General features: G+C 38.2%; 3 protein-coding genes across 6 annotated transcripts in view; 1 reads left to right on the top strand and 2 right to left on the bottom strand.

Annotated features, from left to right (window-relative positions):
* The window catches only part of LOC121314202 (ADP-ribosylation factor-like protein 15), a 99,830-nt gene extending 92,485 nt beyond the window's left edge, over window positions 1–7,345 (top strand). For both annotated transcript variants that reach the window (XM_041247235.1, XM_041247227.1), the window contains exon 5: window positions 6,880–7,345. In XM_041247235.1, coding sequence (XP_041103169.1) covers window positions 6,880–7,032 — 153 coding nt within the window. In that variant the 3' untranslated portion in view covers window positions 7,033–7,345. The remainder of the gene's footprint in view (window positions 1–6,879) is intronic.
* A 20,484-nt stretch (window positions 7,346–27,829) lies between these two features.
* On the bottom strand, window positions 27,830–61,195 carry LOC121314188 (NADH dehydrogenase [ubiquinone] iron-sulfur protein 4, mitochondrial-like). The gene is made up of 5 exons (XM_041247200.1): window positions 61,068–61,195; window positions 49,374–49,452; window positions 29,893–30,065; window positions 29,626–29,699; window positions 27,830–28,043 (listed from the first exon to the last, which is right to left on the bottom strand). Exons 1-5 carry the CDS (start codon window positions 61,148–61,150, stop codon window positions 27,940–27,942), a joined length of 513 nt encoding a protein of 170 aa, XP_041103134.1. The 5' UTR covers window positions 61,151–61,195; the 3' UTR covers window positions 27,830–27,939.
* Window positions 61,196–64,248: 3,053 nt separating this feature from the next.
* Window positions 64,249–71,082, bottom strand: LOC121314167 (follistatin-A). 3 transcript variants are annotated; one of them, XM_041247172.1, is made up of 6 exons: window positions 70,768–71,081; window positions 68,755–68,946; window positions 68,181–68,399; window positions 67,617–67,841; window positions 66,386–66,616; window positions 64,249–65,276 (listed from the first exon to the last, which is right to left on the bottom strand). In XM_041247172.1, the coding sequence occupies exons 1-6, from the start codon at window positions 70,850–70,852 to the stop codon at window positions 65,188–65,190; spliced, it is 1,041 nt and encodes a 346-aa protein (XP_041103106.1). In that variant the 5' UTR covers window positions 70,853–71,081; the 3' UTR covers window positions 64,249–65,187. The 3 variants fall into 3 exon arrangements, with proteins under 3 accessions (XP_041103106.1, XP_041103115.1, XP_041103124.1); XM_041247181.1 differs by having other exon boundaries at window positions 65,193–65,299; window positions 70,768–71,082; XM_041247190.1 differs by having other exon boundaries at window positions 65,210–65,508; window positions 70,768–71,082.
* Window positions 71,083–72,089: the final 1,007 nt, after the last annotated feature.

Genomic DNA, 72,089 nt, shown 5'->3' with positions numbered 1-72,089 from the left:
CTGTGCCATGTACAGCTGTGGACAAAAGTGTTGCACCACCCTGTAGAATTAACTCATTGTGCTCCATAAAGTCCAATGAAACCTGCTGAAGAATGTTATGTTAACACCTTGAGTTACGTACCGCTTTGTAGTTTCTCATATACTTAATGCAAAACTGACAGAAATTTAAAAAGGTGACATTTTGAAATCGAACATGAAATAATGTATGATTATGATAGCTTCCTGTAGACATTTGCAACATCATTTTGTAGTTTCTTTGGTTACATGATGTTAAATAAACTATCTAAATGATGTTTACATATATGAAGAATCCGGGTATTGCTGCTCTTGCTCAGTGAGGCGGAGGGTCCCACGTTCTGGGTTACAGCGTCACTCTTATTCAAGAATACACCTTTAACAGATTTAATGAGCTTTCCTGGCAGAGCAGGCTTCTGCATTGACTCCCATTGACCTGGAACAGGCTAGACTGGGTGACCTCGTGCTCATTTCAAAAGCTGTCTGGATATTTCCTGAGGGAGGGAGCTTATGTCTGAATGGAATTATGCTTAATCCCTGAGAAACGGGTTGATTATCTGCAGTTAACGACGAAGTCAAAGGGCATTAACTCTACCAACGTCTCTTTAACCATTAACCATTGCTTTATTAACAACATGTTATCTCTTAATAGGTTTTCCTGGTTAAATGTTGTAATTAATAATTAAATAACATTTTCAAAAAGGTTGATGGCATCTAGAATTATATATGTGCTCTTATTTTATTTTCTCTGTCTGGCAGAGAACAAACATATTAATTGGGTTAGCGTGTGAAAACGGATAACATCCCAATTATTTTCAATGTAATGTGGCATGCCATGGGCAAAAAAAAAAGCATCAATATTTTTAACTCTTTTTTCCCAGATTTAATTTAAATCTTGTATTTTTCGGGTGGAGCTCATTTGCATACAAACACCAGATTTAGCTGGCCAGTTAAATATTTAGCTAAATGTTAAATCTTGTAACTAGATTTATAAATTATATCTGAATGTACACATTTAAAAATATATTTCACAACATTTAATAATCTGGGGATAAAATGCAAGATTTAAATTAAATCTGGAAAGACATGTTAAAATATTAACACTTTTTTTTACACATAGCACCCCATAATGTTATCATTGAATATTTTCAACAAACAAATCTATACACCCATCAGAAAACAAACAAATCCATCAGAAAACAAACAAATCCATCAGAAAACAAACAAATCTACACACCCTTCAGAAAACAAACAAATCCATTAGAAAACAAACAAATCTACACACCCATCAGAAAACAAACACATCTACAAATCCATCAGAAAGAAAACAAGTCCATCAGGAAACAAACAAGTCTATCAGTAAACAAACAAATCCACACACCCATCAGAAAACAAACAAATCTACACACCCATCAGGAAACATGCCTAACAACAACTCTGAGCAGTACTTTTGTTGTATGTGCATTGTATTCCTGGTAAAATAATTTGTGTTGATGTTCATGTTTGCTTTCTATTTTCAATAGGGCTTGATCTCTTGTTCAGAACAATGAATCTGTTCACATTCAAGCACAGCGTAGAAAATGCTTGCTTTGCTGTTGAGTAGCTCTCCCTGCAGGCTCATAACCCTCCAGAAGGGGGGGGTGTGACAAACACTCGAGAGGGTGAAGGTCTTTCAGGCTCATGTTACCCAGACACATTTGTTAACACTGTTGGGTCTCTTCTGTTGAGATCTGACACCATTATAAAGACACAGACTTTAAAGACAAGTTACATTATAGGTTCGGACAGTAAGGCCTTGTATAGAAACAATGTTATGCAGTCTTTTTATGAGCCAGTATAAATTGATCACATTTTGAAAGTTTTCTTTGTTTGGTCAGGGGGGCATGGCATTTTAAAAACAAGTTTAATAAAACTAGCAGGTAATTGGCAGCCTGGTTGAGGAGGTACTGACCCCTCGACATGCTGATAGAAACTGTGTCCTGGCTGTTTGGGGTCAGAGGTCAGAGTGCTAAGTCTAAGTCCAGTGTCAGAGGTGAAACTCCCCATAAATCTGGAACTCTTTGAGAAAGTGTGATGAAATATGGCGGTAGTCTTTATGGTTGGGTGGCAGGCTTCCAGAAAGCTGGATGGGGTTTAATGCAGCCCTACGTCTGAGGTCAAGGTTGCCTGGTGTGTTCTGTTCACGTATTCCTGTGACAGCCAGGAGTTTCATTTAGACACAACATCCTCAAAAAAATGAGCTGGGTTCTCCCTAGGGCTTGTGTCTGTTTTCATGAATTAATTTGAAACATGAACAGTGGTGATCCATGGATGAACAACATCTATGTACAATAAAACAATAATAGAAGCAGTTTCAGACAGTTCTAACCATCATGTGTATATTATTATTGATTATTATTGTTAAGATTTTTGTTTGTTTTTTCTTCCCAAAACTTTAAACTGCTGCTGCTTCGAAGCTGTGTGACTGATCAGGTTCTGACTTGGCAGCTAAAAAGCTGGATACATTGTCTGTCAGATGCTTGCAATTGGCGCCGTGACGTATTTTTCGATAAAACCTTTCAAAATCTTCTTTTTGGGAACCGGTGAAGCGATTGCTCTGAAACTTGGCAGATATCATCAGCATTCAAACCCGCATCAAGTTTTTGAAGCAAAAGTTGCTGTGATAAATTTTAATGTCAAAATAGCTCCCACAAATCTTATCGAAACGCGTCCCTAACAACAAACTGCTGCTGTTTGAAAACCATTTGTTCAACAAACTGCAAACTTGGTAGTTGTCGTCCCAGTAACAATGGATACAAATATGTGAAAATGGTGATGTTTTATAAAACAAGATGGCCACCACTTATACATTTACATTTGAAATTTAAACCTGTGTCAGTTGACAAACAATTTACTTTACTTACTCCAAGCTTCGCAAGTATTTTCCCTGATACTGTATCAATACAACTGACTTTTAAAAAATTGTGTTTGCTGGAAACAAAAATGGCCATTTGACGCATTTTTTAGAAACCTTTCGAAATCTTCTTCTTGGGAACCGGTGAAGCTATTGATCTGACACTTGGCATATATCATCAGCATCCAAACCCGCATCAAGTTTGCAAAGCAGAAGTTTCTGTGATAAATTTTAATGTCGAAATGGCTGCTGCAAACTTTAACGAAACACGCCCTTAACAGCAAACTGCTGGTATTTGAGCACTGTTTGACCAACAAACTCCAAACTTGGTAGTTATTGTCCCTGTAACAATGGGATACAAGTACGTGAAAATGGTGATGTTTTATAAAACAAGATGGCTGCCAGTTATACGTTTTACATTTGGAATTTAAACCTGCATCAGTTGAAAACAATTTACTTGACTAACTCCAAACTTCACAAGCATCATCCTTGACACTGTAGCAATTCATCTGACTTCAAAAAAAATGGTGTTGACCTGAAACCAAAATGGCTGTTTGAAGCATTTTTTTTTTTTTTAACTAAACTTTCATCTTCCAGTAATTACTTAAGTGTTTGATACTGGTACTGGGGCTTGGAAGCCGTAAAACTGCCGGGGAGTTCTAGTAATTATTATTTTATAGTATTTATTATTATTATTATTATTATTATTATTATTATTCACATGCCAGCTGTCAGTGGGAAAAATGATAATTAACCTTTTGGAACCCGTTGGTGAATGAATGATTGCATATTTCGTAATATCATATCACAGGCAGTACAAATTACTGGAAGTGTTTTGCCCCAGACGTATTTCTTTTTACATATTTGTAATTCTGTTTGTACTACTGGGACATTTGGCATTCTACTTGTACACTGTTGCTGAAAAAATGGCATGCAATTCTGTCTCTTGGCAACCATTTGTGTAATTATAGTGGCAAGAAAGTTTAAAATTGCTTTTAAAAAAAAAACAAAAAAAAAACAAAATAGTGTATTAGTCAATAAATAAAAAGTCATGACAGTGTCTTGGGAATATAATTCGTTTTTTTGGCAAGTGTTACTACTTGCTTAACACTGAAAGTAGCATGTGTTAGTTTATTGAATTATAAAAGCACTTTTATTATTTGTGGAGCTCTTTAAGTATTCTTCTACAGAATAGTGTAAGCTGCATTTAGCAGTAAGATTTATTTGTCCACACTTGTTTCAAATGAAGATTGTACATTCACCATATATATATATATATATATATATATATATCTATATATTATATATATATTATATATATATATATATATAATATATATATATTATATATATTTTCTAACGCGTTGAGAGTTGCAACTAATTCGTTTGCCCCTTTTAAAATAGACCCAGGACACAGAAATGGAATTGATTTAAGTGCTGTCGCGCACTTTTAATAAACACCAATCAAATAAATTAAACAAAACAAACAAACACCTAGCTCCTTCTTGGAGCACTAACTATACAGTCTGGAACCTAACTCAAACAGGACAGCTAAGCTGTTTACCTGTAACTCAAACACAAAACTGGCACGGTTTAACACAGCACTTTACCTTGACTGCTTGGAAGCAGACCACAACTTCTGCCTCCCTACACACACCAGCCCTGAACAAACTGCCTGTCGCTCTTAAATACCCTGAACCTGGCTCTAATTTACAACTACCACCAGGTGCAGGGGTTTACTAAACAATAACACAATTAAGCAATAAAAAATTAAACATGAGCTCAATAACACCCAAATGAGCATTTTCACATGTTTTAGCAGGGAAGGATTTTAACCCCCTCCTTGCTGCCTACCTTACTATATATATATATATATATATATATATATATATATAATATATATATATATAATATTTCTTGTTGTTAAAACATGACCTGAATATTCATTGAAAATATCTCTGTTTTAAAAAAAACATTCTTCAGACACTTTCATTGGCAGTGTGGTTTGATTAGCTCTGATTTAAGGGTAATTACCACAGACTTGAGTTCATTTGTATATGTTAACAGCAATATTAGTACCAATTGTGTCAATTGTATGGAACAAAAACTAGACCTTGCCTTGACCATCTCAACATGATTACAAAGACCAGACAGACTAGACCTTACCTCGACCATCTCAACATGATTACAAAGACCAGACAGACTAGACCTTACCTCGACCATCTCAACATGATTACAGAGACCAGACAGACTAGACCTTACCTCGACCATCTCAACATGATTACAAAGACCAGACAGACTAGAACTTACCTCGACCATCTCAACACGATTACAAAGAGACCAGACCGACTAGACCTTACCTTGACCTTCTCAACATGATTACAAAGACCAGACAGACTAGACCTTGCCTCGACCATCTCAACATGATTACAAAGAGACCAGAAAGACTAGACCTTACCTCGACCATCTCAACATGATTACAAAGACCAGACAGACTATACCTTGCCTCGACCATCTCAACATGATTACAAAGAGACCAGAAAGACTAGACCTTACCTCGACCATCTCAACATGATTACAAAGACCAGACAGACTAGACGTTACCTCGACCATCTCAACATGATTACAAAGACCAGACAGACTAGACCTTACCTCGACCATCTTACCTTGACCATCTCAACATGATTACAGACCAGACAGACCGGACCTTGCCTCGACCATCTCAACATGATTACAAAGAGACCAGACAGACTAGACCTTACCTCGACCATCTCAACATGATTACAAAGATCAGACAGACTAAACCTTACCTCGACCATCTCAACATGATTACAGAGACCAGACAGACTAGACCTTACCTTGACCATCTCAACATGATTATAAAGAAACCAGACAGACTAGACCTTACCTCAACCTTCTCAACATGATTACAAAGAGACCATACAGACGAGACCTTACCTCCACCATCTCAACATGATTGCAAAGAGACCAGACAGACTAGACCTTACCTCGACCATCTTGACATGATTACAGACCAGGCAGACTAGACCTTGCCTTGACCATCTCAACATGATTACAAAGAGACCTGACAGACTAGACCTTACCTCCACCATCTCATCATGATTACAAAGACCTGACAAAGTAGATGTTACCTCGACCTTCTCAGCACGATTACAAAGAGACCAGACAGACTAGACCTTACCTCGACCATCTCAACATGATTACAAAGACCAGACAAACTAGACCGTGCCTCCACCATCTCAACATGATTACAAAGACCAGACAGACTAGACCTTACCTCGACCATCTCAACATGATTACAAAGACCAGACAGACTAGACCTTACCTCGACCATCTCAACACGATTACAAAGACCAGACAGACTAGACCTTGCCTCCACCATCTCAACATGATTACAGACCAGACAGACTAGACCTTACCTCGACCATCTCAACACGATTACAAAGACCAGACAGACTAGACCTTGCCTCCACCATCTCAACATGATTACAGACCAGACAGACTAGACCTTGCCTTGACCATCTCAACATGATTGTCTGTAAAGATGCCAGACAAACCATGTGAACGGCAGTATCCCAGAAAACACAACATTTATAAACAGTACCGCACTTCTTTATGAGTGCCCTGCCATGTAATGTTGTGTGAAAAGAAGAACATACATACATCAATGGTATGAACCAAAAGTGAATAAAAACACAGCAACTCTGCTTCATGAAGAAAAATTCACACATTCATTCAGTTTCCAAACTTGCAGCTATTAACAGCCCCCAGTCTCCAGGGTTGTCAGGCCCATTGCATTTCACAAACACTGCATTCATCCCCAACAATCAAAAACAAAAGCAAACTACCAAACTACAAAACAATGTCTTGGCTCCTCATTTTTATCAGTACTGACATTGGACTGAAACGAGGTTGTTGAATATCTATCTATTTCTATGTTGTTCTTGTAGATAAAGAAGTATTTTGAGCTGGAGCCCCTGGCCCGGGGGAAGCGATGGATTCTGCAGCCCTCGTCGCTGGAGAACATGGAGGCAGTAAGAGAAAGCTTCATCCAGCTCATCGGCCAGCTGGAAGAGAAGGATCTGGAGCCTGGAAGAGTATGACATGTCTGGAAATCCACACCGATAGCACAAACTGTCCTGAGAAACACATCCATGTTTAACTGTACTGTATATGTCGTTGTGTACGAGTGGTGTATGTGATGGTGTATTTTAATATAACTGGATGAGATCCTAAAAAGCCACTGGCAACATATTCAATCCATTTTAAATTAAATGTAAAAATAAATAAATAAATACAAACTCATACTACTAAACTAGAAAAAACTAAATCTTGTTTACCACTATTTGTGCTATTTTATTTAAACTGTGTAGAGAAAATAACATGTTGGGCATTTGTTGAAATGAAACTTTTTCTCTGTGAGAGGGACAAATCGTTAGCTGTATATAGATATATATTATATATAATCGTATATCGTCATGTAATATATATATATCGGCCCATATATTGATATAGATATATATATATTTAGCGAGTAAAATTATCGTTACTTTTAGCAAATCGTTACGAGTCTAGATCAGATGTGAATATGTATATACAAATTTTTTGGCCAAAAGTTTTGCATCCCCTAGAAATTTAGGATTGAGACATAATTGATTAAGTATAATGTTAAATTAAAAATATTGAATACATGTTGCTAAATGTTCCTTATGAGCATAGTCTAGAAATCAAAGAAACTACAAAATTATATCGCAAATGTCTACCGGAAGCCATGATAGTAGTATAATATTTCACAATTGATTTCAAAATGTCAAAATTTTCAGTTTGTCAGTTTTTTGTTAAATATATGGAAAACTACAAAGCAGTATGTAATTCAATATGTTAACATAATATTATTCAGCAGGTTTCATTGACTTTATGAATCAACGTGAGTTCATTCTATTGGGTGCTGCAAAACGGTTGGCCATAGCTGTACAGTAGAATGTTACCAAAAGTGAAATGTGTTGGGATGCTGCAGAGTAAAAATAAGGGATCTTCATTTTCATCCATTGATAAATGACAAGTGTTCATTCCAAGTCTTAGTTTTGCTGGGTCTTGGCTTCATTTTAAACAGCACTGCTTTAACGTATCTGTATGGTCATCAAATGAATGTCTGCCCTTTTAAAAGATTAACAACTCTAATATTGTCTTAGCTTGATGTAAGTCTGCACATCCCCCTTCAGGCTTTGTGATCATTTTAGTTTTAATTTAAGCATACTATCGGAAACCTCACATGAAGACTATTATGTTGTGTTTTACCGTTTGCTTCAATGCTTTAGAATGCTGCAGCATTCTCATCAGCAGAGTAAAAACACTATCAATCAAGTGCCAGAACAGCTGTTTGTGACAAGTCCCTGTCTGACGCCTAATGCCTTCCACCTGTCAGCAAGGTCCCCCCTGTCTCCCGTCTCTGTGCCGCTGCTCTCATGCATGTGTGCATTACTGCTGTTCTCAAAGCCTGTCCTGGGCTTCTCAATGTAGAGTCTTCATTCCCTGTTCCACTTGTGTTGTGTGTGTGTGTGTGCCCCATATGTCTCCAAACTGCAGAGTGAAAAACAGTTTGAACAAATCTCTGACTTTTTCGTAATTTTTTTTAAAGAGTGTGCTTGGTGCATCTCATTGTATTTATAGAATCTGTCAAATGTTTATACCCTCTTAGCCAATGCAGCTGCCTTTTTTTTGTAATTAATTTCTAATATCTGAAATTTGTATGTTTATTACAGCTAGTCTTGTAGTTGAATAGGCACATATCCTGTGTTTTGTACTGGAGAAATACATTCTATATTTAGCAGTTAACTGACTTGTGTGGGCATCTGCCAGTCATGCACGAGTTCTACTGTGTATATATCTTATTTCTACATGATTTCCACGCTCCAGCAATGACAATAAAGGCTGAGTAGAGGAGGCAAGTCTCTGCCAACTCTTTCATTGCTGTTTTTTTTGTTGTCACTTCCAGTAAAAGTATCTGTGGTCCTCTACAAGCATAGCAGTGGCACTTGTTACAGTATATACTTTACACTGCGAGTTACTCTTTCATTAAAATATGTGATCGGGTTGCAATAGGGTGAGATTCAGCTTCAGTGTATTACTTTGATCAGTGAATGGTGGGTCATTCAAAGATTAGCAGGAGAGCTGCCGCTATATATAATGAAGCAGGCACCACAGCTCCAGCTTGGACTATCTTAGTGACAGCCCTATGAAGCATGGGACCATCTCTCAAACTGTGGATGGTGCCTAGATTGAATTTGATACTATCTGCACAGAAAAAAATTATCTACATGTTCATATGGTAAAACTAAAACTTGGGAGTCATTATCTGGATCGTTTTTTGGGTGTTTCCATAACCCTACTACTGTCTGTACACTGTATGCATAGAACACGATGACTACATGATTTCCTGACATAGTTTCATGTTAGTGCCATTTGTGGTGGGACACAAGAAAATGAATGGTTGGGCTCCAGTGTTAACTTCCATATTAGTGAGAGGCATTTGCAAAGTTTACAAAGACCAGCTAAGTGATTTCACACCTTTTGCCAGGGAGATCAAAGAAAAGGAGATGCAGAAATGGAAGAGCTTGAATTAGAAAAGGAGATGAAGAAATGGAAGGGTTTTTAAGATTTCAACAAACTTGGGAAGAAGGATGCATCATCTGCAGCTCTGTTATGTGACAGAATCCCAGATAAACTAATTAAAGACCACAAAGATCTTTCTAATGAGGTTCTAGGAGACACACAGGGTGTGAGACTTTGCTGACCTGTAACCCTGCGTCTTCTTAAAGGCTGTCTTTCTATCTACCAGATCGCTCTTTCTGGTCATTGTGACCTTCAGAGGTTCACACTGACTTCACAAGACAACATGCATGAAGTCAAACCAGATTCCAAAGGCTGGACTGAGCTCTGTCAATCTGGCACTGATGTGTGATAGAAAATAAATGGACTAGTTAAACACATTGAACTAACTTGGACCAGTATTGCAGGCTCATGCTTATGAATGGACAAGGCTATAAAGCTCAAGACACGTGTTGTTTAATTTGGTTCAGTTTTATTTGATCTCAGGGAAGTTACAATGTCAACATCTACTGCTGGCCATTAAATGTCACCCAGTGGACACCTCTACAATCGAGGCAAGTGCCCCCTGGTATATAAACACAGCCTCTTAGTGAATTAGCTCCAGGGATTCTAGTTTTCCGCAATAAAAAAAGAAAATCTCCATTACTCCACAATTAAAATAAATGGCTAAAGTTGACACAAACACTACCATTGAGTAACAGTTAGCACAGGAAGTATTTATTGGTACACTTAAATTCTAAGGAAGTTACACGCTAACCAGAGTGCAATCAATTAATAATATAAGCAAACTCACCATTTTACTTTAAACATTACAATACGTATTTGTAGCATAATACAAACCAAAAATAGTGTTCATATTAGTTTATTTCTGAGTTAGTCTTTGTCAACTGGATGGGTATTGCCAAACTCATTAGGGGTGATTTTTAACATTTTCAGCACCTTTAAACAGCTTGTTCAGTAGTAACAACGCACTGGATATTGAAGTAAACTGGAGCTATGTTTCAACATGAATGTGACACTGACAGTGCGCCTCGTCCAACCTTGACCTCTGTATACCAGAAGCAGTTTTATTGAAAAAGTATATTTATGTCATTTTAAAGCAAAGTTGCCTGTGTTGATGATTATATATGATGAGTGTATTGATTTGGTTATCAAAAAAAAAAAAAAAAAAAAAGACGACTACAAATTTTACGACAACATAAAACAGATTCCTAGGATCCCTGGTTGTCACACCCAACGACTCCATACACTAAGGAGCTGATGTAAGGATAGGCACAGAGCAAACAACTGCGGCTGCAAAATCCAAATTGCCATCTCATATTCCAGATCCCAACCAATTTCATGTTCTGTTCTTCATATGAATACATTTCAATATCATTTAAATTGATTAATGATGGCTATGTATGACTTTGATAGCAGGTGCAGAACGTCAGGTGAAAATCATTCTTTACATGCGCTGCACTTTTAGTGACCGCTAAAGTCCCACTTTACACCAACTAAACATGGTTTTTGGCAGCAATATGGGTGTTTTACAGCTGCAAATCACTTTGCATATATCCTTACATCAGGCCCTATGTGTCATTATTACAGTAATAAGACATGTAGCAATAATACATGTAGTATTTTACACACATCAAATACAAATCAAATCATGTTATGGTCACAACATGCATGAGTGCACTTGACATTTATTCACAGAATGACAATATTTTATTACATTCCAAAAGTAGTAAAATTCCCATTTTTGTCTTGTTATCCTTCCAAATCATTTCTTGAATTACAAAATTAAAGGAGACACCCAAGAAAAGAAAAGTAACTAATACTGCAGTTTAAACCCTGAAAGAAACCTGTGTCCCGCTGTGCTTGTATGTTCTCATATTTATGAAATTACTTGTCTCTGTTGCAAAAACCGTTTCAAACATTTCACTGCTGGCAAAACCAAATCAACAATCTCTCAAGCAAGCATGCTAACCAGTGTGATTAATACTGACCCAGTCGTACTCATTAGAAAAGCATTTCACAACACTGTTTATGCAATAGTAATGTAGCAATAGCAAATTGTTATTTTGTAAAGGAATTGATATATATATATATATATATATATATATATATATATATATATATTTATATATATATATATATATAATCACTCTCATGCAGAGGGGTCAGCCGATGGTACTTTTGCGTTTTGCATTTCAGCTAGAAAATAAACTCACACGCATCATTCCCTGACCAGAGCAGAGTGCTGAAAGCTGACATTGTCTCAAACTACTACATAATTTGGCAAGTCAGCCCTCACCAGCTGTCTCTAATCAACAGGTACAAGAAGGTTATAAAGAGCCTCCAAGAAAGCTAAAAGACGACCAGTGTTGTAGGCCCAATGGTGGGGATGTGGGCAATGACACCATTACCTGATATGGCAGCGCACATTGTTATGGTACCCCCACGTTGGCCTGGCACAATCAGTGTGGCTCTGTGTCCAATAAGATTCTTACCAGGTCTTTGGATTTTGTTCAAGTTGAAACCAGCCTCATCTACATACACAAATATATGTGGTGACTAATTGGCCTCTAGCTCCATTACTCTCTGCAAAACCATTCATTGTATTGTAATCCCACAGAGTAAAGTATTTCCCACATATTGTTAAATATTCTAAAAGCAGGTCTTAACCAGGCAGTATTACTGTAAAAGGAAAGACATTACTGTACTCAGATCAGGCCTTACCTGTACATATTGATATCTCATCTCCTTCACCCTCTTGCTGTTCATCTCAAAAGGGACCTTGTACAGGTGCTTCATACAGAGAAGGTTTCTTATTAGCACTCTGTCACTCGTCGAAAGGCTCACAGAATTGATGTTTTGAAACATCCTGTACAATTGCGCTCTAACTCTCCCTGAGACAAATGGCATTGTTTGCTATGATCATGTCAATAACTGCCGTCTCCTGTTCGGAGGTGAAAACTTTTCCTCTGCCGCCAGAATGGGGTAGCTGCTCAATTCTATAATGAATACAGTAAGCATTGATGGACAAAGTCAATATGTAAACTGCAAAACTGCATGCTTTGACAGAGATTGTACTGTAATACTGTGAAGAAATGTATTGTATGATCACATACCTGTCTTCATTCCTGAAAGTCAGATCGGCTGTCTCTGTCAGGCCATACAAGATATTTCAGGGGTATTCAGGGGTCTGAATACTTTTGCAAGGCACTGTATATATATATATATATATATATATATATATATATATATATATATATATATATATATATATATATATATATATATATGAATCTTAGGATCCTTTACTTTTAATAATTATAAAGCTAATATAAGAGCGTTTAAATAATAAGAGCTTCTTTTATTTTCACATACAAATGCAACGAATGCATTGAATACGAACGTCTCGCTACCCGAGCCATTATCTCTTTAACATTATAAATAAACCCTTGAGAGTAGGCCGTCCAGACCAAAGCTACAGCAGCATCAAAAAAACAATGCTATCAATCAGCAAGCCCAGACCAAGCTACAGTAACATGAAAAACAGTGCAATCAGTCAGCAAGCCCCAGAGAGAGAGCAGCACAGTGTTCTGACAGCAAGCACAGTGCAGAAATACAAGGAGGCGGGAAGCAGACATAATTAATAATAATAATAATAATAATAATAATAATAATAATAATAATAACTTAGTGAATTTATAAAGTGCCTTTCAAGAGATCTCAAGGCACTATACAACAGTAACAATATAACAAAACAAAAATAAAATCAACAGCAATACAATTATAAAAAAAAAAAAAAAAAAAAAGCTTTAGTATAAAAATAGGTCTAAAAAACATCAAGAGAAGGGGCCTCCCTTACAATCAGTGGCAGTGAGTTCCCTACGCACGGGGCATAACAAGAGAAGCCCTGTCACCCGTCGACCGCAGCCTTTCAGAACTACTAGAAGATTTAGATCAGCTGATCGCAGGGCACCAGAGGGGACATAAACACGTAAGAGGTCTTTTAGATATTTAGGCGACAAATCATTAAGTGCCCTGTAGCTAAGAAGTAAAATCTTAAAAGCAATGGGGATGCAGGGGCCACACAGGAAGTAGGCATAATATCAGCAAGAGCAATGGGGCTGCAGGGGCCACATGGGAAGCAGACATAATTCCAGCAGAGCAGTAGGGATGCAGGGAAGCAGACATAATGCTAGCAGAGCAGTGGGATGCAGGGAAGCAGACATAATGCCAGCAGAGCAGTGGGGATGCAGGGAAGCAGACATGATGCCAGCAGAGCAGTGGGGATGCAAGGAAGCAGACATAATTCCAGCAGAGCAGAGGGGATGCAGGGGCCACACGGGAAGCAGACATAATGCCAGCAGAGCAGTGGGGATGCAGGAAAGCAGACATAATGCCAGCAGAGCAGTGGGGATGCAGGGAAGCAGACATAATGCCAGCAGAGCAGTGGGGATGCAAGGAAGCAGACATTAAGGGCTTATACATACTACTAAAAATGATGCAGGAGATTAAAGACTTTAAAGTAGCAAAAGTCAGCTGACAATCAGCAGCTTTTATATTTCCCTGGGCACATTCACCAAGATTCACAATGTGCTCAGTAGGGTGCAGGACCACCGATGGCATGTATGCAAGCCACGTGCCTTCGTCACATGCTGTTAGTCAGTCTCTAAATATTGCCTAAAGGAATGCCTTGACATTCCCCCCTTAGTGCTGCAGCCAATCACTGTGTAGAATCTATCCCTTTAAAAAATGTTTACCACACTATTTTTGCACATTATTTATTGTAGTTTTTCCTATGGTTATACTATGCATGTACCATATTGTGCCCTGGTTTGCCATGTTTATTAACATGCTTTACCATACCTGGCTGGACTTTACAATGTTTACCTATGTCTTGCCATGCTTTCACTTTATTGCACTGAGCTGTGCTTTTATTATGGTAAACCTTTATAAGGGATACCACATGTAATAAATAAGTTTCATTCATCGGTTTGAATTAATGAAAATTTGTTAATCTAGGCTTTTTGGATTTTAAACCCCATTCAGGATGAACCAAATTCCATGGAAAAATATCCATCACTGCGGGTTTGGTGAGCATGGATACAAGAACAACTGCTGAAGTCAATATGGAGATTTCACCGTGGGGGTCCAACTATGGTAAAGTATAATGTTCTACTGTATTTGCAATATGAAGTTCATTGCGTATAACAATGACGGCACCATCCACTTTGATTTAATCAAGGACTAGATCACAGGAACGTAAAATTAAAGACTCACCGGCAATCAATCAAACATCAGAAGTCTGTTGATTAATAGTTTGCACACACTTTTCTAGCAGTCCACACACCATTACACTGATCTGGTGCTTTGAAAAACTGCAGAGGGTTTGCAGTCCAGTCTGGGGAGGCATTAATATGAATCCAAGAATAATAGCTGTATTATTATTGGGGGGAAAAGCGCAAGAGCATATGGATGCTATTTATATATTATAAATACAGCATGACTGGAGCGCCATTTTGCTTATGCTCATATATAAAGAGCACTTTGTATATCACTGCTGTACTGTATATAAATCAAACAGAATGAAAACAAAGGGGATCACTGACTCTCTCTGTCTTACTATGATGTGGCATGGATGGACTGTATTACAATGATTGAGACCCTATCCATACATCCAAAGATGTGGGGGACTGCTTTAAAAAGCACTGGGTTGATTCATACACTGCCCTTGGCCAGTCCAATCATCAGATCCCAGCTCAAAGCACTGCATGGATTCCCATATTAGGATAATATTATTGTATCTTTAAATCAGAACAATCTCAATAATATGATCTCCGATAACAATAAACAATGGTTCTTTCTTGTGGATTTGACTCAGTGTTACAATCTGTTTTAAAGGCAGATGGTGATTCCTATTTTAGTTGCAGATTGGTAACATGTGTCAACGGACTTCTGTGATCAGTTTCCAATTTTATGTAGCGTTTAGAAAATCTATTGTGCATGCTGCATATAATGCATTGGTCCATGCGATTCTTTGCTATTGTAATAAATCTATTGTGCATGCAGTATATAATGCATTGTTCCATGCAATTCTTTGCTATTATAGTCACTTTAGACCTCACAGATGGATGATAAATGAATACAACTTTTGTTGGTTTTTTTTTGTTTTTTTTTGGTGGTTCTAGCCTTCACCATCTGGACATGGGATGTTGACACATTTCTTTGGAACATTGATTTTCTATTTTTAAGCTGTACTGTAACTGGCTGCAATTGGTTGAAGTAAATATTTGAAGTTACAAGCCACTTGTTGGGTGAATGTTCCTGAAAAGCATTGTTCACCTCCCTCACACCAAGCTCTCCACACGGTTTGTTTACTAACTCTTGGAGTGGAACAGATGCTTTTTCTCAATCCAGCTGCTTCAAATCATCCCGCTTCCATTATCCAGGCAGGCGGTCTCATTCATCAGACACTCCTAGCCAGGGGCCAGTGTGTGGAATTCTTCAGGAGCAGCCTACGGAAGGGCTTTAGTGTTACTGTAATTGAAAGAAAACACGGCCGTGTCCTGACTTCATCTGGTTAAAGAGTCTGTGCTCTGCTGAGCAAACCAATAGCTTGCTGCCCACTCCCTGGCTGGGCTAGGACATTATCAGCAGAGTCCAAGACTCTTCCCTTGTATGTCAATCTGGCAGTCGTGTCAAAGAAACCTCACACAAACAACAATAGGACAAAGCTTGGAACGGGGAACCCTAAACACTGTATAATACTTACACCGCACTTTTTCTTTCTTTTGTTTAACTCAAGTTAGTTGAATAGAAACCCAATTGTTTGCGCTACTCAAATCATCAAAAGCAATCAATCAGCAAACCAAACCAACAGTTGTGACTATACTGTGTACAGTGTGTGGCCCGACAGAGTCTTCAAAGCGAGGAGATACACCGTCATGAAGACACCCACTTAGGTGTTGTTCTGAAGATGATGATGATGATGATGAGGAGGAGGAGGAAAGGCAATGCTGTAGTTTATTTAGATCATTTATCTGTATGAAATCATGTTCTTTATAATGCAAGAGAACCAATTATTTATTTTTTTTTTTTTTTATTGTCCCTACATGCCACTTATTATGAGCCCTGTTTTAAATCCTTTACCAGAGCTCATTTAAATGCCAGTCCTTTCTGTGTACAGCAAATTACACTCGTTTTAGGTACAATTTAGCATGGAAGTATTGCCCCTAAAAAAAACTGTGTAATATAAAATTAGTATAGGGTATTAGTAACTTGTTTGCATTTCTTTAATAGCTAAACGTTAAAAGTATTAGCTCCTTTTACACAATATAGCAAAAATAAACCCAACATCTAAATTGTAGAAGGGTTCAAAAGTCACAGTAAACAGCATGGCACAATACCTGCTCAGACAAACGACAAGAGTGACAAGTTTGGAAGCCATTTGTAACCCCTGTTGACCCTTCTAATGTCATCCCAAATGACTCAATCTGTACTTTCTTTACCTCCAGGGAATGCAGCTCCTGTCTCTCTCCCGTGTCTTTGTGCTCTCCCCTGGGCAGCAGTGGATTCTGCAATGGAAGGGTTTTGTCTGCGTGCTCTCCCCACGGTAGCAGTGGATTCTGCAATGGAAGGGTTTTGTCTGCGTGCTCTCCCCACGGCAGCAGTGGGTTCTGCAGTGGGAGGGTATTGTCTTTGTCCTCTCCCCAGGGCACCTGTGGGATCTGCAATGGAAGGATTTTGTCAGGACAGCAGTGGGTTCTGCAATGGGAGGATTTTGTCTTTGTGTTCTCCCCAGGGCAGCAGTGGGATCTGAAAAGGAAGGGTTTTGTCTTTGTTCTGAAGCTGGACCTGGGCTTAGTCCTCACCACCTCCCAGCAGTGTCTTACTCTGGTGTTTATTAGCACACAGGACAGCGTGTGGGTCTGAACCTGGACCAGGGCTCAGTCCTCAACACCTCCCAGCAGTGTCTTACTCTGGTGTCTCTCAGGAATCCAAAGAAAGACACCTTCAGCTATGAACATGACGTTGTATTGGGAATGCTGCACTATCTTTAATTACTGTATTATTTTAGTAACTTGCACATTGCTCAGGCTCACTAATGTATTATTTCTATAATGTATTTTACTCTTCAGGGGCTTGCAAATTAACTTTGTCACTTTGATGAGTGCTTTAGGTTGAAATTACACCAAGCATGTACAGCATTGTTATAGACCTAGTGCTCAAGGTACATGATACAATGAAGGACAGGTATTGCAATGAATAGCATGCCCCTGTTGACAGAACTGCTGTGCTCTAATTCTGACTGAATCCTAGCCACTGAAATAGAGGTTTCCAATCCAAACATATTAAACTAAGCATGCAGTAGTTTCATGTTATTAAAATAGAATAATACCAATGTCTGTAATAACAGTGAGAAAAAATAAACAGCTCACTGTTATTTAAAGACTTCAATGAACACGCGAGCTGTTCCGAATTCGTTTTGGGACATTAACAAATGTTTTTCTCTTTTAGAAACAAATAAATAAATAAATAAATAAAAACACAACGAGTGCTGGATCAAAGGCTAAGTGAAGTTGTCCTGAAATGCTCTTTTTCACAGCTCAGAATCCTGTTTCATTTAAAGGACTTGAATTTACAGCTTGAAATGGAACCCTTTCTAATATATTTAAAGCTGATTGGGTTCATATTCTCTGCACTAACTGAAATGCCTGTGCCTGGACTGGAAACATGCTCTGATGCCATTTAAATGTTGCTGGAGCAAATTGATAAATGGGAGCGGTTCTTAAAATGAATCCACCTAATTAGTTGGCATTAATTGTTTTGAGTGCTCTATTAACTGTGGTGTTAAACAGATGCATCTTCTAGCAGCCACAGATCAGCAGTACAGGTTTACACCTGTCCTTGACTGATTCATTTCCACTGACTCTGACAATGTGTACATTATCTGTAAGTTCATTTTCTTGACTGGTTACATTTACTTTGTGGTTTATCATCAGTACTGATAAGTTTGCTTGTTAGGGGTAGTTTCACAGAAGATAATCCAACTGTCATCATTGCAGTCACACAACAATGTCAAATGTTTCCACGTTTCCTCTCCTCCCAATACCGATGAACAGCATTGATTTGTCTGGGACATCCCAGAATATCATCGTTGAAACACACACTGTCTGTGTATCTCATTCAAATCCTCTTCATACACAAATCTAACTCAGGGTTACGTGTGTAATCGGGTCAGAGTCAAGAACCACAATTATTCTATACAACAGGAAGATAAATGGTTTTATTATTTAAAATAAATGTACTGTCACTATTTAGTGTTCTGCCATAATAATAATAATAATAATAATAATAATAATAATAATAATAATAATAATAATAATAATAAGCCATGTATTTACTCTGGGTTTTCATGAATTGGTTACTCTGGTGAGGTAAAGTCTGGTCTAATGTAAAGGGTGTTTTATGCAGATATAAGAGACAGGTTTTAGATTTATATAATCTATAACCCTCATTGACCAGGCTTACAATAGTTATAGTGTATTTTGTGACAGTACAGTGCAAGGGGGAGCACAACGTCCCACACCTTGTTGTTAATTGGTTAATTTCCAACACCGTTAATGGATAACAGCTTGATATTTAAACCCAATTACATTTACCCAAGACAGTAACATTATTGAACTTGCTTGTTTTTACAGAGAAGCCCTGAGAATGTACACCTCCACTCTAAAGTAGGCTTGTTACTGGGTTTTTATAAGGAAAGTCAAGCCCTATCTATCCTGTCACTGGGAGTTCAGCTCCCTTTCAGGATTTAGCCCAACAGCAGGGTTCCTGCCAGAGACAGACATAATGGGTCGAAAGAGAACAGCTGCTCATTTAAAAACACTATATCTGTCTGGGAATCCCTCGATTCCATAAAATAACTCAAATGTTTGTGAATGTGATCAGCTATTATGTCCTTTCATTAACGTGCGAGGGATGAAAGGGCTACTGACAAGAAACCCGAAAAGTGAGGAGGTCGTTGACTGCATGTAATTGAACAGGCTTTATGACACTAATGCGTGGCGAAGACCAATGTGTACCGAAAAAACATCACAGATTTAATTGTGCCAAGTTATCGCGTGATTTGGAAGTGTCTTGCAGGAGTAACGTTTAATTCACAAGTATAAAACGACGCATTCGGTCGCCTCGTTAATAGTGCAGTACGCTCAAGACACTCAAAAAAAAAAGCGAACACTCAGGTCTCGTTCATAGCAACACACTACGCAGGCTACTTTCAAAACAATTTTACGCGCAAAACACTCTACAGTACATTACATTGAAAGCATATACTTTGCTTTTTACAGTTATGGTATTACGTGTGTATTTTCCACAAACGTTTTTCAGCTAAAGCTAACTGATTTAACCAACACAACAATTTACTAAATAAACTGTAACAAACTACCTTGTTTAATAAAACTTTTTAATGAACAAAAAATGCATATATTACATATTATAACATCTACCACTTGTTAACATATTGATCGTGTCTAATTCCACCTTTGTTATTATTATTTTTTTTTCCGCGTACTTTGTGTTTGTACTTAGTTGGCCATCTGTACTAAAAAAATAAATAAATAAATAAATAACTGCTGGCATTGTCTCCTAAAAATAGACTTTCATCCACTGTTCCCTTTAACTAAGTGTGTCGTGGTATTTAATCAATACGAATTATTTCTTGAATTGTTGGTTGGGCTGTCTTTCCAACAAGTCTGCCCATCGTGTTGAAACTCTGCAAGTGGTTGGATTGTGAGGTTGTGTATAATAACAACAAACCTGAGGCAGAATTGCATTCTTTATTGTATAGTTTAGTTAGCTAAATAGGATTTGCTTACATTTTTAGTCAAATACAGAATGACATTCATATTTACTCTCGTTTCGCATTTAGATTAGCAGCATTATTACACAAACAAGTTTTATATACATTAGCCTACTAACAACAAAACACATTGACACAATGGCACGACATTCCTAAACAGTAGGCCTATATTCAACGTTCTGACTCGAATCGTGGTCGTTTTCGAAATGAACACTGCGACATTAGATATTTTAACAGAAGATAAACAGTAGAAAACGTGTAGGCAATTCAAAAGGAATTATTTATTTAATAATAGCATAGTACACGAATGTCCTAGTTCGCAAGCTATGGTCAGGATTCACTAGAAGCATTGTGTAGTACAATTGAACACCCCCCGTCCCCGTCCCCGTCCCCCTTCCAAAAAAAAAGACTCCAGAACAATTTAAATGTAGCTTTAATGCTTGTGTATAAATACGAACGCGCACCTTGTGTAAACTCTTCATGTTAATGAGAATATTCAAATAAATCTTGTGATCTCTCAGTCAGTGTAAAAGATCATTACACGTAACAGCATTGTTCGCTTCAGGCCAGTAATTATTTTGTAGCTATAACGTGCTTTTCTTTTTTTCATTTTTTTAAGGGGGTATTTCTGTGCCATTTCCTTTTTTCTGTCTCTCCAATTGATGTCTATACAGAGCGGGACGGTCCGGGCTCCCCAAACACGTCAGCCTGTTCAGATACACAAGATTAAGTAGCAAAAGTGACATCCAAGACCAATCGGCCCACCCAGGAGGACTGTAACCAGCGGAAAAGCTGTCAGAGTACCCCTTACACCATTAATCTTGGAACTTTTTCAGTGCTGCCAACTCGCATCTTCTTCAAACGGGACAGGAAAGAGTGCCTTTCACCTGCTCATCGATTAACGCTGCTTCAGACAGTACACCGCGTAACAAGACTATGTAGGATATGTACTTCACGGAGTGTGGCAATTAGGGAAGTATTGATTTCCGCCTTGATGGACACGTCTTATTATTGTATTAGAGTATAATTAAGAAGGGGTGATTCCACGATTTATGCTTTTGATATATGTATTTTATATTCCAAGCTTAGATGTGTTTTCATTTTTTTATTAAATTACTTATCATACTATTTAATGTACACAAAATACTGCTACATTATGATTAAAAAAAAAAAATACCGGAATGAAACTAGAAGCATCGAAAATTAGTAACCTATCTGACTCTCCAGCAGAGTCGGCTGAAGCTGTGTTGACCCTTAGAACACATTTCCTAATACTAGCGTGCAATATAGATTCTTTATTAATTGTTAGAATTCAGATGTAAAAATAACTGTTAAATGGCAGTGAGTGTATTTAATTTCGACAAAGGAGAGTCAATACTTCTGAAATATGTTTTTTTTTTTTTAAATGTCATTCCTATATACTTGTAGGTATAGTGGTAATAAACATTTGGTAAAGTGTATAACAGCTAGACACCCTTATATATGTGTGTGTGTGTGTGTGTGTGTGTGTGTGTGTGTGTGTGTGTGTGAAAATGGTTATTTATATTCCTTAGTAGAACGTGTTTTGATACTATATCTTTGCAGGACATTCTTGTAAATGAACCACAAGTCAAAGTTCTGGTTAAACAACATTACACTATTTTCTTAAAAGACGAACAGAAAGATTGCACATGTCAGACAACAATAATCTATAATAAATAATAGATAGGAAATATACTTCAAGTATAAGAACATATCTATAATACTTGTGTTAAAAATATATTTAAAACCAGACTAATCATCAAGTGGATTTGCATACTTTGATATTGTTTAAAATAAGAACAGTTTGCTTATCGGAGTTATAATTAACTACATATGAAAAGGGGACCATTTAAGAAACAAACCATCAGATACAGGAAATACAAAACTATTAGTAATTTCGATCAAAGTTATTAAAATATCAGAGTAATATGATTGATATTTTTATTTGCCTTATTTAAAACCGTGATAGCGATGTGCGATTCAACAGTAAGATTTGTATTAAAGTTTCAGCCCATTCTAAAACCATAGCTGCAGTTATGTGCTCATACATCTTAAGCACTACATTTTAAATCCTTAGTCTAGACTAATATGTTTCTTTAAATGTACTCAATATTCATATATAACGAATACAGCTCATGCTTTTCCAACACAATCAATTGTATAAAAGTCGAACGGCTTTCTTAAACATCATGCCAATATGAAGAGCAATAGCCTCACAAACTGTTAAACTTAACAGACAGAAAGCTGCCGTGTTTTGCTAATTATTTTATTCAGGTAATAGTACAACCTCAAGGCAAATATGGGCCCCTTAATTGGAAACAAATCTGATTCCCAAAAATTCCCAGCAAAACATTCCTGGTGGTTTGAGTGGGATTCCATGAATGAGTTCAACCACACATATCTGGGATTCCAGTATTTAAAAGACCTGAACCCTTTCACCCCTTCCTTACTCATTCACTGATCAATAGCAACTTTGATCTCACATGGGTCCTGCTCAAAAGAAAGAGAAAAAGTAAAACCGTGCTGAAAGAGGTATGAATGGTAAAGGGAAGAGAAGAATACAGGAGCTGATAAATAGCGGAAAATGAGTGTGTTCTGCTGTGGCATGCCTTTAGTCCCTAGAGAGGGCCTTCTCACTCAGTCTAGCCCTGAGAGCGGGCCATCCAAAAGTGATCCTTTGAAGAGCCCTGAACTCAAATGAAGCCGCATGCCATGGATGCTTTGGGCTGCTTGTTTTCTTCTTCGTGAGAACCCTTTCGGGGGGTTTATATATCTGTCAACCTGACTGCCCTTCAACAATGCCTGTCTCGCAGGGTTTTGACCACATTACAATCCTGCCCTGTCATTTATGCTAGCAGGTACACCAAACACTACTTTAAAAAGAAAAAAAAATAAAACAGTATAGATGGGTGTAAAAATCATTCACAGCCCATATAATTCTCGACACCCGCGAAGAGGCCTGTCGTGTAGAACATTCCCAACATCTGAAAATATTTTATACCAGCTCAGTTTTGTCAGGCTTTGAGTTTGTGTAGTACAGATCAATTACTTTAACAAGCAAGTGCACATTCTGAATCCATCAACTGTCATTTTTTTCCCTTTTTAGATTGTCGATCAATATGCATTTACCAAGAGTTAGACTGTTTTTAAAAACAGAATCCCTTTGGAATTGTTTCAAAAGTCTGGAAGAGCTTCAGACTCACATAGATTTCCAGACTGGCTCCATTAGACTAAACATATAGACCCAACACAAGTGAGAGCTCCTATTGAAAGAGCCTCCCTGTCCAAGCAGCACAGATACAGATTTCCAAGACTCCACATGATCCCTGAATCCTTCAGTACAATAGGTTTATCAGTGAAACCTATACAACTTAAATCTACTCTTACCAGCTTCTCTGTGTGCGACAGCAGTAAACCTTGTAATAATGGCTTAATTGCCTAAATATGGGAGAAACCACTGTTGAATATATTTATAATTTAACAAGACTATAGGTCACACTATATATTGCTTGTCAAGGCCATTTTCTGGCTACTTCAGTATGCAGTCACACCTATTTTTGTCCACACTAAAAGAAAACAAACAGGAACCCGGGCTGTCTGCCTGTGTGATGGATCGCTGTTTTCAGAAATGCACTAAAACTAATACCAGTGTCACAGTTGAAGGTGTTTAGCTTTTGCAAAATGAATCCTCAAAACCCAGATAAATCCTATTTCTAAATGCAATTCTGATGTTAAGTGCTTCTCTGTGGTGTGAAACATACCACTGCAATTGTAACCAGCACACAGCAGCTACTGAACCATATCTGTACACATTCACTTGTGGTTAAAACATATGGCTGTGATTAAGCACTAAGAATCATCAATAACCTTCCAAACTGGTGTATTATCACAAAGTTGTCTAAAAAAATGTAATTGATTTAGTATTGCATTTTAAACCAACCAATTTTTTTTTTTTTTTTTTTGTAGAATAAACGACTATTTAACAAAGTAATGTTGCAACACAGATTTGAGTTTTCCATGCTGTGTACTGGTATAGGAAGTATACTTGCTGTTAGTGGGTTTAACAGTGTTTATGTAAAAATGTTAACCAAATATACACTTAAAAAATAACACTGTAGATTATGATTTAAAAAAAAAAAATAATACAAATAAAACAGATTATTGTTTTGTTTTACTTTTACCAGTTAAATGTTTTCAGATGTTCTGCTAAACGTGTTCACAGCTGAGGTGGATTAACTTGAAAATACTGTAAGTATGCTGTCTGGTAAAAGCATTAATACAGCATGTGGTAATAAATGCCTCATATCTGAGCTCTCTCTCTCTTCTCCTGTTCTATAGAGACTTAAAAAACTTAAAAAAGGGAAAAAAACAGACAAAACAAAAACAGTTTTAGCTTCTGAATGTCCAGGACATTCTAAAAGAAAAACAATAGCAGAAAATAGAAGAATGAAACACATTTGCTTATTCAGCATTAACTAGTCCCTCTGGACATGGGTGCTCCATTCTCAATTGGTTAACTGCCTTTCCCAGAATTGCTCCTCAGACTGACCATGAAGACCAAAACACATTGCCACAGCTCTATCGCTGCAATGTCAATATCCCCACTGCTCTCCAATCTGTTACTCTCGTCATGCTGCATGAAAACGGGTTTGATTCAAAGTGAGTATAACAGAACACAGCTGACTGGTCTATTCTTTGCTCGGGAGTTTTAGGGCTTGCTCACTTTTGAGATGGAAGTGTATTGCTGCCATAACGTTAGTAGCCATATAACAGGATTGTGCACAAACAGCTTGAAAACAAGAAGTCACTATGCACCTGCATTTCAGCATGCTGAATCATGTCTTGGAACACATGTCCCTGCAAAGCTCATCGAAACCCAGTGGAGCCGCTCTGGAGACGAGCATGTCATTATCCCAATCAATTGTAGCCCAGCAACACGGGACTCCATGGTATCACTACACATGCATTTAGACAAGGAACAGTTAGGATCCTGATGATTTTTCAAACAAAAGACCAGGGTTATTGGACTAATGGGTTTCTCCCATTTAACACTTTTTAAGCTGTCTGGACAATACAACCTGTCAAGAAACTGCCTATACTAGTCCACTTTTTATTTTTTTGTTTATCCTCCTTGGGTCTGTGGAAGGTGACACTAAACTTTTCAGTCTAGTTTCCATGGTCAACTCTTAGTAAGCACCTTGTTTCCTCCTACAACTATTATATTTACTGGCAAGAGCTTTATTTACAATGTTGGGGTACAAATTGAGCTCTCATAGACTACTCCATTATGTTGGTATCCAACATTTTCTTGTACTAATATATCCAATACATGTTGTGAATGGGGTTGTTAAGAGTTGTTTCAACCAATGCCTCATCAGTAAGTACGATGGTGGTGAGTGTACGCATGGAAAAGCAGCTTTCAGGGGTTTCCTAGGCTCCTATAAGACTAATGAGATGTCCCAGAACATACTGCAAAGATTGAAATCATTTCAAAAGCAGAATTCAGCCTTTGTACCTTGTACAGCTCTGCTTAGATATAAAGACAGATATCATATGAACCAGTGTTGTATTTTTGTTCAAGCATATTTACTAATTTAAAGGTTACTGTTATAAAAATGAAAAGCAAACAAATCAAAATATTAATATTTATAATAATAAAATAACACTGTATGGCTAGTTTTCCAAATTGCAGTATTGAATGTGTCAACGCTGGTGCAGTAACAGAAGAGCGGATCCTTGTTCACTGTTACTTCACGAAAACCACACACATCACAAGGCAACTACATGTAAATACAAATTAAGCTATCCAACACCACCACAAAAAACAGAAAAAGCAAAGCAAGAAGAGCAGCCACCTGTCCGCATCATTGCTCATGGGGATAGGGGTATGTTCAGCACATGGATCATCAAAGTCTCAAACATTGATCCCGTTGCAGCCTTACTGAAGTTAAGAAATAAAAGGGAGATCCCACCATTTGGTATGATGTACTAAATAGAGACCTTTTCTGCATCACCACCTGTTCAAGTCAATAGAAAAGCAAAATGCGTTTTTTTCTTCCCTAGATTATGTCATGTAAGAATAGATGTGACTTGATAATAGTTGAACCCCCTTAATATCACTTTTTATTTATTTATTTTTGAATTTCTCCATCTGCTCCCCAACTTGAAATGCCCAATTTTAAGCCTGGCTCACCGCTGCAACCACACTAACTCGGGAGAGATGAAGATGAACACATGCGTCCTCTGAAACGTGTGTTATCAGCCGTCCGCTTCTTTTTACTCTGCAGGCCCACAATTCAGCTACCTCAGAGCTATAGCATCATAGGACCACGCAGCTCTGGGCTGCTTGCAGGCAGGCCCACAGGCACCCGGCCAGACTACAGGGGTTGCTGATGCTCGGTGAGCCAAGGACACCCTGGCCGACCTAAGTACTCCTCACCACAGGCGCCACTCGGCCAAATGTGCGCTGCCCTGGGAACTCCCATCCACAGCCAGGCAGTGGAATAGCCTGGACCTAAACCTGTGACCTCCAGGCTATAGAGTGTATCCTGCATTCCACACGGACTGCCTTTACTGGAAGCATCTCTAGGAAGCCCACACTGGTTTTTTGACCATTGCATACTAAAATGAAAATGTAAACCAAAAGATATAAACATAGCCACGAAGGCTGAAATAATTGCTCTATCTGAGAACCCTCAAAAATGTTCTCTCCTGTCAATGATCGCAAAGACTCTTAAAAACAGGAACGCAATTCTGACAGCCTACCATAGCTCTCAAGTGGCTTCTACTGCTGAAAGAATGTGTACAGTAAAGTAAGAGGAGCTAGAAGAGAACTCCAATTGGTTTCAATGTGTATGTGGTGGTTCGGTTTGTTAGGTTACTGCTGAACTCCTGATCACGTCACTCTTATTGTCACAATGTAAGCGCAGTCCCTTTGAAGGAATATTAAGTGGGTTTGAGTGTAATTCTCTCTGACTGGCTGAACTGTGTTGTATGGTTTCCAGCTGCCCTCCACTGTTATTTACATCTACAGTATTTCCTCCATGAACCATCAGTGGTGTGGATTCTGTGCATACAGTATGAATGGACATATGGGCATTTCCACTATACCCCCTTTCTCCTGGGATAATAAACAACAACATGTTAACATTCTCTGATTGGTCAGTTTTGTTGCGAGGGAAGCGCTAGTGGGCATGCCTGGTTTTGACAATATTAGACCATTTTATAATCCATAAGGCATTCCAGGGACTCTGCTGTTCAGGCATGAAGGGCAGAATGGAGAGAACACAACACAGTCCCTTATGTCAAAACTACATGAGTGTAATTTAAATGACAGGACACAGGCAACTTCAATGAGGCTTTTAACCAGGTGAATAATTGCAAGTGTAAAAACCCACTGACTTCAAAAGGTATAACTGCTTAAAGGTCATTTTATTAGGAGATTAAGAATTGCATTACGCTTATCTATAAATATAACACAGCTGACTATACAGAGTCAGACACACAGATGTCCATTGATAGTTTATTTTGTGGACACTCGTGTCCTTTTGTTCCAAGAGAAGTTTGCTCCATAGGATTTGGGGTTAGGCTTTGGTGCCTTCTTTTCTTGAAGATCATAGCTCCAGCCTGTTCAACAAAAAGAAACCAGCAAGTTTATTTGCAGTAAATACATACTAACAACACAGTACTGGAGAAATCATGTTTTTTTAAAAGGCAGAGCACAATCTGACGATAGGGAAGACCATTCCACTTGGCACTGAAAATTAATAAACCAGTCTTGGGTACTGAAATTATTTAATTAGACAGAACCACTTGCCTACATTGTTACAAACCTTGCCAAGGCCCTTCTTTAGAAAGTAATAGGGGTGTTAACTGGACGTTCTAAATTGGTGAGAAAAGCGGGATTAAATAGCTAAGCAGGCTAAATAAATAATAAATAAACTAAATAAATACATTCTGACAATGGCTACAAACCAGGTTTTGTAAAAGGACTACTGTAAAAGGCACTGGCTGATGGATTCTAGGAAGACAATCTGCTCTCAGTTACTACTGTGCTAAAGATTCACCCTGACAATGTACCTCACGGGAGCCACCTGTGTGAAACACCTGCTGCACTGCCTTTAAACCATTTTGGAAAGATGCTGGATAACACAGACAAGCAATAGATCAGACACTAGTCTCTCTATGTTTTACTGGTAGGGCACTACAATTATATCAAGACCAACATGTTTTTTGTATTTATTTTACATAAACGTGTTCAGTAAGTCCTACATGATTAAGGGTTTTAAGACTGGACACAAGTATACAGTCAATAAAGCCAGAGAAAATTCTGGGGCTATTCTTTCACTGAACTTGGAACACATTTGTCTTGACGGCTAAGAATATGTTCTACATTACAGAACAAAGGAGCAGTCCTTCATGGATACCAGCACAACCCAAAGCCTTTCCAGAGGCATCTATAAAGGGGACTGCTGGCTGACTGATTCCATCAAGGCAATCTGCAGTCAATCACTACTGTACAGAAGGGTTACAGTGACAGACCTTACCTCCTTCTACATCCGACTTTTACACACGAAATACAGCCCCATTCCACACACATCTGCTGTGACTCCATTAGCAAGGCCATGTGCACGATCGTGTGTTCACTATACTGTGTGCATGTGCGATTATCCGTGAAAGAATGTCCCATGTGTTCATCAGAACCTCCTTGGTTTTAAATCTGAGTTGCATTTATTCAGATTTGACATTGCTTTAGGATTAGAACACAGAAAATACTACAATACAGTTAGATTCCTGTAGATAAAGTATCACATAATCAAAAGCGAAGATGATGTTTTCATAAGAGTTTACAAAACACTAATGATGTGACAGTGGGTGATCTTCACTGGTAAATGAATAATACTTAGTCCTTCTCTGAAGTTTACAAGGGGCAAGCATGGCATTTAGTCATAACCTGGTAACTTCATCAGATGGCTAGACAGAAGGACTGTCAGAGGATATATATATATATATATATATATATATATATATATATATATATATATATATATATACATTTTCAGAATCACATTTCTGAAAATGTGTTTCAGGTGTTGACATGTTTGCCATATGTCAAGGTTGTTTCAGCCTGTCTCCAGGGCACAATGTATCAATTGTTAAGCTTTATATAGGATTACTGAAAATACTGCCAATTTGTTGAAATACGTACCATTTTTCTCTGCAAAAGCAACAGCATCCTCTTTGGTGGTAAAAGTAAGAACCATGTTGGACAAAGGATCAGCCCTGAAAAAATAAAATAAAACGTATTAACCTTAAATACATTTAAGTACCAAGTTCTTATTGCTATCTTCAGTCATTATTTTGTAAAGCTGTGCCTGTTACCAACACTATAATAAATGTCAGTAAACAATGGTGCAGGTATTAGGATTGTTTAGACCCAATTATTACAGCATGTACTTTTGAAATAATAACCTACGTTGAAGCCCATCCCATCAAATTGTTCTCCCAGCGTTCTCGGGTATCGAAGTCCATTCTCCACTTGCGGACGTTGTTTGCCCCAGACTGCATGGCATTGCGGGCAGGGACAGAGATCCGCACTTTACGAGTCTTGATATGCTCCTCCGGAACGCCAGTCAAAGACGTGATATCCTGCAAAGACACACAATGCAATGAACTTCTTGTGACTTTAACACCATTTCTGTTGTAGGAAAAATAAATAAATCATCATCATCATCATCAACCCCAGTTGCATTTGTAAATATATTTCTGCTTGTGTTTTAAGAAGTCGAGGTAAGTCTGCATTGATGACCTTATTTAACCCTCAATCTGCTCAATATTACATGCATGACTAACTGCTTCATCATAGGACCCTTAACATTCTTTCTGCTTTCATCGTTGCAGATTCAAAGTGCCATCAAAGCAGGATTTACTGAAGCATGCACACTCATTCGGGGGCACTGAGTACACTTCCACCATGTGGCTCTACTTCCCACTGATGTCTATTATGTGAATGCAAGTGAGAAAATTGTTCTCTTTAATGTTAAAAAAAAAACCCAAAACTCAAAAGCATCCCACCCTGAGGATGGGCATTTAATTCTTATTTATCACACACTACCCCAATGCAGTAATTTTTATAATCTCTAGTGAGCAATTTTTTTCCTGCCCAAGATGTACAGTTTGTGTTGCTTGTTGTGGAATTGCTTTCAGTTTGACAGCTCGCACTGGGGCCTTGCTCTGTTGCTGGTGTTAATGAGCGTGGGTTTCTATAAGCATCTAGTTATTACGGGAAATATCAACTGGATGAGCCTGTGAAAAAATTGCTCACCAGTTATTATATACAAATAAACGTTTATAAAAACCCATCCCATTGATAGTTCTAAAGGCAGCTTGTCCATACACAAGACTTTTCTCAATAGTCTTTGTACTGTTGTATAGTTGTACCGAGCCCTCAGGTCTACATGTAAGGTGTTTGAGGTCTCAGCAGAAGACTTCAAGCCCTTACACAAGCACATGTCAATGTTCCAAAAAACACTGAAAAACACTGGCACATAAATCACAACTTGGAGGCACACACATGCTTCAGAGCACACACTGCAGTTTGCAGGACACTTAACTTGTAGACACTGTTGAACAGGAGAAGTTTGATCTTGGTTTCAAGTGAGACAATGAAACTATTATACTTGTATTTTATTGGGAGTATGTTTCAGAATACAGGAGCTTGATGTCTGAAAACATGCTGTTTGAAGTCTGATGTACAGAATGGAGAGAAGCATAGGTCTGCTTCAGAGACGCTCACTGTAGTCTTGTACAGAATGGAGAGACGCATGGGTCTGCTTCAGAGAAGCTCACTGTAGACTTGTACAGAACTCTGGGCAAATTGAGAGGATGACATTAACCCCCACTGATCCTGGGACAGGGCTTTTCTAGATGGGGACTTCTGTTTATCAAGCAGTACAATTCCAAACTACACAGCTTTTTTATTTGTTGTGCTGTCTTCCTGGGCGTATAATTTATTTCCCACTTTTCCAGCAAGAGCTTTTGCTCTTCACATACTATACCTACAAGTAAGGAACAAGTACAGTAGCACCAGGCACACATTTGCTATTAAAAGAAGCGATATGTACTGGAAAACCAAGAACCTGTGAATGTGGTAACATTTTCCATCAAAACAATGTAATTGATTAAATTAATTTAATGGGATCAGGATGCAGAAAGAAACCTTGCTCTAAATAACCTTTTCGTGACTCAACTTTAGCTTGTTTTGAAACTCTTATGGTTCTCTCCAAATACCACTGCAAGTGAGCAGGTCTTACAGACAAGTTTTGGGGCAAATCAGAAGATGCATGTAAATAATAGCTGACAGAGCAGCGAGTTTGGAGTGTTTAAAAGACCAGCACTCCAGCATCGTTACTACTAGTAGAAGACCTTTACAAAATTGTAACACAACACAGCTCCAGCCAAAGAAACTGTAGTGTAAAAAAGAGAAAAAAGGAAAAAGAAAAAAAAACCTTGGCATCTATCACATACTTGACACCATTTCCAATTGAATGTAGACTCTCTCTCAGTCTAGACAAGCCGATTTCTCACACTTTTAAAATGCATTACAAAACTCTATTGTGATCATTTTCCCCATACAATCCAAGCCAATGACAAGAAAACTGGTCTTTTAAGTAACATTTCAATGGGTAAGCGCTTACTCCAGACTCCATCAATATTATAGCACACTTAAAAGGACTAGCTCGAAGCTATAAAAACTGAAGTTTCTTTTCTCCCTGCCAACTTTACATCTGAATCCGTCAGACAATGTGTCGATGGAAATCTCTGCTCTGCTAAACGAAAAAACACATGTTCTTTAGATCTGGAGGAATACATTATCACTCAAAACACTTGAATGGGATGTGCGTTACATTGCAGGATATCTTTATGCACTTGCTGTAGTCATTCAGATTTGTTCTAAACTAGCAAAACAAATGCATAGATTTTTCTTATAAAGTTTGTTAAATAAAGCCTAGTGGAAAGTGTTATAAAACAAAGGTATGATTCATAAAACTCAAATGCATCCTACAATTTATAGTACAGTATCAAATGAACGAGCTCTTAAAATACCATGTGTTTAAAAAAAAAAATGTGCAAGTCTAGCTCTGGGCATCATACAACCTAAATGTATGTAAATGTGTGAGTCTAGCTCTGGGCATCATACAATCTAAATGTATGTAAATGTGTGAGTCTAGCTCTGGGCATCATACAATCTAAATGTATGTAAATGTGGGAGTCTAGCTCTGGGCATCATACAAATTAAATGTATGTAAATGTGCGAGTCTAGCTCTGGGCATCATACAATCTAAATGTATGTAAATGTGTGAGTCTAGCTCTGGGCATCATACAATCTAAATGTATGTAAATGTGTGAGTCTAACTCTGGGCATCATACAAATTAAATGTATGTAAATGTGTGAGTCTAGCTCTGGGCATCATACAATCTAAATGTATGTAAATGTGTGAGTCTAGCTCCGGGTGTGATATTACTGTTCCAGGTCCCCCTAACAACAACAGCAAAGAACCCAAGGCCTGGTATTAAAATGCATGCAAATTAATAGACAGCAGGATCCATTCAAAGACCTTCAGTGAACCTACCGCTACTCCTAAGGGAATTAGCAAACAGGCGATGGGAAGTCGGCGACAAAACACAGACAAACCTCCCAGCAAGCTGCCAGCAGCCACCCAGGACTGCAAGTCTCGCAGACCGCTCTCCTTTCAATGCCAGAGTTTCACACATTTCAATGACCATTACCACTTCAAAGAATCTCATTTTCATCATTGTCCGTCATCTGCCAGTTGATTTGTATAAAGGAGGTCTTCTGCATGAACTCCACACAAAAGCCGTCTCACTGTCATAGCTATATATCAAGTTTATAAGTTGTGTTTGTGACAGTTGTGTCTGTGGTAAATTAGGGTAATATTGAGGGAGTGCAGCTGCTGTGCCGGAACCTTTCCTTTCCTTTAAATTAACACTGAATAAGTGCCCCCGCCTTTATCAAACCACAAGAATGCTGGCAGGCTCAGGAATTATTTCCGGTTGCCCACCTACTTAACCTTAACAATCCCCACTTACCAGTGAGCAGGAGGAAACACAGTTTGTTACACTAAAGGGATAGTGACAGATTATTCATATTCTGTAAGAGGGGCTGTGTTAACATTGTTTATTAAACATTAAGAAAACTAATGCATATTTTAAACTAGTTTTGAAATTGCATAGTAGTGTAAAATTGCTTACATTCATTTTATTTTTAAAAATGTTCCTTATGTGAAAACATGTTTTTGATTTGCAAAAAATAAATAAATAAATAAAGGTATTCCTTATAAATAAAATTAAATAAAAAAAAAACCAACAAAAAAAAAAAAAACACAACACCACAGACATGTCAAATGTTTCAGCTTTAGTTTTACAATTTGCTTAGAACAAGCTTTTACTATACACAAGCGCTGTTTATAAAGATTGCTTGTTTTATAATGTCTGTCTGTGACCACTTTATACAGCCTGGGCACAGCAGTTTAGATACAGAATTATACAAGGTCAGCAATGCACTAGTTACTATATACATGTAAAAAGTGTGATACGTCACCCTTAGCTTGGAATGCTCCCCTGTTCTACATTTGTTTAATTTTAACAAATAATACAAGTAGAAAAATAATCTGAATAGTGCAACTGATCCAGAATGCTGCTGCTGCAATACTGCTAAGTACAAAACAAACTGAACATATTACATCTGTCCTGAAAACTTTGCATTGGATACCTTTAAATATTGGGTTATTTTTAAGATTCTTCTGTTGACCTTGAAGGCTGTCTGAGGAACTGGACCTAAATATTTATCGGACTTGCTGCATCCCTATATACCTAGACGTCTGCTGGATGGCTGTTCCCTTGACCAGGTGTGTCACTCTGGGAGGTGCTGGCTGATCCCTTCATCAGGTGTGTCACTCCGGGAGGTCAGTTTCTCCACTAGTGCTCCTAAACTTTGGAACTTGTTGCCACTAGTTGTAAGAGGCTCTCATTGTCATAAGAAGTGTAAGTCACTGTTAAAAACTTTGGTTTTTGGCAATTTACACACACACACACACACACACACACACACAGCGGCTTGCAAAAGTATTGACCCCCCTTGGCATTTTTCCCATTTTGTTGCCTTACAACCTGGAACTAAAATGGATTTTTATTTGGATTTCATGTAATGGACATACACAAAATAGTCCAAATTGGTGAAGTGAAATGAAAAAAATAACTTGTTTCAAAAAATTATAAAAAATAAATAACGGAAAAGTGGTGCATGCATATGTATTCACCCCCTTTGCTATTAAGCCTCTAAATAAGATCTGGTGCAACCAATTACCTTCAGAAGTCACATAATTAGTTAAATAAAGTCCACCTGTGTGCAATCTAAGTGTCACATGATCTCAGTATATATACACCTGTTCTGAAAGGCCCCAGAGTCTGCAAATCCACTAAGCAAGGGGCACCACTAAGCTAGTGGCACCATGAAGACCAAGGATCTCTCCAAACAGGTCAGGGACAAAGTTGTGGAGAAGTACAGATCAGGGTTGGGTTATAAAAAAATATCCGAAACTTTGACCATCCCACGGAGCACCATTAAAACCATTATTAAAAAATGGAATGAATATGGCACCACAACAAACCTGGCAAGAGAGGGCTGCCCACCAAAACTCACGGACCAGGCAAGGAGGGCATTAATCAGAGAGGCAACAAAAAGACCAAAGATAACCCTGAAGGAGCTGCAAAGCTCCACAGCGGAGACTGGAGTATCTGTCCTTAGGACCACTTTAAGCCGTACGCTCCACAGAGCTGGGCTTTACGGAAGAGTGGCCAGAAAAAAGCCATTGCTTAAAGAAAAAAATAAGCAAACACGTTTGGTGTTCGCCAAAAGGCATGTGGGAGACTCCCCAAACATATGGAAGAAGGTACTCTGGTCAGATGAGACTAAAATTGAGCTTTTTGGCCATCAAGGAAAACGCTATGTCTGGCGCAAACCCAACACCTCTCATCACCCCGAGAACACCATCCCCACAGTGAAGCATGGTGGTGGCAGCATCATGCTGTGGGGATGTTTTTCATCGGCAGGGACTGGGAAACTGGTCAGAATTGAAGGAATGATGGATGGCGCTAAATACAGGGAAATTCTTGAGGGAAACCTGTTTCAGTCTTCCAGAGATTTTAGACTGGGACGGAGGTTCACCTTCCAGCAGGACAATGACCCTAAGCATACTGCTAAAGCAACACTTGAGTGGCTTAAGGGGAAACATTTAAATGTCTTGGAATGGCCTAGTCAAAGCCCAGACCTCAATCCAATTGAGAATGTGTGGTATGACTTAAAGATTGCTGTACACCAGTGGCTAGATGTGCCAAGCTTATAGATACATACCCCAAGAGACTTGCAGCTGTAATTGCTGCAAAAGGTGGCTCTACAAAGTATTGACTTTGGGGGGGGGTGAATACTTATGCAAGCTCAAGTTTTCTGTTTTTTTCTCTTATTTCTTGTTTGTTTCACAATACAAAATATTTTGCATCTTCAAAGTGGTAGGCATGTTGTGTAAATCAAATGAATAAAACCCCCAAAAAATCCATTTTAATTCCAGGTTGTAAGGCAACAAAATAGGAAAAATGCCAAGGGGGGTCAATACTTTCGCAAGCCACTGTGTGTATGTGTATGTATATATTACATAGTACCAGTCAAAAGTTTGAGTACACTTGCTGAAAACTAGTTTTTTTTTCATAATTGACAATGTTTTATGTCGTATACGTTTCTGTAAATACTTGAAAATGAAAACACATGTTGCAATATACAAAACAAAAGGAGTATCAAAGCAATGTTCAAGAAAATTGAAAATTGTCTCTAAATCTTGGATTCCTTAAAATAGCCACCCTTTGTCTTCATATCAGCCTCACAAACACGAGACATTCAGTTTCAGCAGGAAATCATCTGACATGTCTTCTAAGCTCTTCTGCAGCAATTCCCAGAGATGTAGGGCACTTGTGGGTAGCTTTGCTTTGCCTCTTCTGTCCAGTTCATCCCATACAAGTTCTATGGGATTGAGGTCTGGAGACTGGGCAGGCCAGGTCATTAGACTGAGGTGTCCTTCACTTTCCTTCTTCGCCACATAGTTCTTGCACAACTTTGAGGTGTGTTTCGGGTCATTATCTTGCCGAAGAATGAAGGATTGCCCAACTAGCCATAATCCTGATGGAATGGCTTGCCTCTGAAGTATGCTAAGATAGCCATGCTGGTTGAACTTGCCATGGACTTGGTAAAGATCACCAACTCTGTCACCAACAAAGCAACCCCAGACCATGACACTGCCTCCTCCATGCTTGACAGTAGGAACCACACATGGGGCAGTTAATCGCAGGTTTCGTAGACTTGTGACTCGAATGAACTTGTTCTCTGATTCTGAGGTCACCCTTGGCCTGCCTGACCTTGTTCGGTCCTCATGAGTGCCAGTTTCTTCAAATTGTTTGATGGTCTTGGCCACAGCAGTTACAGACACTTGCAAAGTTCTTGCGATTTGTCTTAAAGCTTGACCTTCATTTCTTAAAGTAATTAGACTGTCTTTTTTCTTTGCTTAACTGAGTGTATTTTGCCTTTGTCATTCAGGAATGACAAACTTGTGCCTATGCTACCTATATTTATAGTAATCATGGACCTTCAGCTGTTAACAATAATTGGTGACAAAAGGTTAATTAGGTAACATGCTAGTTAACTCAGAGAACAACTAAAAAAGACACTTTTATACTTAGGCCAGTGTTCTAACACCGTGTTATACACATTTCAGGCTTTTAACTGACTTGGGTTTCAGACTGAAATCCCTTTGTGCTGGGTGACCACTTCATTGAAATTGACAAGATTTACATTTTCATTTAAAAATTACATTTTTTAATACAATTCACTTATGATTATCAGCTTATTTAAATACACATATCATATAATGAAATATTAAATGTTTATAGACAAGTTTATACAATTAAAAGCATAGATAATCATGAAAAACCTGGTTTGAAGCAGGTGTACTGTGTGTGTGTATGTCTCTCTGTCTCTCTCTCTCTCTCTCTCTCCTCAAAAAATTAAGAGACCACTGCAAAATTATCAGTTTCTCTGGTTTTACTATCTATAGGTATGTGTTTGGGTAAAATTTTTGTTTTATTCTATAGAGTACTGACAACATTTCTCCCAAATTCCAAATAAAAATATTGTCATTTACAGCATTTATTTGCAGAAAATGACAACTGGTCAAAATAACAGAAAAGATGCAGTGTTGTCAGACCTCGAATAATGCAAAGAAAGTAAGTTCATAATCATTTTTAAACAACACAATACTAATGTTTTAACTTTGGAAGAGATTAGAAATCAATATTTGGTGGAATAACCCTGATTTTCAAGCACAGCTTTCATGCGTCTTGGCATGCTCTCCACCAGTCTTTCACATTGATGTTGGGTGACTTTATGCTAAAATTCAAGCAGCTCGGCTTTGTTTGATGGCTTGTGACCATCCATCCTCCTCTTGATCACATTCCAGAGGTTTTCAATGGGGTTCAGGTCTGGAGATTGGGCTGGCCATGACAGGGTCTTGATCTGGTGGTCCTCCATCCACACCTTGATTGATTGCTGTGTGGCATGGAACATTGTCCTGCTGGAAAAACCAATCCTCAGAGTTGGGCAACATTTTTTTTCTTCCAGGACAACCTTGTACTTGGCTTGATTCATGCGCCCTTCACAAAGACAAATCTGCCCGATTCCAGCCTTGCTGAAGCACCCCCAGATGAGTCCAATTTTCAGCTTTGCCCAACACCTGGTCGTCTAATGGTTAGACAGAGACCTGGAGAGGCCTACAAGCCACAGTGTCTCGCACCCACTGTGAAATGTGGTGGAGGATCGGTGCTGATCTGGGGGTGCTTCAGCAAGGCTGGAATCAGGCAGCTTTGGCATGAATCAAGCCAAGTACACACACACACACACACACATATATATATATATATATAATTTTGTAATATTTGTAGTCATTTTTTAAATTTGAGTTATGATACTGTACTTTGCAATTTTTTTTTTCTTCCTGTAAAGAGCTTTGGGCGTTCATTGTAACCTGGCAAAAACAACAGATGAAACAATACATTTCAACAATGCTAAATTGTTTCACTTTATTAAGGTTTTCAGATGATCTTCTTCAGATCAGTTTCGGGTTAAGTAAATTTTCTGCATCGCTATTTCGGGGATCTAAAAATGTAAATGAACCCGATGTGGTCGACCCGATCTAGATGGGGGTGTATTTCGGGTTGGGGTCCTAACATATATATATATATATATATATATATATATATATATATATATATATATATATATATATATATATATATATATGTCCACCATATGTATAAAACTATACTATAACTATAAATATACTATAATATATAATATAATATATATTCAATATATTCATATATAATATATGTATACCAATATCGATATTTTGATATGATATCGATATCGTTCGATATTGATAATAATTTCCATATCACGATATCATGGGATTAAAAAAAAAAAAAAAAAAAAAGAATGTATGCTTGCAGACTTTTTTATTGCCAATACTGCTAAAAATACAATCACAGTATAATCAAGTTTATTTTATATTAAGATACAACAAATCCTACACAGATCAATCATGGTCACTCTAATAGGCAAACACCACAGTACTATTCAGTGTTGTTTCGGTACCAGACACAATTTGCACACTGGATTAAGCGCCACTGGCAATCTGTTTTGCATTCTTTTGAGATATGCGCATGCGTCAGTGGTTCACTACTTACTCTATTATTAATGTATTTTTAAAATGTGAACTTTCGGTATTATAAATGAGATGTACTTTTAAAACATCAAAACACATCTCAAAATAATGCAAAATTCGGCATGTCACCATACTTAATACTTTTAGAGGTGTTGTGAGTCAGTGCACAGCAGCTGAATACGGATTGTCTAGAAAGTTTGCGCAGCAAAGAATAGAAATATTTCGGTTTTGAGGTGGCTGATGATGACATAGTAAAACAATATAACAAGACATTAAGTTGTGAAAAGTCTCTAAGTCGCCTTGGATAAAGGTGTCTGCTAAATAAACAATTATTATTATTATTATTATTATTATTATTATTATTATTAATAAAGCAAAGCACCACTAAGACAAAGTAAGCTATTGCTTTTTTTATGTAAATATCTGTTAACGTCTATATATGTACACTGCTGTGCAAAAGTCTTAGACATGTTGCATTTTTCTACTCTGATGCAATATGAGCTTCAAAAATTTACTCAAACCTTTCACTAGTGTTTTCTACTATTATAACAACCTTGACTTGCATAAAGAAGGAAAAACATTGCGTGAAATAGCTTGTATCACTTGAAATCCAAAGCATAATCAACAAGTACAGAGAAACATCATCTGTAATTGACAAACCCAGGACTGAAAGACCCAAAAAGCTGTCTAATAATGATGAGCAATACTTGAAGATAATATCCTTAAGGAATAGAAAGAAGACAAGCGTTGAATTGACAACAGAACTGGCTGAAGGCACAGGTGTCATTGTCCATCCATCAACAGTCCAAAGCACCTTTGACCATTGTCTCATAGTCTAATTTCTGTGTTCTTGTGCATATTTTAGCCTTTTAGTCTTGTTCCCCTTTCTTAACAGCGGTATTCTTACTGCAAGTCCTGATTTCAAGAATGACCTTTGTACTGTTGATTTGATGGACAGCGACACCTGTGCCTTCTGACAGTGCCTTGTGCTTTAAATGGAAGACACAAGACAAATGGTTCCTCTGTCTCTTTGTGGTTGGTGCAGGTTTCGTTTTGGGTGCCACTGCAACAAATTACTTTCAGGATGTTTTGACTCCAAGTCAAAGCCGACTGAAAGAAGTCTCTGTTGTGAAGACAGAAGTGTAACACACACACTAGCAGACAAACACATTCCACGCATTGTATTACACTTTCAAATTAGTTTGTTGTGTTCAATTAAAGATGCAGTAAAGGTTGGGGAAATAACAGGATACAGGGGTAGTGAGTGACATGCAGAAATGTAACCTCATTCCCCCAATACAGATCAGTGCTAAGCTGTACTATAATGTAACCTCACTCCCCCAATACAGATCAGTGCTAAACTGTACTATAATGTAACCTCACTCTCCCCAATACAGATCAGTGCTAAACTGTACTATAATGTAACCTCACTCTCCCCAATACAGATCAGTGCTAAACTGTACTATAATGTAACCTCACTCTCCCCAATACAGATCAGTGCTAAACTCTACTACACTACACACTCCTCTTCACACACAATATCCTTCTGTCCTCTTAGAAAGGAGACCACTGAATCATGAGCTAATTAATACAATTATTGCAATAATAGCAGTAGCAGTACAAACAATCTTGTTCAAGGTGGTTCACACTTCAACTGTTACATGGTCCAGAAATGCACAACTTTATTCATTTTATCTCAATTACCGGCTATAGCATTCCAGTTGTGAAAGGTAGAACTATCCCAAATGGCCAGCTCACATCACTGAACGACAAATTCTATTCTCTACTAGCAGATTTTGTTGGCAATAAATGGTTAATTAAGCCCTTGTATTACTTTCTTATTAGATCTGTATTCTACGCAGCAAGAAAATGCTGTATTTAAGACCACCAACACATGCATCCATAAAATCTGAAAAAAAAAACTGACGCTGTTTTGTAAGCTTCCACTTCTCTGTCCACAGTGGGTGTACTGAGGTTACTCCACTCTGCAAAGTGAAGGTTTAATACTAAGGTTACTTCACTCTGCAAAGTGCAAGTTCAATACTGAGGTTACTCTACTCTACAAAGTGCAAGTTCAATACTGAGGTTACTCCACTCTACAAAGTGCAAGTTCAATACTGAGGTTACTCCACTCTACAAAGTGCAAGTTCAATACTGAGGTTACTCTACTCTACAAAGTGCAAGTTCAATACTGAGGTTACTCCACTCTACAAAGTGCAGGTTCAATACTAAGGGGCGTTGACTCAGGCAGGTGTGAAGTTATAGGCGTTATTGCAGAGGGAGTATTTTTAACATTAGGTAGACAGATTACACGTATAATTACGCATGCTTGCATCAAGGGGTGCAGTTAACATATTTATTGACTGGTGAAATATAATCAAAAGTTGCAGCAGTATGTCCAGTGTTTTGTCATTTCAAATATTTTCACAAAACAAACATTAAAACTTTAAAGCTACAGTGTGCTGTGCAAAAGCACATCATGAAAGTAACAGCATAGCATTCAATACAAAAAAGTGCCTGAGTTACAAGCTCTTGCAATGTCTTTAGCGTAACAGGAAAGCATAACCAATCAGACTGCATAATCTGATCTGAAACTTCACGTCTTTGTCATCTGAACCTTCATCATTGATGATGAAAGCAACTGTCTGAATCAGAGCATGGTTATTCAAAACCGGAAATTAATGGTGAAAATATAACTTTTAACTGAACGTTGGGGTAGAGATATCTTTTTTTTTATGTGGACAGAGTTTAAATTTCATTTGGAAACTTCTGAACTTTTATCCATTACTATTCTAGTGGGTACTTCTAAAATTGCCAAGGAACTTTTACAATTACCCCCCTTTTAAATTTCACAAAACACAATTTCTAGCCTAAGTAAATGTTTACATGTGCATATGATATATTTAAAGTGAACCATGAATGTAGAATTTAACATTAGAGTTGCTGCATTTCACTTCACACGCTGTCTAGTGCTGTACAAGAGAAACAGAGTTCATGTAAAAAGACTACTGATACAAGCACATTACTGGTATTACACAATTGAAAGAATAGTGAGAAAAATGTGCTTTTGAGTGGATTTGATTATGAAGTCGAACAGCTATGTGCTGGAAAAAGCTGCTTCTTTATTAATTCTGAGAACACATTCTGTAGGCTTTGCAAGTCCTTCCATCAGGTGATATAAAAAAGCAGCCAGTAGCAAAGGGTTCTCCAAAGGTTACTCTCTCGGGAGTGTTAAGAAAATGAAATACTATTTAGTGAATAATACATAAAGCCTCTTGTCTACCCCTTCAAAGAGGCATATCCTCTGACACAGTGCTCCAGACTGAAGCCTTGACATTTTTGCACAAGAATGCTGTACGATAGCCCAGACAAAACAGACACTTGTCCAAGAGGGAATAAGGGAGGGAGGGTTATACACAGCTCTTCCTCTTCCTCTTCCTCCTCCTCCTCCTCCTCTAGCCTCAACTGTACAATTCACACTTCTGGAAACTCTATTAACTGCACCCACTAAAATGTCCACGGCAGTGCTGTGCCTTTGCAGCTTTACTTTTATTTGCACTTGACGTGGTTACTGACCTCACTGGTGTTGTAATGAAGGAGGTGTGGGAGTGTAAAGTAAACTTCTAGACATTAGACACATTACACTCACAGCATGAAGTGCACTTTACTATGCAGCACCACATTTTCAATGGAATAGAAAATTTAAAAGCAAATGCTTCCTAAACTATGTGACAACACAGATTGAAATCAAGGACGATAACTCTTTGATATACATTGCAGTGTAGGCTTAACTACTGTACAGCAAGTACAGTTTTGTTTCATTTGCTTTAAAGAATAAGTGAAGAAAATCTCATGACCTAGAATCTGCTTGACTATCTTTATGGCCATGTAATCTAGCGACTGCAAATAAATAAAACCTGATTTTCTTTTTTTTTACCAATGCCAAATATAGTGCTGATAATGAGATGAAAGTGTACCAAACAGACTGGATTGTTCATGCATGCCAAATCGTCAAGCTGGCAAGTCAAGCAACGTGTGTACTGAATACTCCAATACCTGTTCAACACATAGTCTCTATCCTCCACCTCCTCTCCTTAAGAGCTCATTAAAATCCAAGTGCTTTTTGACAAGCTCTATAAAAAAGCTTCACAAGCAGTTAAGATTCCTGTGTTTTCTTTATTTGGACCATCCGCCAGCTCCTCCTTTCTGCCAGACTGGATAAGTAACTGCCTGCAGACGTTCAGTGTGAAGCTGTGTATCACTGGCCAAGCAGCCAGGCTTTCTAACAGCACAGCGTGCTTAATCAAACAGTAATTACTAACAAAAGCAAGCTGAAGCAAGCAGTACAAGGTGAATCAGGCTACTGTGCAGCAATCACACATGTCTAATTGTCATCATTTAAAAAGCACAAATGGGTTTTACTAGTACTAGTCATAATACAAGCATTTAAAATGATTGACATCACTTATTTTTTGTAACAATCCCTCTGTAAGTACCCTACATAGCATATCCTTTTCAAAGGTTATAGTATACAAATACATGTACAGGAAACTATGAAACAACTTCAAAGAATAAAATGGACAAAATTACAAAAGCTGGACTGTGGAAAAAGCTATTTAAAGTGATGACTGAAACAACTGACCTTTGTCAGTAAATATCTCAAGGGATGAAACTAACTTTCTATTTTTATTTTTTTTACATGTAATATCTCCTCCATTTTCTCTGTATTAGCTGTATAATCCAATGCAAACTTGCAGACACCTTCTGTGCACACGACACACACACACATGCATGTATTGAAACACAAATATGTACGCAGCTATCCATGAACCATCGCACAAACACAGTTCACCTTCTTGCACTGATCTGTATACTCATGTCTCTCTCCGTTGCAGATCTCAGCTTTGGCAGCGTGTTAACAAAGTTTCTATAGATTGACTAATGCTGTGAGAAACACAATCAAAGAAACGCAATTTTACGTATAGACTGTAGGGGTTTCATTTTTAATTTGTAGGTTAATGTCTGTAAAACTAGGAGTTTGTTTCAGTGCACTGTAAGACTGTGTGTTTAACACTTTGTTAATTGCTGTAAAACTAGAAGTTAGTTTTAGTGCGCTGTAAGGCTGTGTGTTTAACACTGTAGTATTGAAACAAGTGAACTTCACCAGCTTCTCAGATAATTAGCTTTCACTGGGAACAGAAGCAGTGGATCTGCTTGTGCCCGTCCCGCCAACATTACCCCTGAAAGTTACCTAGGAAGACATTATTTGCAACAATATCCATCAGCTTTTTAAACACAGATAAATTCTCTGCACATTTTATTTAAACTAAAAACAGAAATGAAAAAGGCTTTGTTTAGGGGGTTCTTGACATCTTCTATTGATCTACGAATCCTCTGTTATGTGACCGATTAAGTCACTCCTGTTTGCTAGTGACATGAAATTGTATCTAAAGACAATTACAAGTAATCAAATCAAGCGACGTACAGTACCTGACATTTTCTTTTGAGCTATACTGCCCATTAGCGTTTACTTCAGCTAAAAAAAAAATACATTTAGAGAGTATCTATTACTGTAAATGACCAGCTAGAATACTGGGGTTAACATGTCTGTTTGTGGTATACCGCAAGCTTCAGGTAACTTACAGAGAACTGTTTTATTTAGGTTACCTGAAGGGACATGCAATTTAGTGAGTGCTAGTTTATTTCGGTTAACTGAAGAAAAAGTACAAAATTGCTGTTAATTTTCTGACACTCTTTGAAAGAAACATTTAATTTCACTTCCATCAATAGTATTACTTACACAGAACGCATAACATACAACATGTGTGATCTGTTCAGCTTAAAGCTTCATTATATTTTAAAGTGTCAAATTACAATTAAGTGATGGCTTACAAGTGTATTATTGCTAATGGGAGAAATCAGTATCAGAATCAGCCAATCACTGATAGAAAATATCTGAATCGGCCCACAATAATAAATCATTAAAAACCACAAATCGGTACATCCTAGTTGAAACAGAGATGCGCTGATTATAGAAATTGTGATTCTTTAGTGTACATGTTTTAAAATAAACATTATTGTTCATTACAAATGAAAACTATGCAAATTACACAAATTTACACTCAACTTCCACAAACTGAACATTAACAATGAATACATGACTTTGCCTATAGGAAGCAAACTAGCCCATGCTTTTCATACTGTATCATTTCTTCATTCACCCCTTTAGACACAACACAGCGACTGCATTTGTATGGTCAAAATAATAATACAGCTATTGTTATTTCTAAGATCACTAACGATCCTGTTTGTCGTTTATTCTTGGTTTATTTCACAGTGGCCCCTGCTGAGACAGGAGAGAGCACAGCAGCCACACAGTACACCTGAGAGGAGAGAGCACAGCAGCCACACAGTACACCTGAGAGGACAGACAGCACAACAGCCGTACAGTACACCTGAGAGGAGAGAGCACAGTAGCCACACAGTACACCTGAGAGGAGAGAGAGCACAGCAGCCACACAGTACACCTGAGAGGAGAGAGCATAGCAGCCATACAGTACACCTGAGAGGAGAGAGAGAGCACAGCAGCCACACAGTACACCTGAGAGGAGAGAGAGCACAACAGCCATACAGTACACCTGAGAGGAGAGAGCACAGCAGCCACACAGTACACCTGAGAGGAGAGAGAGCACAGCAGCCACACAGTACACCTGAGAGGACAGAGAGCATAACAGCCATACAGTACACCTGAGAGGAGAGAGCACAGCAGCCATACAGTACACCTGAGAGGAGAGAGCACAGCAGCCACACAGTACACCTGAGAGGAGAGAGAGCACAGCAGCCACACAGTACACCTGAGAGGACAGAGAGCATAACAGCCATACAGTACACCTGAGAGGAGAGAGCACAGCAGCCACACAGTACACCTGAGAGGAGAGAGAGAGAGCACAGCAGCCACACAGTACACCTGAGAGGAGAGAGAGAGAGCACAGCAGCCACACAGTACACCTGAGAGGAGAGAGAGCACAGCAGCCACACAGTACACCTGAGAGGAGACAGAGAGAGAGCACAGCAGCCACACAGTACACCTGAGAGGAGAGAGAGAGCACAGCAGCCACACAGTACACCTGAGAGGAGAGAGAGAGAGCACAGCAGCCACACAGTACACCTGAGAGGACAGAGAGCACAGCAGCCATACAGTACACCTGAGAGGAGAGAGAGAGAGCACAGCAGCCACACAGTACACCTGAGAGGAGAGAGAGAGCACAGCAGCCACATAGTACACCTGAGAGGAGAGAGAGCACAGCAGCCACACAGTACACCTGATAGGACAGAGAGCACAGCAGCCATACAGTACACCTGACAGGAGAGAGAGAGCACAGCAGCCACACAGTACACCCGAGAGGAGAGACAGCACAGCAGCCACACGGTACACCTGCCTCTGCTCCCTCTATGCAGCTACTTAAATGGCTTGGTTCAAACAATGTGTGGAGTATTGTACTGCAGTTCACTATTTGGCATGTGATTGCTCAGTGCATGCAATCAAACCCTTCAACAAACTTGTCAGTGCTTCTAGAAAAGCTTACAGTATGATTATTAATGCTTTTATATAGTGTTTAACCTTTTGGTTTTGAGAAGCGGCTATGGAAGTGTTATGCACTCGGTAAACATCTCTGTTAACTCCTGGGTACAGTTTAGAAAGAGGCGTTTCATTCTGCTCCAACGTTATTAAGCAAACCCTTATTTTCCAATCAATGAACTTTCTCTGCCTCACAAGAATTCACAGCCACACAAGGTCAACATCCTGCACCTTTCAAGTCATTCCTTTCATGTTAAAGAAAAGACACTTTGAAACTCTAGTAAAAGTTAGATAACATTATGAATTATAGCAGTGGCCCCATTCCCTATACAAAGGGGCAACAATTTGGCACGAGAAGAGTAAATATGTGCAGTATGAATGAAATACCTCCCACGCTAGTGGGCCACTAAATCTCCCGTGACAGACAGGGGTTTAACACGCAATGGTTTGACAGCACATGTTGACTGCGCCCAAAGATGTGATGATAAGATTTGCAAACATGACTGACAGCTTCATGATCTTTGAATGTCCAAATGTTAATTATCCACCTTTCACATTCACAGCCTTGTTTACGTCAGTAAAGCAGACTTTATTAGACAATCCCGTTGATTGTCAGTATACAGTACACTGGTGTTTTCTTTACTAGATAATCCCATTGTCAGTATACAGTACACTGGTATTTCCTTTACTAGACAATCCCACTGATTGTCAGTATACAGTAAGTTTACAGTACACTGGTATTTTCTTTACTAGACAATGCCATTGACTGCCAGTATGTACTACTATTTTCTTTTTTTTCTTCAAGCTACTAAATGGTGAACGGTTATGATCACTCCTGATGAATCACTGGGGTGTGCTGTAGGGAAGAAGGGACATTGTTACCGAGATCCAGGATATTTGACTGATTAAGTGTGCTTAAAGTTGTGTTGTGCATCTGAAAAATTGCAACTGGTCATAAATATAAATAGGACTGTCTAGTTCAAGAAAAACACTGAAGTGTAAGGGTACGAAAACCCAGTACACACATGAAAATCCATGTTCAACATACCTCTGAAAAAGACCAAGTCCATGCTGTTAACTTGAGCAGACATCATTCCTAGTTAAGGGGTACTAAATCTTGCTAAACTGGGAGCAATACAGCACCAATGTGTCTTAACAATACGTGCAAACATTTCCATCTGAACAGCCCCTACATATATTCTAAACCTGTCAAATTTTTTAATGTAGGTGCTCTTGTTAAAAAAAAAAAAAAAATTCTGTTGGACAAACCCTGCTGCAACACTTTTTTTGTTATCAAATCATGTAACATTTGCATCAAACCAGCTTTTTTCCCACCCCATCCCAAAAATCTAAATAAATCAAAATATTCTATTGCCCCAACACCATTCGGAGTGTGATGGGAAGATAACATTCCCCAACAGTTCTGTTGTTCCAATTAGAAGAATGTGCACTGATGTGACAGGTTCATAGCATAATACCATCCACAGAGTGAAACTTGCAGGAATACTATGAATTTGTAATGAGAGCACAGATATTATGTTACACCTGCAAATCTTCTGAAGGAAACCTCATCCTGCACAGCTTCATGTGCCTAACCCACCCCAGATGTCACCTGCGCTCAGTTACATCAAATATATACGAACTCAATTGGGCACTAATCTTAATGGTTAAGCAAGCAAAGTGATCACAATGTAAACCAGTTACACAGCATGCCCATACTGTAAACAACCTCTTTCATGTTACAGTCCTCTGTTTGCTGTTCTGAAAATTGAGCACTTCCATTTGGGCATTGCAATGAACACAGTTTTTCATTTTTCTGCTTTTCATTCAGTGGTACGACTGCAATAGCAGAAAAACTAAAAACTTGTCCTGATGGGGCAACTTGGATGTGACCAGATAAAACTGGCTTCTTTATTTAGAAACGTTTAGCTGTGCACCAGTTTACTTCCCCCAACCCGTTTGTTTCATTCTGATTATGGATTTGATAAAAGGCACAGCAAAAAAGGGCCTAAACTAATCCAGAATATGTTCCGTTGCTATTTCAAAAAATGTGTAAGATCAGCAGTGAACTCATGACAACGACTTCAGTGACAGGAAACCACCAAACCAGGAAACACATCAAAATGTCTGGGATTGACTCAGTGCTGAAAGGGTCTATCCTATTTCAGTGCCAATCCACTAAGTCACCAAGCCACCCAACCCCAACGTTTCTGAAACACACAGAGTTTTGATACAAATGGGTATAAAACAAAATGAGAGCCTTGAGACCTTTTAACCCCTGCCCTCTCACGCCCCACTTCAGAGCTTCCAAATGAATTCCATTAAAACGTCTTCCACACTTGTTCCAGAGCTTCCAAATTAATTCCATTACAGTGTCTTCCACACTTGCTTCAGAGCTTCCAAATGAATTCCCTTACAGCATCTTCCACACTTGCTTCCTTTAGCTTTGCAGTTGGGAAGAGCATTACTGACCTAAATGAATGCTAATGCAATGGCATTGTTCCCCTGAGGCAGTGTTCAGCATATCCTTACCAGTTTCTCCTCCACAGTAATGAGCTGCGTGTCATGGGCTTGGTCTTGCGCCAGCCGGCATGCCGTCGTACTTGCTGACCTGCAAGACAACAAGTTCAAAACTGTGACATGCCACTAAAAACTTTCTTCAAGAAAACGAAAATGGAAGGACGAGAGCCAGGGGCAGGAAAAAATCCCCCCCCCGCCCCCGACATTAGTTCTGTCTGCTGAGCTTCTGGCATGCTCCCATCTACCAGTTAACAACAGACTGCACTTTATGTCAGCCCACAGGCTCACTGTCACAGAGAAAGAGCCAGTGGCAAGGACTGTGCTGTTGTGTGCACAATGTACAGTAGCTGGCTTGTCACGAACACACACATAATGTACTGAGAGACTCAGAAACTTTCTTGGAACTTTTTCTTTTTTTCTCTCATGCATAATATTATCAAAGGTCTTTCTGTGTTTTTATAAAATCACACTGCACTGCTAAAGCAAACTGCTTCAAAAAGCATGACAATTTCCAGTGTTTTCTCTTGCAAAATTGTATATCTGCTCCCGTTTCAGAGCAGTCATTGCTTATGTAATTGGTAGTCGTTTCATTAGCAATCTATGAACTTCAATTTTTTTTTTTTAAACTGAATGCATTTCACATATGGAGTGTGCATCTAAGTGGATCATTAACCTAGTATGCATTATATATTAATATATATATCTAATATATATATATATATATATATATATATATATATATATATATTTTTTTTTTTTTTTTTTTTTTTTTAATAAAATAAAAAGAAAAATCTTTTGAACCAAAAGTACCCTTGGGAGACAGTTTAACATCTGCTGTTATTAAGGTCAACCACCATTTACATGATTAAAATGAAGTTCCGTTTGTTACCAGTCTCTTGTGCACATGATCTAACATCATAACACTGCCAGTGCCTGTACAACTTCAGTCCATAATCCAACCCTTCCTAAACCTACACTTTCCCAGACTCTGCCAAAGAGAAAATTATAATACATTACACCACCGATAACAGAGGAAGAACAGTAAGATTTCAGGAAAGTGTCTGCTCTGTTCATTATAATACATTACACCACCGATAACAGAGGAAGAACAATAAGATTTCAGGAAAGTGTCTGCTCTGTTTCACAGCTAACCGTGTCTTAAATCTTGATTGATGCATTTCCTGCACAGATTGGGATAAATGTGCTCTTGTAAATCTCCCTCCACATCGACAGCTTTCTTTGATGTTAATCAGATCCTTTCAGAAGCCTTTCCCCATCAACACTTCTTATCTTTCCTACACTGAAGCCTTTCCTAATAAAAGGGTCTGATATTCATCAGCACATAGGAGGGATACATCACTTTTCACTAGCTCTTCTGTAAAATAATGTTTAAACAAATCTTAATGAACTCAGAAGTGTGCAAAGGGTTTGACTTTCCCCTCAAGAAATGAAGCAGCGTTTTTTTTTTTTTTTTGTAATTGTGGACTAAAGTCTACTGGTGGCTACTCTGAGATCAACAAACTCATACCACTTGTGGCCAAAGTGGGACCCAAACCAGATTCTGTCGAGGTAAGAAAGGTGTGAATTAGCCAGCTCCCCAGCGCATAGGACTGCTGCTCTGCCATGCATGATATCCAAGAACTACCTAAGCAGCTTTTCCTTTTCCTCACTAGATGACAGGATGGTGTAATCCAGCGCCAGCCTGAAGTACTTTGTCCTTACATCTGCGTTTTACTGTGCTTCCTCAAAATGGGGCCCACAGATCCTTATTACCAAGCACAGGTTTGGGTCATAAAGAACACTTTCAGGGGAGGAATCACTTCACAAAACACCAGAGTGTCACCGATGGGGTGCACAGCACTATAGATAGATAGCTATGGACCACCGATTTGCATCACCTAGAATTGTAGGATTGAAGTGATTAAAAAAAAAAACTAAACGTTACATTTTTTAATTTTTTGGCAGTTTTTCGTTAAGTATGTTGAATATGTTTGCGGAACATTATTCAGCAGGTTTCATTCGACTTTATGAAGCACAATGAGTTAATTCAATGGGGCGATGCAATACGTTTACCAGAGCTGCAGGTACTGAAGGAGAAATCGGGTTATTGTTTTCAATCATTTTTCTTGATAAGCTGAAACGCAAGTGTGTTTTTAACAGACTAACAATTTAAACCTTTTGTGTGAAGAAGAGTCATTAACAGTTTCAACAGAGATGCACACGTTCAAGGAAAAAAACAGAACTGATGTATTATACATTTTACATTCAGCACGTTTACATGAGATCAAGTTTTCAGAAAGCAAAAATATTTGGAAAACTGAATCAGAAAATTGGTTTTCTGAAAACGACACTGTGTTTACATGACTTGGAACAGATAATCCAATTACATTTCGGATCAGTTCAACTGTCTAAATGGATTTCATTTTTCAGAAAAGGTAGAGCACTTGCACATATGCAGTAGCGACTAGAAGGGTAACAGACAGGGCTCGGTTCAGTCTGCAGCAAGATTGAGGCACGAATTTTCAGGTATTTTAGATTTAGCGAAATTGCTAATTATTATGCTGTATTCAAAAGATTATTATCCTGTACATCTCTCCGGTTCTAATTGCCCAGCATGTGCCACTTCTTGCAACAGCTCACCTGTTTCTTCATATAAGCTACTGTAAATTCAAAATGCATTTTACCTAGACAGAATTATTTTGCTGCGCCAACAGTACAGGCAATTTCTGCATGAACTACTATAGTTATAGTAATGGTGTCTTCTATTCAAATACTATTACTTTATTTAAATAAATAATATCACTTTATCCTTAACTAAACAAATGGATCTGCAGAAACTGATCGGTGACTGAAATCTGACATCCAGCACACAACGGGAAAGTATCCCTTGGAATAGACATTATTATATAATCCAGAATCATTCCCACTATGTGCATCACAAGCCTGCTTTTTATTACCGTCCTTACACAAGACGCCAGTCTATAACTTGCTAAGCAAAACTGATTCTTATTATACTTTCTTATATCCTCGTCTTGAACTTTTTCGTTGATCTTTTTTACGATCCAAAAATAAGTTTTGGGCTGTGATACTTCAAGAAGTCAGTTAAGACGTGAGTGCTAATCTCTGGACATTGAAATAGGAATGTAACAAAACAAAACTCGTTCTCCCACCTCCCACTGTTCAGGTACTGAGTCTCGACTCTATGGCTCCAAAAAGTTGAACCACTACTGCCTCTGTTTTTTTTTTTTTTGCTTTAATAATCATGTGTGTGGGAATGATGTTAGAGTTTGCACATGTGCAGTACACTATCAGATTAAGTATGATTGCGTGACAAATTATATCAGTTTTTGCAATACTATTGGAATATTCTAGGTGGTGTTTTCTGAAAACTCACTTTTAGAATTTCCAGAAAAGTTTTTGGAAAAAAATGTGTTTACATGACTTAATATCTGAATTACTTTTTGGAAATCTATCGGAATTCTGACATTCATGTAAACGCACCGACTGATTTGCTCATCAAGATTTAACCTGCAATGATTTACAATGCATCCTCCAAACAGGATCCAACAGAACATTTTCGTTAAAACGTTTAGGACACACTGAGCTGTTTAATGGTTTTGTGTACCGTTTAACCCTTTACAGACTTATTTTCTTTGTATTCCTTTCCAATTTTCTCCCAATTTTTGGAATCTCCAATTGTTATTTAACCACTGCAACCCCTGAATTAACTCAGGAGAGACGAAGACGAGCATTCGCGTCCTCCGAAACGAGTGCTGTCAGCTGTCCCCTTCCTTTTCACTCTGCAAGCCTACCATGCAGCCATAGCCAGAATTTAGTGTCAGAGGACCACACAGTTTTCAATTGTGTACAGGCCAGCCTGCAGGCGCCCGGCGAACCAAGGACTCCCCAGCCGACCTAACCCATTCCAGAATTAAAACAGTATCCAAAGTCAGTTTTCAGTATTGCAGAATATAGTGCTCGACATGGCCCTAACGTCACAGTTCACTTGCAAATGAAAATGCATAAAAGCAACTAAAGATCACAGATTTAAAAAAAAAAAAAATACATCACAGTATTGAAAACTGTTTAATGGTTAACTGTTACATTACCGTTGCTTGTCTCTTTGCTTTGTCAGGTGAAACTGGAGGAAGCGCAGTATAACTGCACAGACTGATTTGGCATGCAGAGGTCTGTGACAAATTGTAACATTGAAGAGATGGGCTTTGCATCAGAAAACTGATGACAGAGTCAGAAATCGCATGCGACGGGTAAGTACATTAATTTGTTACACATACATACAATGGGGATTGATTTTATTCTTAATCCAAGTGCGGTAAAACGTGACTGATGTCTATCTGGGTAACGGATATCCGAGTTCTGACTGTACACTATCTGGTTCAAGTATCTCACTCACAATAATCTGCTTGATCATTGGGACTGATAATGCTCACATTCACCTCCAGTGCATGACCTACACTACGGCGTCAGACCCTTAATCTGAAGATGTATGACTCCTACTGTGCAGTCTGGTTAGTCTCAAGTTGAGAAAGAAAACAAATTAAAAGTTTTTATCCTTCAAAAATCTGTAGACAACCCAATAAGGATTAGATTTTACAAGCACTATGCTGCAGGTAATCAGGGACTAGACGTTTCATTTTGCAGCTAAGCCTTTTACAAAGGAATCTTGCATCACAAAGATTGAGCATATACCCTAGCTACACAAAGGTAAATGCTAGATTTACTTTTTCTGTTTGTGTGCATGCGTGTGTGTGTGGGGGGGGGGGGGGGGGGGGGGGGAATGTTGGCTCCTCGGTTTTGCTTTTCTTCAGAAGTTTACTTACTTTTCAAATTGCCACACTGCTTTGTTTCCAGTCTATCCCATTATTTATTATGTGCCACTGTTTTTTTAATTAGGAATTAAAATGACTAATGATTTTAACGTATGTAATTTAAATGGATATTTCATCATCTTACCTTTTACAATTTCTCTAAAAAGTTTTTTTATATTATTAAACATGTTATTTTATTAATCTGTGAAGCGCTTTGAGGCAATTTATCACAAAAGGTGCTATGTAAGAAATCAAGATTGATTTATTGATAATCTAAACGTCCCCATAAAAATTAAGGTAGATCATATGCTGTAGTAATGAAAAAAGACAACAAGTCCACTTTTACCCAGTTCATTTGTGTTTTGATGGTGTGTTTATGTTAACTGTTGCAGGCCTACAGTATATGAGATCTAAAGATAATCAGAAGAACAGCACTACATCTTCTAATATATTTATATATTAACCACAAACTGCCATTGCCAAGGACCATGTTATTTTCTAAATGTATGCCTAGGTTCATTCTAGTAAAAGTAACATTTATATATTCAATTAAAATACAATGGAAGCTTTGAGTTACCAGAAGGCTACATTATTTGCTTTATAGATACGATATGACTCATGTTTATTTGAAATTCAAAACTGTCTTTTTACAGTAAAAAACTAATTAAACAAATGGTGCCACATGTTGTACTAATCAAAAATAATGCTTGATAATGGCACTTGTTTGCTTTTTTTCCTTTTCTTTTAGAAGAATTTGCATTTTTTCAACTATAACCTGGAGCCTTTCTAATTGGACCCAGTTATTTCCTAATTTAGAGGACTGTTTTAAAAAGTGATGTTTGATGTCAACATGCTTCACATGACTCGCAGGTGATAGCACATGTTCTAGTTATTCCAAGAGAACCTACAAAGAACTATGTTTAGACATGTTTTTAATTGTTTGTATATTATAATGACCAAGAAAAATACTATCCCACTAACTTTAAACAGCTGTATCTTGAGTTAGGAAGAAGATATCTTGAACAGTCTTGTGGCAAACATACTTCTTTAAGAAATATGTGTCACATAAAACAGGTCTTCCTGCAGGGAACATCATTGTCATTATCATCATATACTGTACAGTTAATGTGTTTATCAATAGACTGTTTTCTAAAGACACTAATCAAGATGCCAACATGGTAGCAATTCCCCAAACTGGTATGTACCATAAAACTTTAAATAAACTCCCCAGCGTTTATTTATAATATTTGCCAGTAGCCCCAGCGCCTATTGGAGACTGGGGACAAATGAGACTGTTTAATATGTAAGATCACTAACATATACTTCAGATGCAATCATGAAAAAGCTGTCTGCACACAACCTTATAGAAACGATATAAGAAAATTACAACATTCCAGCCATGTCATCAAAGGTTGTGTCAGTGGATAATAACAGTTTGTAATGAAATACAATAACAAAATATTATTAATTAATATTATTAATTAATAATAAAAACAGTAAAATCCACTAAAGACAGCACTGTAAATATCAGAACAAGTGTGTATTAAAGTAAACATTATTATATTTGTATAGTCTTTCAGCACAATACAAAACAGACATGGTTTTAAAATTAATAAAACCAATAAGTATAATCTTTATTAACGTATATTATATTTATTGTTCACCTCAAAACGTGTACATTGATAAGCACAGACAATCGATGAAAAATTAACCCGCAACGACTCTTCACTGCAAGACAACCCCATGAAATACTGTTAATACGAAAAATAAGTTCATACTGTTGGCCCACAACACACTCAAAAATGCTTCAAACTGTTTAAAGATTAACAATAAAATCAACACAAATGCATTTTGATCACAAAATCAAAGGTAAAGTGACTAATTTGTTTTTATAATATGTACATTGATAAGTAAGAATGCTGGAAAAGGAGAAAAATCTGAATATTCATTGAAAGACTCAAATGCACGGAATGCTGTTAATATACAAAAAAAATACAAATACACTAAACAACCCTGTTAATATCAGAAAACAAGTTTGGATTTTACTTACTTAAAGCACGGTCAAATAAGCTTTACAACTGGTTTTAAAATGAATAACATCATTAAAAAAATGTATCCATTAAGTGTACCTTTTAAAATAAATTATGTTCAGTTTTCTTATCATTCATCCGATCAGGGTCTCTTCAATGCTGTTGAAAAACAAATTGGTAAGCTCGCTGTACAGCCATGTGTGTGTACTGGCTGGAACATTCAATATGACACGCATTATATTATTATTCAAAACCCGGCGTTTAAGAGAGACCCGGCGTCTATTTTTTCTTATTTCCTAACAGCCCTGGCACTTAATAGAGACCAGGCGAGTATTTTAAGTTTTACGGTATGTTCATTCACTCAATTTAGTAGTTTTTAGTCATTTACTAGACCTGCATGTTATCCACAGGTCCAGTTTCATAAGTACATTAATACTGCCAGAGGTTAACACAATGTATGTTTACTACACAACTCTATTCCAAGCATTAGTGCTATTGTCTCTGAACAGCAGTAACTTAAAAGGTTGCATAATCTCAACATGGCAGCCATACAGGTGACCAGCACATTCAGAATGGAGGGTTTATAAAACCTGCAAATATGAAGTCACTCCCTCAAATGGTTTCTGTGGTATCAGGCTTTGACACTGTGGTGGCAGAAGGCAGTTTCTACAAACTAACTGGCACAAAATGGCTAAACTTACCTCTCCTGTCAAGGGGCAGAGGGATTCCCAAGTCTAGTTTAATGCATACTATAGGTATTTGGCAAGACAGATTGGGGAAGCTTGAGATCTGTCTGCTACTGCTAACATACTTAGTGGATAAACAGACAGCCTTAAAGTCCCCAGTGAGTGCTACTGATCCAGCACCTTTCAAGTGCACTTAATCTTTCACCAACATAAAAAGGCACAAAGACAGGTCTACTGCAGAAAGACCACCACAACGACTCCAAATGAATAACTCTTAAGTTTACTTAGAGGTAGAACCTTGCCACATGGCATTTTATGATCCAAGCAATAAACCTAAGCTACAAAAGCTATTAAAGGCAAAGGTGGATGGTGGTGCAAGAGTGGTTTTAATGAACCCTAATGTCAGGGTGCCTAATTCATGACAGGTGCAGGAATGTGCACAATCCCTGGGGGGGGGGGGTGATGCTATAAGGGCATCCCAGTCTACATCTTGACAATCCCCTTTCCCAGGCAGAAAAAGGGAGTAACAAACACAAACAAGTTATACACTTTAGAAAACTTGCTATTGACGGCTGCTGAGGGTAAACATGCAAGTGCTTCGTAGGCAGGGTTCTCCACAGGCATGGTAAATGCTTTCTGCAGTCACCAAAATGCATGCAGGAAATTGTTAAAGCTGTACTTGCCCATGCTTTAACTAGGCTACCATAGTATTATTATTCCTTTCAGTAAAAACATTTCATTGGTACAAAAAAAAATAACTAAAAACTGTCAATATATTAGCTATTTTTTATTTAGTAAAGAATGAAGCAAAACACGGAACGCCAGGAAAAGTGGGATCAGTGGTGCAAATATGCCTCAGCTCTGCAGTACAAGTTTAAGCCAGCACATGCTGTAAAGGTACGTGGAAGGATTATTCTAATTGCTGAGAATTTGTGTGGTAAAATGAAATGTTTAGCTTTCCATTTGTCTACTAGACTAATTATCCCAGAACACAGGAAATTTGTGGATCAGATATTTTCTCTTTGGCACAAGCTTACCTCTTACTAACACAGCTGGGTTCAAGCTTCTTCATTAGCTCAAACACATGCATTTCAGATTCTACTGTAGGTTGTTTTTATACAAAAGACCAGTAGAAATGTAAACATGAAACACACTAAATAATGTACTAGTTTATATTTTCCAAAGACATAAAACTTCAGCAAACAGGGTATACATCATATATATATAAAATATATATATATAAAATCTTGGGGGCCCTACTCTTGTGGTTTTGCACAATACTCTTATACAGATCTTGACATTAACAACCTGCAGCTTTCTCATTGCAGGGGAGCTGAAGAGCAGTCTAATCTCAATTAAACACCAGCCACAAGACATGAGAAAGTTTAGACAGACACAAATGAATACAAGCCAACTCTTCAACACATTACTGCCCAAACAATCTTTCTTATGTGTCAACAGGGGGCAGAGTGACACTGAAAAATATAGCAAGACACAAGGTTAAAGAAAGCTGTTACTAAGTTAATTAGAACAGTGCATGTTCAGTTAGCGTTCCCGTTTCCAGATTCTTCACACTGCATGTTTACATGGCACGTTACTCAACCTGTTTGACCTGACAAGATTCCACCATGGTGGGCAATATAGGCCTAAAGTCATATTTTCAAAGGGATATGATTCATTGTTAAGGGATGATGACAACTTCATTATGCCTGTTTGAAGCTTAACTTTTTTTTTACCCTGGCATAGTACTTAAACACAGCATGTCACCGATCTGTTGATACATTCTTCAACAAGTTTCATTTCTATTTTCTATATGAAGAGATTAACTCTTCTTGCACTAATTAAGTTTGCAAAGTGACAGCCCAACCAGAACAAACAAAATAGGTTCAGTGTCTCATATGGAAATAAGAGATACCATATATAAATTACAAAGGGGTAATCCCAAAACTTGGCCCAGTTAACTAGTGCCACTAACTTCTGCCACTTGAGTGTAGTTATTTGTGGAACATCTCTTTACAGGTCTCTAGTGTTTTGGATTTTAAAAACATCACTTCTCAAAGGTGCCTGTTTTTGGCAAACACAGGATTTGCCCAGTATATATTTGTAACTCTAAAGGTACTGTATTGCTATTCTTCCCAGGAAAGCCCTGACAGTACCATCGTTTTTTATTATTAATATTAGTGGGGAATATATAAATGTATAAAAATTAACTGGGTTGCTAAATGTATTTAACAATATTTGTGGCATCATCAGACCCTAACTATTAGTCAGTTTGGCGTGCATGACCCCATACTGCTTTATGAATATATGTTGTTAAGTTTCACAGGGATTCTGTAACTACTGGAAATCTAGTACCACATACTGCACGTGGTACTGGACATGCTGCAGTCAAGAACAAGCTGCAATATTAAGAAGGGGCATGCCAGGCAGTGCTCAGTGTGCCGGAGGCCGGGCGGTGCTCAATCACTGTACTTCACTGCAGAGTAGTATTCCTCATTTATCTATAAGAATACATCTTTATATCAAAAATTCTGATATCTTGATCTCCTGAACAAATACAAATGCTTGCTTGTTTTAACAGTTAAGAGTTAGGAGATTATACTCTAGTATAACTGGAATAAATTTGCAGCACTTACTGTATTAGTGATGATGAGCTTAGTAAAACTTTCTTATTTGAATGTCTTTGGGAGTCACAATTATGCAAACTAACAGCACATTAATTTATGTAGAACCATACTGAGCTATGCAAAAATTATTTTAACACTGGATAACTAGCAAAAAGCACATGTATTAAAGATGAGATGTCCTCAATAGATAAGGTGACGGTTGGCATAAAACAGAGTTGTAATTCATTTTTGTCTAGAACCAAAGAAAGACTTAGAGACACCTTTCCTTTCTGAGAATTAAGTTTCTAAAAATAGAACAGGCCATTTCCAGTCAATGCACAGTCTAGACTACTGGCTAGAAACGTTTACATCCTAAGTCTAATCATTTCGGATGTACAGTAGTGTTGGCCAGTGCAAAATGAATAGCTCAGCGACTGTAATCACAGTGTGACCTTCAAGCTTAACATTACACCAAGTGCCCGCAGTATTCTCCAGCTGTTTATAAACATGGCCCCAATTGACACAGTGTGATGCATCTCAACTGGGTTATTCGAAATGTGACTGGCTGATCTGTCCATTCTTAAAAAAAAATAAAGTGTTTTACTGTTTGCATTAGACTCGCCTACGAGCAAGTGTGTTTACTGCAACAGTCTCCCGAGGTTTACAATATGTTTTTCATTTTTTTTTTTTTTTTTTTTTTTCTAGTAATACTCATGACTTGTCTCAGGTACTTTATTCTTTAAACCAGTAAACTCACTTGTAGTTTTCCCAATTCATACTGGGTGTTAAGTTAAATAAGTAATCATCGGTTGGTTAGAAAACAAAGTCCCAGATTGGAAAGAGATATACAGCTGTAAAGTGCAGACACTGCAGCGCGTCAAGAATCACAGCTAGAGTAGTGCTGAAATTATTCGCAAAACACAACAGACAACATAACACAGCCTTCGTGTGTTGAGGAAGTCAGAGACACAATACATCCCAAAACCAAGCCTGGCATATTGCATTATATTGTTCCATTACAAATAATTTAAAAGTGTACTCACTGATACTTAAACAATTAATGCAATCGCTACTATTCACTTATGTTTTGTATTGCCTACTAGCGAAACTGCACGACGAGTTCCACTTCAAATGCATTATCATTTAGCTAGGCCATTTATCTGAATGTAATAGTAAATCTCACTTCTGTCACACTACTCTCCCAGTTAGAATGGCTAAACACAAATTGTACAGTATAAACCCCATCTCTCACATACCCTGCACAATGCTGTTTTTTTTTTTTTTTTTTTTTTTTTTTTTGTCGTCTTGAGGTCGTTAGAAGGACATTAAAATATGTTTACAGTTTTAGTTTTCCTGAAAGTCTTGGTGTCCTGACATTCATAATAATAAACAAAATGACCGATAAATAGCGTCTCAAAAAACAAAGCAACAGTCAATAAAGAAGACCTGAGAGAAATGACAACTCCTGCTCGCTGTACACCGTGTTCACGTTAATGTTAATGTTTTCAAAACGGCATTCATAACTGTTGAATGCCTACAAACGTTGAGTGTTTACCTGATCGGAATTAGTAATGATTTAGTCGCTGTATTCAGCAAAGAGGCCCGTTTCAAAACCAGCAGTGACATTGAAGACGCCATAGTTACAGCAGACGAACGAAGGCGACAACATCTACGGTAACTGGCAAGGTTCAAAAATAATTTTCAGGAACAGCCTGTGAAACACTGAATACCTTCTGGTTTGTTGTCTGAATGCCTTTTTCGAGATGAACACATTTCTTCATGCAGTGTAAAGTACAGCACAATCGCAATACTAAATCTAGCATCTGCATTTGCGTAAGAGGTGCCATGTGTAAAAGAAAAATAGTTAATATTTTAACATTTTTCCCAGATTTAACTTAAATCTTGTATTTTTTCCCCAGATTTATAAATGTTGTGAAAATAAACAAATATATTTTAAATGTGTACATTCAGATATAATTTATAAATCTAGTTACAAGATTTAACATTTAGCTAAATCTTAAATCTCTTAACAAGACTTAACATTTAGCTAAATAACTGGTCAGCTAAATCTAGAGTTTGTATGCAAATGAGCTCCGCCTGCTTTGTGCTTTGATTGGCTCTTGTAATGCTTAGATCTGCATATTTTGCAATTAGCATTGCAAGAGCCAATAAAATCGCATCAAGGCACAAAGCAGGCGGAGCTCATTTGCATACAAACGCCAGAAAAAGACCTGTTAAAATATTAACTATTTTTTACACATGGCACCCCATATTTGCATGTGATGGCAGTAGAATGCACTTCACAATTCACAAAGCTGACTGTTAGACCACTTCAACAAGTTTGGATAAACTCTTATGTTTAACACACTGTTACATTGCAATGTTTATGTTGTCCTGGTTCTTAATGTACAGTACACTGCACAACCTTGCTTTGAAAACAGTATATTTTCCTTCCAACTACAGACAAAAACATTACTGTAACTTTTACCACAGAGTTTGGATGAAGAAAAATAGGATCTGGGTATTACTGGTACATCACTGCATAAGACATCATTTTCATATCCTCTGAGGAGCCTACACTTTACAGCTCAGACGAGAATCACTTTCATTTCAGAGTCAATCACACATGGACGATGTACCCTTATCTGCTATGGTAAAGTTATTATCACTTCAAAAAGAAAATGTTTGACTGCATGGAGATTTTAAACTACGCTTGAAAAACGAGAAGTAACATTTATGCTTTACATTGTTAGGTCTGTGGATAACTCTCAGCTCTGCCGCTATTTACTGATGTGGTGGTCTGGTGACGTTCAATGCTATCACGATTAATTTGTGTTTATGTCAAAGTTTATTTTACAATGACATCCTCAATAAAAGGGGCAATTATTATTTTGAATGTTACGTATATAGCTTTAGCAACTGTTTGAAGTATGATTTTAGCCTATGTGAACCCTAAATAAAACCAGATTGCAATTCATTAGTAAGTCCCTGGAGTATATGGGAATATGGGTTCTTTATGCTAATGATCCCAGATCACACAATGCTGGTGGTCTGAAAGGATCTATAAAACTCACACATAAAGTGGGCCACTATAGAAGGGAAGAGATCTTCACTGTGCAGTCTCTAAACCCCACAATATGGACTTGACCTGTATCAACTATTTTCTTTAATGCCTGAATGTTCTCATTTCTCTTAGATATGGCAATAAATTCTGATTATCAAGTATTTTTATTAATTAATTTATTTATGAATTTATTTATTTATTACCAGAATTTTAATACAGATGTATTTAAGCATCTCCATGAGGGAGGGGGTATGAATTTATAAATCTGTTGCATTTACAATTGCTATTATCTCATAAACCATCCCAGCTTGCAACTCATGGAAACTTCTTGGACCAAATCTCATAGCATCCTTCTCTTTGACCTGTGGCCTAAGGGTTCTAACATATTAGGATCATGTGACTTTTTGCTTTCAGTCTATAAAGACCCAGTGTTTGGAGGGTTTGTCTTCACACACTGTACACAGCTGGATTCTATGATTCTCTTAGTGCAGTTCCACTGGGTATTGTACAAGAACAATCTCTTTTGTGACACTTCTTTTATGATGCTTCCAACCCGATTGAGGCAGTGACTTCATATTTGCAGAGTTATAGATGCTAAATGTGACCAATACATTAGCCTCTCATGGAATATTGCTGCCATATTAATGTTTGAAGGTCATGTGGCTTTCTGTCGCTAATTTCTAGTTATCGCTAAACAGCCTCACGCAGCGCTCGCCACGTCAGTCAAAGGGCGTGGCCGGGGCAGTGCCGGGAGGTCAGTCTGGCAGCTCCACCTGTCAATCTCCCCCTTTTTCCTTCTATTAACCTAGCACACTTTCTTCTCTTTGTCTCGTGTTTGTTTTTTGTCCTCCTCCTCTGCTCCTTTCTAAACTGTCCATACAGGGATCCCTCTGGGGAGGAAGTGGGTCTCACTCCCCCGACCGACTGGGTCGGCCACCTGCCCAAGTCACTGCCATCCCGGCGGTTCCTAGCCGGGCAGAGGGGACCCCCGGCTACATCTATACTTTCGCAGCTTATGCACTAGCCTCATGGAGGCCACAACCTGCTATCACTCTCCCTAGTTTCTTTTCTAGGCCCAAGCACATTTCTTGCCCCCTCTGCACTCACATGCTTCAAGCTTGCTACCCCTCAAGCCTTTCTTTACTCTCAAGCCCTCGTAGGCGCCTAGTGAATTGTAAAGTGACATGCCCTTTAATTTAAGTAAAGAAGCTACATTTCTTCCTGTGGTCTCAGGGTAGAGGTGTGATTGGAAGCACAGATCCTGTGGCGACAAGGATGCCACTCTAGCCAGTGTGTGCCCTTGCTGTATGCTGGCTCTGCCGGCAGCATGGGTTCTTTGTGCTAATGATCCCAGATCACACAATGCTGGTGGTCTGAAAGGATCTATAAAAGTCACACAAAGTGGGCCACTATAGAAGGGAAGAGATCTTCACTGTGCAGTCTCTAAATCCCACAACATGGACTTGACCTGTATCCACTATTTTCTTTAATGCCTGAACGTTCTCAAAAAGTCCACAACAAAGCATTAGGGAAAATTGCATTTTTTTATTGTTTCACTCACCATATCTGTACAAATACTATTATAACTTTTTATATACATTTGACATTTACATAAAAAAATACAAAACTATATATTTATAACTGAATTTGTATTTAACTTTTCATGGTTGAAAATAAAAATAAAAAAATGCATCAGCAACAACAATAAAAAAATGTCTTGCAAAAAAACAAAGAAAATAGAGAGAAAAGCTAATTGATGAAGTCTTATATAATGTTGATGCAGTACATTTCACATGAAGACACAGTGCATTGGCTAAACCAGTTTCTATGCAGTCGAATTCAATAATAAAAGACATATCCTAAACAAACTGTAAACTCCCCGACAGCCTGAGCATATTAATCTGGGGAGATATCTGCAATGCTGTTACATTGACTTCTGCATGTCCTGACATGTTCAGAACAAGTTAAGCACCATGCTGTTCTAGACTGTGTTCAAAGAAACAATGGTCTGTTTTCAAGAAAAGAAATCCTCTCAATGTAATGTCAATGTAGTGAACCACACACATGTGCAGAACCATTAGCAGAGGTCCTTTGGTCAGTAATAATGATTCCCTAGTTGTAAACAAAACCTGAAGCATTTTATGTACACGAATGCGTAGCAGATTTGCAATAAATAAACACACAGACTAGCATGCAGTGCTTTGAGAAATAAACACCTGTGCTACTGAAAGAAAATGCCAGGAATAAGCAGATTTGTACAGCCATAGGAATGCAATGTACAGCTTGCAGAAGAATTCTACTTTACATGGTAGCATACTACCGGTACCTCAAAATAAATAACACTGCTCTTTTTTGGACCAGTATATTTCCTCAAAATAAAAAAGAAAAGAAACAAGAACAAAACCCAAAAATTACAAAACAAAAACAAGGTATACAGTCAGCCAGACATTTTGAAATGTATAAATTATAAACCAAGACACTGTATAAATAAACATCTAGCAGACTCAACTATGTGTACTTCTTTCTTTTTGTGTGAAATAAATAAGTGTACACTTATTTACAGTATGGACAGGAGTCCTTGCCCTAGGGCTGCTCCCACAGTCCCACTGCTTTACCAGTCCAGTAATGGAGATATATGCAGAGAACTCATGTAGTCCTGGTCTTCGTCTTCCTCCTCTTCCTCCTGGTCTTCAGTAATGGCTATATGGGAGAATACACGGGAGCTGTTGTATAAATAAGGATCACAACAGCGCAGAAGCTCAGTGCATGTTTTCAAAGCCCTCTGGACAGCCACAATGTAGCCTTGTGTTTCTACAGGACTTGGCAGTCCGTGATGCTCTGTGGCATCTGCTGTTATGAAATGAGATTTACATAATCTAGAGAGTCGGAAGTGCAGACATAGAGAGATGCGAAGGTTCAATGGCTCAGATTCCTGAAAGCACACAGAACATGCTCTTGTTGTCTAGGTATACTGTATTTGAGTTTCCTTCCTTAGCAGTACTACTGCACACACTAACTGCAACAGGGCTGAGATGCAACCCCGGCCCATCCCCTTACTGTTTCTGCCAGTGCACACATGGGATAGGGGACGGGGGGCTGGCAGAAGTATTTCTACATGACGTTCAAAAAGACAACTGACAAAAGCAAAGCAGTAAAACATATAGGCCTCATAAATAATCCACATGCTCAGCTTGATAGTTTAAGATCAATTATTTACAGCAATAAATCTGCAGACATTTACTCATTTGTTTTAGTAGGAAAAAGAAGGCATATATTACAAGCCTTGCAAACTGTAAAAAGCAGCTCCTTGCAATAATAATAATATAATGAAATACACACACACACATACATAGAGGCTTATTTGTGAATTTGAAAAAAGACATTAGCACCAGATCATTACAAAATGATTGATTCCAGCCACCAGCAATACAATACAGGATTAAAGCAGAGGAGCATCATGATTCTAGTATTTCCAAGCTGTCAGTGTGGAGCCACAATGCTGTGTGCCTTGCTAGATTCAAACATTACCACTATTAAGCACATTTTCATGCTGGTACAATCACATCCACTTTTGGAATTCATATCTGAATTGCGCTAACTGGAAAGTTAGTCTTCCAATATCCTTGTTAGTTATGCAAAGGGAATTAGGAACCCAACAGCTCCCATGAGTTTTTGCTTCTATTTAGTTTGGCAGGAAATGCGTCATTATTAAAGCCAGCCGCATGCGACAAGAATTCCCATTCCCACTCCTTAAACTGCACGGGATTGCTGAGAGTACGGAAGTGTCTTTCACCTAAGGATTTACTTACAGTTGCAAGATCCTGAATGCTTCACTTCCAGCAGTATTCCCAGAGAGCAAGCTGCTTGTTTCATGGCACACTCGCTGGGGTAAGTGGTGTTATCACTGGCGCAGACTGCATCGTCTGATCTGCTCTCAGGACACACCTCATTACAGAGTGAACATCTCCCTCTGCTCATCCTCGCATCCCACAGACACTTCTTCCCACTGTGGCACTGGATATCCTCGCAGGACTTTGCTTCTGAAAAACACATGGGATTTATTCATTTATCCTGGCTATTCATTTTTTTTGGACAGTACAATGGTACCTGGTGGGTATTTAAGTACACAGTACTTGACATGCACACTGTGTCCTGTAATGTAATTTCACTGTACAGCCTGACAAATATCATAGTCTCCAACTGTCATTTCAGCCTGTTACTCAACCTTTACAAATTGAACCTGGACATTGTGTTGCATATAAAAACAATATTGAAGCTAAGTTAGGAAAGTAGGGTGCCCCTGAAGTGCAAAACACAACAACAAATTGAAAAACAAAATAGCAAATCAGAAAACACAACGACAAATTGGAAAACAAAATAATAAATTAAAACACACAACAAATTAGAAAACACAACATAAACTCTAAATCGGAAAGGGAGGGGAGAGAGGCAAAAGTGTACCAAGTGACTGATTGGAGGAACAACATGTCAATCACCACTGGGGAACTCTGGGCGGAAGCATTTGGAAACTAACTGTGGTAAATCACTTTTTTCTTGTTTGAATTTTGATAATGTTTTGTATTCGTTTATTTCACACTTGTCTGACTAATGTAAGGACTAATACAAACATTAAAATTCGAACAAGAAAAAGTGTCTTACCACGGTTAGTTTGCAAGTGTTTCCGCCCAGAGTTCCGCTGCGGTGACTGACATGTTGTTCCTCCAATCGTGGTACACTTTTGCCTCTCTCTCCTCCTTGTCCGGTTTGTCGTTGTGTTTTCTGATTTGCTATTTTGTTTTCTAATTTGTTATTTTGTTTTCTAATTTGTTGTTTTGTTTTCTAATTTGCTGTGTCTTGCACTTCAGCGCCACCGTAGGAAAGCCATTCAAATGCACCAGCAAACATAGAAATATGAACCCAGAAATAACGTACTAGTAAAATGACAGCTTCTAAAATAAGTAGTGGTTTGGGAGAGGCAAATTGGGTTCATTCATGATACACAGAAACCGTGGTAAACATTATTAAAAAAGATACACTTACTTATACACTTTCCCTCGTACGCCACTCCTATCGACCTGCCTAACAGACAGGTAGCCCTCCTCAGGTGGCACGCACTTGAGTAAATAATTCCGTCGTTTCCGCACAGGTACTGTTCAGGTAAAGTTGGCTCTGGGCAAATCCGATTGCACGTTACACAGTAGGCATTATTTGTCTGGTCCACTACACAAGTGGAGCTGCCCGGACAGAGAACATCCCGGCAGGTTTCTGAAAGTAACAAAAATAGAGATATAAGCAACTGCACTTGTTTTATTTACCTTAAATCTATACCAGGTTTTATGTTGACAGCAGTGACCATTGTAGCCTACTTTGTAACTTCATACTTCAACAAGCGAACTGTGGCCATGCCAAGCGGGAAACGGGTTTCTTTACTTTGTATCTTGGATGTTAATGTATTTACCAGAATCAAACAGCAAAACGATCGTCATCATAACAAACATTTATTAGATGGTTGGTTTAATAAATTTCAACTCAAGCCAACAAAAGAAAACTGCTGCAGTGTTGATCAACAACGCAAGTATAAACTTGGAGAAAACGTACACTTACTTTTGCATTTGCCCTGGTATTGTACTTCAAGGTCTGGGTGCCCTTTGCATCTGGCCTTCAGCAAGGCGCACTCGTCTTTGTAGGTCTTCCCATCGGATCCACACACAGGCCCCTTCCAAGTAACGTTTGAACAGTCGGGGGCGCAGGCGCAACGAGGTTTGTTCCTCTTGTTCATTTTGCATCTTTTGCCTAAACCGCAGTCTACGTTGTCGCAGGTTTCTGTTTTTAAAAAAAAGCAATCCAACAGTTTGATTTTTTTTTTTTTCAATGCAATGGCTGGTAGAAGGTGACGTAAACACACGAGCACATAAGCCCGATATACGCTCCTTGCAAAAGAGCCGGCTCTTTTGTACATATTGGTGCTATGCTTTAGTGCGAGAGATCCCAGGTTCACTCCTGCCCTCCGTCTGTGTGTGTGTGGATTGTCTCGTCTATGTGATGCGCCTGTCTGCGTTAACTGAGATCGCCACAATATATATGTATATATTCAGTTGTTATCATTAACAAATGCATCACATACCAAACACTTGCATTTCAATAAAAAAAAAGAAAAAAGATGAAAGCAGCAGCTTACCTTTACACGGTGTACAGTGTGGGGCTCCACCATTGAAGATCATCCACCTAAAAAGCGTACTATTCGGCACGTCTTCCTCGGTCCATGAAGTTCCCAGCCTCCCGCTTCCGCAACATTCTTCCCGGCTGAGCCCGGTCATATAGAGAACCTGGCACCTTCCGTTTTTGCCCTGTTGTAGCCAGCAATTACCAGCTGCAAAATAAATAAATAAATAAATAAAGGAGTCGTATTAATGTGTGTAGCCAGTGCCCCAGACAAAACACGTGCAGTCTGTATTGGCTTATGCTAGATTGTTTACCCTCGGTATTATGTCTGAATTTGTAACGTGATGAAACTGTTTCAACACTTGAGACCCCAGTACAATAATCTTTCAACAGCCGGTCCCACAGCCCTGTAAACGCGCTGCTCGCGTGCATGTGAAAATACTTTCCCTGCAGGAGGCAGCAGGTCGCCAAAGCACTGCTGGATGCCAAGTGTTTTATACACAGAAGAAGAGCTGGCTACATTTAGCGAAAAGGAGGTGGTTAGCTTTTAATTCATTTTAAATTGAATTCACAAACTAAACGAATTAGTACACCAAGTCAACAACCCGGTGTAATGCCGTATGAAACACATGTCCTTAACACCGTAGTGTAAAATAATAATAATAATAATAATAATAATAATAATAATAATAAATAACACACTCAGAGAGTCATTACCAATAAATACAGTGGCTGTAAAGTGTTATTCATTTGAACAATGTAAGTAGTATAGGGTAGGCTACAGAGTTGGTTTTTAAAAGATGCTTTTCTTTGTTATCTCTGATGTGTAAGCAGCCGAGAAAGCAAAAAGCAGTCTGGTTTATCGCAATTCTTGAGAAGATGAACTTCTGCGCACCAATGCATACATGCTAGTCCAGCGACACAGGCATTTCAAGGACTGGATTTCCCGAGTAACGCAATGTTTATATTTACTTTGCAGTGTTTCTGGAGAATTCACTGACCTGTTTGAGTCACAGTTACATTTGTGTCCAAAAGTAAGGGGCGATTCTTCCTAACGCTGCCTACTACAACCCGTATTGCGACTTTGCAAGTTCAGTGGTAACTCATTAATGTACAGATACAATGCTGCGCTATTTATGATTCGCTATTTGCTATGAGAGACCTGAACAGAAAACCCATGTACACAATGAGCCTCAAAAAAGCGGGTTATTAAAAAAGTTAAACACTGGAATATGGCTGCTGGTATAATGTCTGGCACAGAATCCACAAGACAGACAATCACGTGTTGTGTGTCCAGCACTCATTAATTGCACTATATTACTGTTGTCCTCGAGCTAATACCCCGGCATGCAATTGTATCCCCCGCTCTAAGGCGTGTAAACGATCAATGCATTTAATCCAGACCCCTCGAAAGTTTGTGTCAGTCTTTAATCAGCAGCATTCGCAGTGCCAATGTTTTGTTGATAAAATGAACGGGATTCAGAGTTATAGCATCGAGGTAGTAGTTTCTACTGATAATGTAATAGATTTAAAGTAAAAACAAGCATCCAGGAATTGCAGCTAACAAACTTTTAAAATAAATTAGCGCGGCATTACATTATAATACATATTATTATGAATTATTAATGAGTCATTCGTTGATATAATACATATACAGTATACTTAACAAATAAATAAAAGATACCCGTCTTGATACGATGCTAAACATATATTTCAAAAGTAGCCATCATTAATCCGACCTCTGAACTGCAGGTACTACACAGTCCCGTTAGGTCTTTGAAGGCAAACTGTCATTCTGCTCGTAGCACTTCATCTGAAGTTAAAAAGCTATAACATATTGAACACGTAAATGAAAGGTATACAGCTATATACTGTGTGTGTGTGTGTGTGTGTGTGTGTGTGTGTGTGTGTGTGTGTGTGTGTGTGTGTATATATATATATATATATATATATATATATATATATATATATATATATATATATATATATATATATATATATATATATATATGAGCGCGTCCAGACTTACCCTGTGCTCTGTGATCTTCCATACAATGAAAAAGCCAGATAAATAACAAAAGCATGCCTGTGCGGAGCTGGTGTTGTTTCAGCATCCTTAGCGCGGTGCAGGCAAAGGGAACTGGAGCACAGATATCGGCAGTGGAAAAAGCAATCTGCTTACGAGCGCTGTGTTCAATGAATGTCACTGTGTGAATGCAGCCTCTCTTTTTAAATCATAAGGGGTCTCGGGCAGACTGTCTGTGGTGGGCGGTCTTCTAATCGGTGGGGGTGGGGAAAAGATTTAAAAAAAACAACAACAAAGGTTCTTTCAATCCAAATCAGGTGACATTTCCAGCCGAAACTTTCTCTCAAAATAATATACTAGGAAACTATATTCAGGGCACGGTCTGCGGTGTGGGTGTCTGATTCGGTGGAACCAGTGAAAACACTCCCCAATAAAAGTCTACGATTTTTCTATATTTATCTTGATAAGATGTTACACTTAGTAAATGCGTGATGCACACCTACCCAAGATCAGTCGATTGCGGACCATTTGATGCGCGCACGCGTTAATTCTGCCTCTTAACCATTGACAAAAATGTTCGCCACAGGCTATCTTACCTCGAGTTAACAACGCGCGCCATGTTACTTTTTTATTTTAAGAAAAAGCAATTTAAGAGTGGCAGACAAGAGATGATATGTGTTATAAACTACAAAGTCCAGAAGTGCAATAATTCATGGAGAAACACAGTTAAATGTATTGATTCCACGAGAAACACTTTATAATTGTAACCCTTTCCAAACACATCTATAAAATGAAGGGATATCTATTGTTTAAGTACCCCTGTATATTTGTTTACTGCACTACAGTATTTCCCAAGCCAGTAAGTGAACGTGTCTTTCAAATGTCAATGCAATTGCATTAGCCTGCTGTAAGCGGTCTCGCCTTGGGTTCGCGGATTGCAACGCCGAGCGGCATCACATTACTGTGTTTCATTATGAAGCAGGTTTATTAAGAGTGGTCTGGGTTTTATTTACACAATGTAGGCGAGCGTTCATTCTTTACAACATACTTGGCAACGTGTGATGAAAACGAGTGGGCGGCGTTTTTTCATACATAATTCTATTGATCCGGTGTTGTTTACTGAAATATCTCCTTAAATACCCTACCTTCCTAACCGAATGCGCAGGTTCTAAATGCTATATCAGTATTTAAAAATAATAATAATAATAGTAATAATAATAATAATAATAATAATAATATAATATACATACATACATACATACATACATACATACAAATTGTTCTACTTTGGCAGGTCTCGTCAAATCGTGGCTTTAATACTCTCC

This window comes from Polyodon spathula, chromosome 1 (genome assembly GCF_017654505.1).
Source record: "Polyodon spathula isolate WHYD16114869_AA chromosome 1, ASM1765450v1, whole genome shotgun sequence".
NCBI lineage: Eukaryota > Metazoa > Chordata > Actinopteri > Acipenseriformes > Polyodontidae > Polyodon > Polyodon spathula.
This window is presented reverse-complemented; position numbering and strand designations above follow the sequence as displayed.

What these genes read in the sequence shown, in the direction of transcription:
- LOC121314167 (XM_041247172.1), bottom strand. Translation starts at nt 70,852, where the DNA reads ATGCTGAAACAACACCAGCTCCGCACAGGCATGCTTTTGTTATTTATC. An exon ending in GGAAGATCACAGAGCACAGG is followed by an intron (nt 68,947 to 70,767) that starts GTAAGTCTGGAC and finishes TTTATTTTGCAG; the next exon opens with CTGGTAATTGCTGGCTACAA. An exon ending in GTACGAGGGAAAGTGTATAA is followed by an intron (nt 66,617 to 67,616) that starts GTAAGTGTATCT and finishes TGTGTTTTTCAG; the next exon opens with AAGCAAAGTCCTGCGAGGAT.
- LOC121314188 (XM_041247200.1), bottom strand. Translation starts at nt 61,150, where the DNA reads ATGGCGTCTTCAATGTCACTGCTGGTTTTGAAACGGGCCTCTTTGCTG. An exon ending in TTGATGGGATGGGCTTCAAC is followed by an intron (nt 29,700 to 29,892) that starts GTAGGTTATTAT and finishes TTATTTTTTCAG; the next exon opens with GGCTGATCCTTTGTCCAACA. An exon ending in TGCTTTTGCAGAGAAAAATG is followed by an intron (nt 28,044 to 29,625) that starts GTACGTATTTCA and finishes TTTGTTGAACAG; the next exon opens with GCTGGAGCTATGATCTTCAA.